We start from the raw sequence: 63604 nt of genomic DNA on the forward strand, positions 1-63604 counted from the left end.
GCCTGTTGTCGAGATCGAGGATTTTGAGATTCACCAGAGCCGAAGGAAAACTGAATTTAGTCGCTGAAAAAGATGACATGTCCATCTGAAAACAAACAAGACGCATTGCTTAACTAAACAGCTACGGGTTTATAATCGTAGGTGTTCTCCACATGTGCTTCAGATCAAATCATAAATGTCAGGCATACGTTATTTTGCAAGAAAATCATTTATCCTAGCGCTTGCTTATAGGTTTGCAGTAAAAAAGAATATTTGTCCCTTGGCAATTAGTTATTGTGAAGTCCAAGGAAAGAGAGAGGAGAGTTGAGTCCAGCTTCTCTGTGACTACAACACCATCCAGTGAAAGGCTCTTTCTGATTCAAATGAATGGAGCCAAGGTCGGGGCCAAAGAGTCTGGACACAACGCAGCATGCAATCACCTCTCAAAGCAGCACTGAACACATGTTTTTGTGAGAGACCAGGGGCGGGTTTAGAAACTTCTGAATGAAGGGACCGAACTGGGGCACAGTTTTTAAGAAGGGGGGTACATTTGTAAAATAAGTAATAATGTGTTGAGATTCAAATCTAAAGCCTGGGTTCTTTGCAATAATAAACTATACAATATTAATAGTACGTTGTTATTTTGTGGTATTTTTATTCTTTTTATGTTTCTTTGTGCATGTTTCATCTGTACCTCTCTCTTAGGTTTCTTCCAACTTTTCTGCACAAAGACATTCGAGGCAAATGTGTGATTTGGGCTATATGAATAAAAAAAATCAAATTGGAATTTGACAGGTAACTTATTTGTCAAATTATTTGTTATTTATTCCTCATGATGGATTCAGATTTAGGTACATACCAACTGGACGATGCTGCTCCAAATGTCCCAAGACAGCATTTCAAATGGCAGCCCTTGGACAGACATCTATCTATCCATCTGCTCTGCTGTGTGTGACAAGCGAAAAAACAAGTGACAGCTGCAGCAGGAGGAGACGGCAAAGAAGGATCTCAGTCAGATCTTATTGTGGACAAAGAAATATTTTAATACCAGGTGTCAATGTAATCAAAACTATATAAGATCTGGATGCGAGATGCATTTTAATGGCAGGTGTAAATGCCTTTGTAGTTATTTTGTGTTCCTTTAGTCATCTCCTTTGATGTTTTATGTATCTTTTTTTGTCATTTATGTCTCTTTAGTTGTTTTATGTTTTTTGCATTCGTTTGTTGTCTCATTTTGTGTTCCTTTGAGGTACTTTGCAGTTGTTTGTATGGCATACTAACAAGAAATGCCAACAGTAGGGTTGCAAAGGGGTGGAACATTTCTGGTATATTTCCAGAAACTTCCCAGGGCTGGGGAATTTTGGAAATATGAAAAAAAAAAGACATTTCAACAGATTTATTTGCAAGTAGAACTTTATCAAGATTTATTATTTTCTTAAACAATCAATTCTTTCATTGAACAACAAAACATGACGTTGAGTTAAATATTACTCCCCCGACCCCACGCATTCAAAAATGACCCAAAAATCCCCAAAAAGTCCTATTCAAAATGTTAAAATGTTACAACCGCTCTCCCTTCCTCAACATGTAAATGTTGAATTGAACATGTGATGGAGGAATGCATAGAGCATGTAGGGGGTGTGGCCTCAGCAGTGCATGTCCATGTGATTAAGGAATAGCAGATATTCAAGTGTACTTGCATTAAATCTGGTTGTTTTAGTCAATATCATGCTAAAATAACTTTCCCCCCACTATAGTTAAGTTCCCTGTTAAGGACCAACCATCAATTTTGGAAATTCCCGGTTTATTCCCATAAATTCCTGTTAATTCCCCTGGAAAGTTTCCAGAATTTTGCAACCCTAGCTAACAATCACTTCATACAGAGGTTATGGTCCAGGGGCTTGGGGCCTGTGCTCAGCTTGCCCGTTTAGTGATCCATCCATGACACTATTAAGGCAACTATTACCTTCTGTGGGGTTGGGTGGGGTTGGGTGGGGTTGTGTGAGAGACAGAACTGTCGGATTTAAAGGGAAAAAACACAAGCTATTACATTGGAATTATGTGGCAGCATATTTTAAAAGCATGACATATTGTAAGACAAGAAAAACACTGTGTGTGTATGAGGTAAGTCATGTGAGCAGTAGACTGTTTACAAGTTACCGCAGGATTAGGATAGGGTGGATTTATGCCCCAGCAGAGAGTCAAATAATTCAAAGTCAAATCCAAGGAAATGTATATTTTGTCCACCCTTTTAAAGCAGCCCTTTCAAGCTGATGGATATGGTGAGAGCACATGACATGCAGAGGATTTGCTATTCCCTTTTATGATTGCTGTGGCATTGTTTCTGTCTAAGCTTCGCGAGCCTCTGAGGACATCTGGGGGAAGCCAGGCGTGTGTTTGTTTGTCAGGAGCCCATTTATAATAGATCCATATTTCAAAACAAAAGCAAAGCATCAAAGTGTTTATCTTAATCATTACATCCGAGTCAGTACAGCGTTTATGAATTATGTTACAATGAGGAAAGAAGCTTCTAAACAGGAAAGAACAAAAGAAACTTCAGGATTTAGTGACACTTGATACAGTGGAATATGAATTAGTGTCCATTTAGTGGATAGTTGGTTCGTATAACAAAAAGTATGCCCGGTTTCTCTGAACCCACACAGTTTGTACAAATGTTCAAATCTTTGTATAAGCCACTGCATGCTATGATGGTTAACTTATTATTTATTTTTCTTCCAGTCTGATTTGCATTAAGAGGAAGACAATTCCTCTGAGAATCTGCTCAGAGGAGTTGCATCAACCTTGTTCTCTGGATAGACGGAGAGGGCTTTATGTGTCTCTGCGAGCTTGTTAAAAAGCAAAGGAGAATGTCAAGGAAAGGAACACGTGGATATACCATTCCCAGTGGAACGGCCCAGACTTTAAGAGAGAAATCTGCTCAGGTCGTTTCCCCCCCCCCCCAGAATGGCTTTTGCTATCAATATATTTTATTAAATATGAAAAGTTCACTATCAAACTGTGCCATTGACCTGAAATCTCATAAAATTTTCCTGGAAGGCAACTCGGAAGTGAAATAAAAGTGTGTTTGTTATTACTGGTTTCCGAGTCTGTTCTATTGTTCGTTGCTACCTTTAATTTGAAAGTTAAGATTATGATTTATTTCTTACAGATGACCCTTAGTATATTATATTAAGAGGCTTTTAGAAATATATTTTTAACTTGAGCCAAAGTTACGCAAGTGGAGCAACAGCGCAGCCCAGATACTGAAGGCAGGAAGCCACAGTATGTACTGTAATGGAATCCAGGTTATGACCTATTTTTGTTTAGATTCACCTTCGTTTGCATGTCATGTCTACAGCAGTTTCTGCGCTGACATTTACAAGGCCTGTGATGAATGTGAATAGCTGTTGCGGGCTTCATCGGCTCACATGAAGGGTGCTGGGTGGGGTATAATGTCAGCCTGTCCGGCGTCTGCACCAACCGCAGAGCATCCTGACAGGTCCGTGTTGCAAACCTGGTGACAAGACGTCTGGACCTCATGCTCCAACTGCTTTGTTGCACCACAGGACTACTTCCTCTAATTAGTTTCTTCATTCATCAGTCAGACCCTTCACCACATGCCGTCAATGTACAGTGATGCTGAGAGTAAGAGCTCCTCTTTGATATGGAAACAAAACAATTCGTCACCCTCTCCGCTTCCCATCGCACCGGGCAGCTCAACTCGGACAAATGACATTGATTGTAATGGTTTGGCGTGTGAAGGTGTTCCCTCGAGTTACTTCTGATTTGACTTTAATCTGAATCTAAAGGTGTGATCACAAACAGGCCAAGAATGAGCACAGCATTGCACATGCATATCTCTGGAACTCATTTCTCTCGGTGTCTGGACCTCGCTGCGAGGTGTGGATGGGGAAACGAGAGACAACGTTGTAGTGGCTACAGCTGAGAGGAGATCTACAACTCTGCCAACTGTCCTCTCTACATCCCTCCTTGGATGAGAGCTTTAACCTTGAGGGCAAGCCAGCACAGAACACATGCAAGTAATTTGTACAGAATAAATAACAGGATGATCTTATGACAGTCAGTGCAGCTGCTCTGGGCTTTGTTGTTGTCTTAGAAGAGGCAGCTCTCTGGAGGCCACAGTGCCAGGCTTCTAGCTGTCACTGTGAAGACCTTGAGTGTTTTATAAGAAACTTAGACAAGTTATAACTTAAATAATGAGTCACTGAATTAAAACAAGCTGCACTAGGCACACTTTTCACTTACAGATTAGCAGTTGCTAAATGATAAGACAAACAATTTGGGAGGTGTTGCTGTCATTTAGCTGAACCAAATGACAAAGCTAGCATCCGCTTGCTTAGCTTAGCTTGTGAATGTGTTGAGTGTGGAGTAAACTAAGTCATGGAAAACTACTGTCCTGTTTTTTTTTTTACAAACTTGTGGGCCTGTTAAGCCCTTTGAGATGAAAAACTGTGACTTGAGGCTGTAAATAGGAACTTGCTAAAACACGGCACCTGTGACAGCACCCACCTGTCACTCAAACTGGCCACGCCCTAAATTGTGTATAACTTTAAGGCTCTAAACATGTTTATTTCATTTCATTTGAACGTAGAGGTCATGGGGATTTGCTCACATTTTGGAGTCACCCCCAATTGACCATTCAAGCACCTGCAGGATATGGCACTTTGCTTCATTTTTCAGCTGGAGGTTTCCACTTGGTGCACACACATCTGCTAATCAACTAATAGGAATGCCTATTCTGAAACTCCAAAGTCTCCCGTCACAAGCTGGATTTTCTAAAGCCTGAAAACCGATTGGTTGACAAGTCAGGAACACAGCCTCTGATTGATTGACAGACTCTACCAAAGACATCAGGCATGGCCTGTGGACGGCTAACATCAACTTTGACCGTTCAAAATGGAATATTGGATATAGACATTCAGTGTTGGATTGAAAGAGCTTGTGATGTTGCACTGACCTCCTATTTAAATGGCTAATTGCATTTGATTGGATGCCACATTAAATGTCTTTTTCAGACTATAAAATGGGTGAGGATTAGATAGTAGTTGTCAAGAAAGGAGGATATGTTTTTTTGTATGTTTGCAGACTTGATCTAATGGAGTCTTATCCAAAGTTCCTTTATTGTACAAAGGTTAAAATCTGGGCGTGAAAATACTCACACAGTTAAACACGACTTCACACACCATCACATGTGAAGGGTGGAGAACTATTTGGGAAATGTCTAACAGCGTGCGAGTAACGGGTCATAAACTTTTGCGTCTGTAGCAGCATTTTCCCCCCCTCTTTTTTTTTTGATGCTTGATGATTCACGATATTGGAGAGCTCAGATAGTGAAAGCAAACAGCTTCATGCGTGTTTTTTTCACCCAGTGATTCCACTGAGATATCTAAGCCAAACAAAATCTCCTGGAGAGATAAACCTTAACACCAGATCGATCATTCCCTTCCCCGTGTCAGGTCAACTTGCCAGTGCAGGTATAGATTATGGATCTGCTCATTTCCTCTATATGAGCCAAAGAGCAGATGGATTGCACATTAAAAGACCTCAGACGCACCCATGGCCATTTATAAAAGCTTAAAACGTGGGATAGAGGTGACATCCCTTCAGGAAGGAGAAAGATTTAAAATGGCGTGATTTTCCAAAGGCCTCTGTAACCAAAAGGCAGTTGGAGAGAAAACTTAGAGTGAAATATAACCATCATGATTTTGTGTGATGTGTCCTGTATATGAATTCATGACACAGATGAATGAGGGGCCAGGCAATACAAACTCAATGCAGCTCAAGGTTAAGATGCTCATTAGAGCACACGGGTAAGGAGGATCAACAAATTACACATTGGGGAATTCAATTAGGTGCAAATGGATGCATGTGTGTTTATGGATAAATGTTCAGCCCACATGTTGAATACTGGCATCCCAGTAATTCTTACCAGGTCTTACTCTGGCTCAGCTATCGGAACGAAAACATTCCCTGATGCTTTACAGAGATTAATAACAACCTTGGTCACACAGTACATTTACGTTAGATGGATGAGAGAAGAACATTTTATCAGACATCTGTTCAACCCTACTAATCTCAGACAGTTGGAACTGCAGCTCTCTCACAGAACCAAATAAAGCCGTGAACTGTTGCTAACACTGCACAGTGACTCGTGGTGGACTGTCATCCAAGAATACCACATAAAACCAAATCATTCTTATAAAGCTCTGCTGTCCCCACGGCTTTGAGCTGGGGCTTCGGAGCTTATAAAGGGGATAGCAAACCCCTTTAAGAGACTTTGTGGCCTTGAGGTTAAGGTAACAGTTAATTGTTTCGCTTGTGTCCTGAAGATATTCGCAGTGAGCTCATGAATCAAGCATGTGACTTATCCATCAAGCCACATCCCCTCGTTCTCCTCATGCAGCATGCAGCCGGTGATTTATGGCTGGACAGTGGCCTGCAGAGGTGTTGGATTCAATGAAATACAGGGGAGAACATCTGGAAAGCCTATTAGCTCCAAATCACAGCTTGGGCCAGTTTGATAGCGACGGCTGATTCAAGCCACGAATTGACATGCTGGTGCTCACCGAGGGACACTGCGTCTCTCTCATCGAACAGACATGTGTGAACCGAGGTTGTTCATATTTTAAGTAGATCAATATTAATGGTCCTACTTAAAGCGCCAGGTGAGCTAACAAGAGCCTTAAATGAGCCTCTTCCATGTGTCCCTAATGTCTCCCAGATGTAGAGTACTTCAGTCCTGTTGGCGACCTTGGTTGGAAGCAAGAGGAACTCTTAATCTGAAAAATGAAAAGGCCTTGATAGGATAAAACATCCATTCCAAAGCTGCGTGACACAGCCAGCGTTACACAAGTCATTCTAGTCAAGGATAATTGGGTAAGAAAGAGCATCGGCAGGGAGTGTCTGAACAAGGTACCCCTGCCTCCACTCATCTCAGCCCCGTAATAAGAGCATGGGGAGGTGTGTTGAAATACAACCCCGTCACTATTCATCCTCACCCCCTTGATGCATCAATGACTAGCATGCAGTCTGCTTTTCATTTAAGGGAATTACCTTTGGGAGGCCAGCAGACGTCTCCCGAGTTGCTCTGTGTGTGTTCTTCTTATCCCCGCAGAGCTGTCTCATTAACACAGAACCCAGCGGGCCCAGTTGTAGCATAGCCCCATCTCTGTCCTGCCGAAGCCTGCAGCCTGCTGCATGGAAGCTAAAAATAATGACTCACACATTACAGAGTCCCTGTACACAGTCCCCGGCTAAAGCACCACTCCCCAGGTCGCTGCAGTGTAGACCTCCAGCCTTACTAACGAGTTGACTGTAATGTTAAGGCCACTTAAGACCAAGAGCGAGAGAACATAAGAGCCAGGAGGGAGAGCGATTATGTTATGTGTAATGTGACATAAAGAGAAGTAGCTTAGTCTAATTTATGACCTTCAGGAGAGATTTTGTGTAGCTTACCTTATGAGGTTTTCGACATGGTACATGAGTTTAGATTTTCAGTATGAAGCATGACCTGTTGTGTAATTTCAGCTTGAAATGTATTGGCTATTACTCTTTCTCTGTAAAACATGTTTTACAGCCATTCAAAGGACCTAATTATTCAATCATCAGTAGGGTGGCTACTTCCTCTAGAACACTTATGAGTTCAGGCGTCATCTCACCGGGGTGTGGCTCATATCATTTACATTTCATTAAAGCACGCTGTGAGACATCATTGATTTCTCAGTAAAACAGGCGTTTCCATGATGCAAGCTCATGGGTGGGGGGAGCGATAGACGTGTCACCCATCAGGAGCTGTCAGGAGCTGTCAGAGGACAGGATCCAGACCCTTGGCCAGGAGAGGCCAGGCCAGCCAGCTGTCACCTCTCTGACACTGGCTGAGACCATCCATCTGGCTGAGAGAGGCCCACCATGGGTGGAGAGAAACTCGCCAGATCCCAGACTACATGCAAACGACGGCAGGAATGCGCACACACAAGCAGCGAGTGTTTCGTGTGCACACGGACACATGAACAAACATTTAAGCATGCACAATGACATACATGCACTTCTCTCCGCATGTATGAGGCCTTACAATGTGGCATGCCAGGGCTATTTTTGGGAAATCACCAGCACAATCTGCGGCACTGTCCACATGAATCATTCTCCCACAGACAGATCCGGGAAACAGAAGTGACACGCTGCCATCAAGCTGAACAGACACAAATAAACAATTATAACATTTGGCGGTAACGCTTGGTTTCAAATACAGTAACTCTCTGTCTCACAGAGTGAGCTTTAACAGCAGGAGGGTTTTTTCCCCCTATATACCTATGCATCATTATGGAGTACATAAAAGTTGTCTGCTGGCAGTAACATTAGAATCAGTGGCAGGCTTCATCTAATCCAAATTTAGACATACCGCAGTAGTAGATCTATCTCTCCTTGTTAGGTTTCACTAGATTTTTTACTGCTGCGATACTCATGTAAAGTAAAACAACAACCCTGGTCTAACACATCCACCCTGGCAATGTTTAAGTAAGAGAGGTCAGCAGAGTTGCCAGACATATGGAGAGCATTTGGACATGTTCAGACTCCACATCGACCACAACAGAGCCAGGAAGAGTGTTGTACATCTTGTTTTGGTAACATCTAATTTTCATAAAAATGTTAAATAACCACAATTGTCCCCAAAATTTTGGGTCTATTTTCCTAGAAAAAACACGACTAACTCAATTATTCATTTGCTATTTTCAATATTTCTCAAGAGTGAAATCATTGTCCTTTTGACATGTGTTTTAAAGCACAAAGCTCTTGGCATATTAGTCATTCTAAATAGAATTTCTGTCTTTTGGGTCAGATATAAATTGTTCAAAAAGGTTTTATCCAGTTAGCAAGGACTCTAATAAACCAATTAACCAAGGCACAGTTTAATGTGGGTGACCTCTATGTCAAACATGTAGTTTATTCTTGCTGTGCTGTAAAAATCTTGTCTTTCCCGAGCGTGAAGTTAGATATTCAAAGTGGCAATTATTTGTTTGAATTTATTCAATAATTACTGTGAACAATGCTCCTTGCTGACAATAAATACACTGCAGGAAGCTCTATGATTATGGCAGATAGCCTTATTTTGGTAAAAAAAAAAAAAAAAAAAGGCACAGTAGGTATAAATACACCACTAGACTGGCAATGAATGCCTACAGCTATAGTCCCAACACATTATTTCCTCCCATTATTTAAAGAGGTTGGTAAGTATTAAACAGGTGATCAGATTCAAAGCTTAGGACAAAGCGAATCTCTGTGCACTCATATGCAGTATATTATTCTGGTGAAGCCTTTGTGATTTCTTATCACACTGGAGAGATGAAAGGCGACAGTGAGCCTGACTGAAAGACTCAGGAAGGCAAAGACAGACAGAGGAGGAGAGTGGGAGACTGAGATCAATGATAATGTGATCTGATGACATAGTTGAGCGGGTTGTTCCCCTCTGGTGGTCTCACCATCGACCAACTCAGAGTTGAAGAGCGTGGATTTTGTTTGGATTGGCTTTAATCTTCCCATCAGACAATACTAGGCAGGCGGTATGCTGCAAGTGTTTTTCATTTCACCACAGGAGAATTGTGTCAGGTTCTGCAAGTGTGGATACGTCAGCATGGCACGTTGACAGTCAGCTTGTTCAAATAAAGAAGTGACAAAGCTCGGAACTGAGCAGCTCGACTGCTGAGAAAAGTATTTACAGAAACACATGCACATGACAACAGAAAACAAAAACAAAGTCATTCCACTTCACTGGTTCTCAGAAATTGTCCGTCCGTAGTGCTTAAAGCATATATATTTATATATTTCCAATTGCTGAAAAGGGCAATTCATACGTTTTCCACTCCAAACTTCTTCACAAATGGTTACAGAGCGGTTCAAAAATGTGAGCAAATGGGAAACATAAGCTTTTGTGACAGCGGTGCCTATGTAAAGTCAAGAGTGTTCAACAATTTATGTGGAGGGCTTATCTTGACAAATGGCATCATGTGGTGCCGGTTGTTTTAGACAAAAGAGCGTGAAACCAGATGATAAGTGGTGTTCATTGTTGAGAGAATAGGGTATGTAAATCAAAGATACTAATGTGTCATCCATCTATTGTTTTGGTCTTTAAAGACTCCATGGTCTGCAAGGCATTTATCAATTTCAAATGGCTGACTTTCTTGACAAATGACAAAAGAATACAGAGTCTACAGCCATGCTAGCAGCTTTGTGAGGCATTGCTTTGAGCTAAATGCTAATTTCAGCATGCTTGCATGATTTAATGACAATGCTAACATGCTGTTGCTTTGCAGTTGTAATGGTTCCATTGTTTACCATCTTACACTTAAAACTTTGCGAGATGGCCTTACACACAAAGTACAGCTGAGACTGATGGGGATGTGATTACTTTTTAGTAAGTACAGCTGAACTTATTTCATGGCTATCCATCCAACAGTTGTACAAGTCTGTCACCAAAAACTGCCAAGTGTCAACCTGATGGTGGTGCAAGGGAAGAAGTGAAGTCATTAGGTTTCATGGGGACTATGAATAATCATGTAACATTTCATGGTATTTTCATTATTGAAAATACTGCATTCTTCCTAAACGCCAGCAGGAGGCGACACCACTGGGTGCAAAAAGAAGTGCACTTGTATAGAAATCAATGAAAAAATGTGAAAAAATTTGTACTTATTTATTAGGTCAGCAACCATTTTCCAAGAAGACATTTTGCAATTTCTTGTTCTTCATTTGATTGTACTAGAAGACACTCTAAGGAGTCAGCTGTTCATTTTTATTATGGATCCACCTTACCAACCAAGCCAGCTAGCTTGTGCTAGCATTAGCTGACACCCTTCTCCTCCCCAGCTCCCCTTTGTCCAAATATGGTCACTTCTGTCTGAGATGTGGACGACCAAAATCAAGGCTTTTTGAAACTTAAGTCCACAAATGGATGATTTAACTGTGCCTTAATTCACTTCTTGCATACAGTTTACAATCTGTACAAAACAAAAGACTTTGACTTCCCTAAAAACCACATCACATTATCACTACAGTCAAACTAATGTTTTCTAATGTCAAAAGTAGTTTTATTTTTTAACAACAAATATCGTTGTCCCTGTTTAGTGCTTAACTGTGTTTCCATACTATTTGAATAAAATGCTTAAATTAGGCCCGGTTCTGTGTGCCTACCACAAAAATGAAAGCTGTCTCCATAGCAAAAGCCCAAGGGAAACCATAATGAAAACATGTAAATACTCTAAGATTTTTTCCTAGCCATACTAAAGAAAATATTTACTTATTGACATAACAATTGACATTTCAGGGGGAAATTATTTCCAAGACCTTGTGTGACACAGAAAGTGTTTAGGCATGAAAATGTGACCGAACTCAAAACTCCAGCCAGGCCACAAGGAGATGTCTGAGACTCTGTAATTAGCTTTAAGCTGTCGTGATGTTCAGGAATCCATCATGAGACTCATGCAAACATGGCTGCTGCTGTGCACACCTTCATTCAGCCTGGAGGTCTAATAACCAGTGTTTATATTGTGGTCACCAGATATGAGCATGGCAACAGTGACGTGTTTGATAGACCCTGTGTTGTTCAAACAGTAGATAACATCCTCCAATTAAGTTTCTTATTAGTGGAGTAATAACAACATGATAGCAGTATAAATCTCAGCAATGACCTAATCAGGTTTTTGCCCCAGGAGAGCGAGGCCTCTGTTATAAACACCGCAAAGGAGCTGAGGTAAATTTGTAGGTACTTGAATTATTTCTGACTGCTGAGATCATTTTTTGGTTCAGAGAGGACAGTCAAACAACTTTCAATCTTCAACCCTACACCTATTTTATCTGTCCCATTTGTAGCATTTATAGGTATATAAGTAGTATATTAATAAGTGTTTCCACTGTGTTGGTCGCTGCCATGGGTGTAATAATATTTCTGCCTTGGGCACACTCGAGCATAGAGGTCGAGTTGGACCCAAATATACAGTCATAAACATCAACACCCAAGAGGGAAACTTTGTTTAATATAGTATAATAATAACAATGACAAACAATGCACTAGTATCACTTCTCATAAAAGCACCTTCCAAAGACAAATCTGGCCTTAATAGAGGTATTTTATAGAGATAGGAAAAGGATATTATTTCATTATAATGTCTCAACCGCACTTAACAATTTATCCACATAATTATGGTGGGTGCCCAGGTTGCAGTGTCACAGTAAAGTATGGCCCTGAAAGAGCCAAGAACTTTTATTGAGCCGCTATTAATTGATTTGTCCTGACCTAAACGGACCCGGCCTCCCCAGGCTCGGCTTCCTCAGTGGAGCAATGCCAAGGTCTGTCCTAACTCTGCATAAAAATAAATGAGAAGCTATGGGGCTAGTCTCTAAAGCCAGAGGATATTGTTCGATTTCACGTCAGCCCTCCAGGAGGCAATTTAAACAACCCAGCATGCTAATCAACCTGGTATAAAAGGCAGTTCTGGAGGGTGGCCCATTCTTCTCTTTTTCCCTCTCTCCCATTCCAGCAAGGCCAAAAAAAGACTTAAAACAATCTGAAGGGAAAACACGCTTGTATCTGAAGGAACATTACACTCCAGTGTAATGTAACTATATGATGCTGTGGAAAAGGAAACAAGTGCCCTTACTTTAAAGGACATTCTTTGGCTCATTAGACTGGCATACCATTGTCACTGTTTTTGTTCTAAATCCAGGGGAAAAAGCCTCTTTGGTGCAGGGGTGGAGGCAGATACTTCCCATTTACAGCAGTTAAATGCACTATTTTTCAAGCCATTTGAGATAATACAAGGCTTATGAATCATTTAGAATGCCGAGTTTCAGTTTATAAAAATAAAACTTTATCTAGTTGAACATAAAATATACCGTCTGTACAGTTTTCGTTTGAAAATGTCACAAAGGATTAGCAAATTATTGTGATGTTTTGGGCAACCTCATAACTTTTTTGGACTCTGGGTTGTTATTGTTTGTGAACTGTCTTCATCATCAACACAGTAAATGTTGAGGATGACTTATCTTCACCTCTGCCCCCTAAAAAGGTGCAAAATTTGTTTGATGTTACTATTATATAATATACAGTAATGGAAAACGTTTTTGGACCACCCTTGTTTTCTTCAATTTCTTGTTAATTTTAATGCCTGGTACAACTAAAGGTACATTTGTTTCGACAAATATAATGATAACAACAAAAAGAGCTCATAAGAGTTTAATTTAAGAGCTGATATCTAGACATTTTCCATGGTTTTCTTGATAATAACTAAAATCTTTATCAAGAAACCAATTGGAAATGGCTAGATGTCATATATGTATATATATATATGTATATATATATATATATATATGTATATATATATATATATATATATATATATATATATATATATATATATATATATATATATATATATATATATATATATATATATATATATATATATATATATATATATGATATATATAATTAATTTCTTCCACAATTCTACAATGTCATTTAGCAGGAGCTTTAATCCAATAAAAACATACATTTATGAGCAAAGATCAAGTCAGAAGACAACACATGAGTGCCATGGGTTAAGTTTGAGTCTAACAGGATGTCAGCAGTACATAAGGAAAGTGCAAATAGTTTTTTTTTAGGGAATAGTATTGTAGTAGTAGTAGTGGGATGGAATAACCCCCCAAGACAATGTTAGTGTGGACATATAGATGGCCATATTTCCTCATCAGTGGAACTCTTGCTCCATTGCTTTGCTGGCCCAGTCATAGTCTTAGTCAAAATTAAACAAAGCTGAAGATATTTTAAAACCATTAGAAACTGGAGCCCTAGAAACTGTCCCTTCTCCCTCCCCTTCTCTCATGGTCTTCATCATCCCAGAGACAAAATGCTTACATTAAAATATTTTGTTAATAGTGGTGAAACCGTTGCTCTGCTGTCAGACTCCAGGATGTGAGCTTCCCCGCTGCCATCGACACATCAGCAGCGTCTCAGTGGAACCACACTGTGACCCTCGTCCAAGGAAGCAGAGCCCTGATCCCCACAAATAATTCAATACTCTAATATCCCCCTGGTATTCGTTGTGACCACAGAAATACGATAGTGTTCATTCTCTGCTTGTGCCCTGAACCCACAGGTCAGGTGGTAGCAGATCACAGACTTCTCTGTGACTCAGAGGTTAAACTAATCATGCATGACTTTCTCACATGGCCCAACCAGTGCCTTAAGAAATCTACACCAGCTTGTCATCCAGTAGTGGGTGAACCTGCTTTTCATGCGTTTGTGTTGTACATCATTGGTTTGAACTGCTGGCAGCTTTTCACTAAATTCACCTTGAAGACCTACACCACAGTCCCACACACTCCTACACACTGCATTCATACAATTCCTCATCAACAGCCTGCCCTGAACTCAAACATCAAATACAATATCTGTATGCTTCAGGCTTTAGAAATGTCCTAAAACACATTTCTGTTTGACCATCACATTTTTCAACTGTATTTGTTAAGCTGGCCTCTGTAGCTCAGGATGTCCTTCAACCCTCTCAGTGTGATCATCTTGAAAAAAACACTCATATTTAATGTCTAAAAATCAGTCCATAACTTGATGTAAGAGCTAATAAACACTGCCCCCTACTGGCTCAATAATGTTCTTACAGTTTCTTCAGTGTCTGTTCTATTTATGTGTGAGAGGTTAAAGATTTTTCTGCGCAAAGCTGTTAAACAAACCATCAGTTTATTACTTTATCATTCTCTTATTCCATTGCAAGTGTATTACATTTCATTTGAACAATCATTTCCCCATGATATGTGGCTAAATACACTCATTGAGGTTTCCACCTCCAGTTCTTAGCTTTCAAAGGAATCTCAGAGCAAATACTTCAGCCTTCAATAAACAGTCTGGTTCTATTTTGACACCTTTTCTCTTAAAACATTGGAATCAGAGCTAATAATATCACAAAAGGAGAAGACACTGCAAATTAGCTAGGCAGACTAACATTGTCTTTAGTATTGAGTGGAATTAAATATTTCCATCAACCATAATCAGCAAAAACTCCAGCAAGACTATACAAAATACAAATAGATTTTTAGTTTCACTGTTACAAATGGTGAACATAAAATTAGTGAATAATCAATAATGAAAAATACACCCTTTGGTCTGAACATTTGAAATATTATCACAGCAATAAAAAGTATAGTGCATGAAACATTTTTAAATACAAATATTTGACAATCAATCAAGCACCTTGTTTAAACTCAGATGTTTAAAACTGGGTTGATTTTATAGTGTCATAAACATTTACAGCATCATAACATCACATATATCTTTAAGCCCTTTAATACTCAGATTGATTATTTGATGCTGGTGAAGATTTCCCTCTATTTCCTTATGACACCTTCAGTAAGTAAGTTTTGGTCGTGTCAAGGACAGTGTGAATTTCTGCTAATTACATGAAAAGTGGCTCTTCAAAATAAACTTCAGTGTTTACAGGAACTGCTTAACTTTTGGCAATAAAACCACTTGAATAAGATTAGGGTAAAATAACAGGGTTAGGCTTAAAAAAAACTTTTCCCTCACTTAACTACCAGATGCAGTTACACAGGCTGACTCCAAGTAACCTCACTGCCTCTTGGTGTCAGACATGACACAAACACCAGTTTCCTGGATCAAAGTCTAAGATTTGTCGAACCAATCCACTGAGCTTGGATGGACAACTGTGAGTTATGTATGGTGATTTCCAGCGGAAAAGACACGTTCATTTGATTGTCAAGTGTTATATACAGTATTTACAGGGACTGTTACAAAAATCAAGCAGCTGATAAACAGAGCAAAAAACGGTAAACTAATTTGCGAAAAAAGAAGAAAAGCTTTGGATTAAATCTTTGTAAGCCTACATTGCACAGACCTATTCTTTTAATTTGTTATACTGTTAAAAGTTGCACATCCCCTATAATAAATTACCTACAGTTGTTGTTACATTGTACATATTTTAAGTTGTATTTTTTAATATATGTATTTATTTAGTTATTTTTTCTCTTCTATATTTACATGTTTTTTTGTTTTCCACACTGTTACTTATGTAGCCTATTCTGCTGTGTACTACAGTTGCTTCTGTATTCACACCTTACGCATTAATGAAGGGAGCTTCACTCAGCTGTGAGTGTGATTCCTCACAGTTACACTCGTGACGTAGTGGAAGTGCGTAGTGGGCGGATTGGAACTAGGCCAACGTGTTGGTATCTGACGAGCTGGGAGTGAAACCAGGCCGCACAGTTACTGGACATATAACTTGGAGCTTATAATATTTTCCATGACACCGAAAGTCTGCCTTTTGAGTGAGGAATAGCAAAGATTATTGTTAGGGTAAACATAAAGGTGCTTATTTCTAATACCTGACAGATCTCCTCCATCGCCCCATTCACCCCCACCGAACACGCTCCACTGACGCCAACACCCTCACCATCATCACCAGGACCAAATACCGCACCATAGGGGACAGAGCTTTTGCCATTGCCGCCCCTACCCTCTGGAACTCCATCCCCCTGGCCATCCGAAACTCCGACTCACTGCCGTCTTTCAAAAGTCAACTCAAAACCCACCTCTTCAACATCACTTACAACACCTGATAAATCATTTTCCACCCTCTGTCTTCTTTATCTCTTTCCTATCCACTGTATTGTTGTTTTTGAATATTTGTATGTATGTATGTATGTACTGTATGTATTGTACATTTGTTCACTCTGTGTTTTTTGTAAAGCGTCTTTGTGTATTTTGAAAAGCGCTATATAAAACTGATGCATTATTATTATTATTATTATAGCTTGATTCGTAAACAAAACATACATGTATTGCATAATTTGTGGATATTTTTGTATCTTTAAAAAGTAAACAATAAAAATCAATAGTTATATGCATACTATGAATAATACTAAAACTGCCAACAATTTTAAGAGTAGAAAAGTAGAAGTATTTAACTATGACTTTAACTTCTGGTACAGAGTGACTGTTACAAATTGTGTAAACAACGCTATCTCTGTTGTATGTTTGTCAGTTATCTAGTTAGCATACTGGTATTACTGGTTTGAGACATTTAAAGTGTGTTACTTTAACCCTCATGTATCCTACTGTAAAAAGACTACTGTTAGAAACAACCATCATAGCAATTTGTTAAAGTATTTCTTCTCAAACTATTATATGCAATTAATGCCATCTGAAGAGAAAACAACAAATTATGTAAAATGAAAATAGACCAGAGGATATCTATGTCCCCTTTTAAATGAGTTCTCCTGCCCCCGTTACTGTGTATGATACTTTTAATGAGGCCCCATTGGAAACATTTTATCTATTTTTTATCTATTCAATTTTATCTACTAAGACTGCCTAGCCTAATTTTGGTGCTTTTGACCAGGGCCCCCCAGGACCCCGATACTTTTTCCAAAAGTACTAATTAAAACAGAAAACAGTGGTATGAAGCCATTAAGAACAACTTGAGTGACAAAGTTGTGAAAAGTTTGAAATGATAGAAGAAAGTACCTGTGAGATATGACAAACAGTATACCTTTGGGGTCTGCGGGTACAGATAAACTCATAAACTGTCTTTTTTACTTGGTGAGTGCCTTTTTCTTTTCTCGACGGCTTTTACAGTCTGTATCTCTATAATATTCCTATAATCCCACAGTGAATATTTGTCTGCATTTGTACTCTCTTGAAATTCATCAATACTCTTTTAACTCTGCCTTTCCGTCTTTGTATTGATCTTATTCCCTTTGGCTTCTGCTGTGTTGTATTTACAGCTTCACTTTCGCTGTCTTCTTCCTTCTTAAGTGTTTTATTTCAAGTTGCGTGAAGGCCTACGCAGCAACTTTATCTCTCTTTTGCTTTTTTATCCTCACCGAGGCTCTCCTTGGCTGGCTCTTCATATTTTGTGCCACACTGGTTCTGCACCATTAACTAGACTGCCCAACAGAGTCATCCGACTCTTGGCTGGTCTTGAGCTCTTCTTTTTGATCTGGATCTGCATGTGCTGTGTCTGGACTCGTCGCTTCCGATGCATCGGTGAAACTTCTTTTGGGTTTTCGTGGTGCGGCCTTCGGAGGTTGCTGGGAGTTTTCTGAATACAGATCTGGCTCCTGATCTGGTTCTACCAATTCATCCCCCATATCTGTTTCATTGTCATCTTTAGAAACCGGTTTGACTGTTTCTGGCTGTATGTCTTCTTTTGTTTGAGTTGAGTTTGAATCTTGCTGATGTTGTGTTGTTTCTGAGCTTTTCTCTTCAGGAACAGTGGACGGTTTGTCCTTGTTAAACTCATCTGATTCATTTTTTTCCTCTCCAACAGATGAGTCAGATTCTTTGACAGCTTCCTCTGCGGTTTCCTCAGTGACCTGATCTGATTTGGCGTCTTCCTTGTTTTCACCCACGGTGTCTTTCGGTGCCACTTGTGGCACGCTTTTGGTCAAAGGGGAATGTGGCAGAGCAGCAGAAGATTCAGCATTGGGCGGAGCGGACTTTGCTTTTTCATCCTCACCTGACTCCTCCTTTTCATCATCGTCATCCGTCTCCTTATCTTCATCAGCTTTTTCTGCCTCCTTATCTTCAACATTCCTTTCTCTCTCCTCTTGCTCTGAAACAGACATTAAAACAAGTATGAGTGCGCCAGACTGCTAAGAATTTTCACAGGGTTTGAAATCAATTACTCTTAATGTTGGTTTATAAAACGACCTGCCCCTAACTGTCATCTTTGTAAAAAAAAAAATAAAAAATACTGATTGAGTCAAAGAAAAAAATGATTTCCCTCACAGTTTAGTGGGATTTCTTAATTTATAAGGCTTCAGGTAACATGTTCTACACATTCTGGAAATAAAAACACACACATATTTATATTAATCAATGAAACTGTTGCTGCATCCTTTGCTTGTGTGTCAAAATATGTCCAACTTAGTTGTTTCATCTAATGTTGCTGTACACTCAAACAGAAGCTACTCACACTACAGCGCTGTAGACATACGGTTTGTAGCTATCACTGCTTTTTTTTTTTTTTAAATCAATTTGCTTGACCAAGTATTTTGAGCATATGATTTTCACTTTCACTTTTGTCTCTTTTTTTCTTCATCTGTGTTTTTTTCCAGTGATTATTTGAACTCAAGCTTGATCAGTCTAGTTTCCAAACCTGTTTGGGGAGAGGCGAGGACTTGTGGAGGCAAAGGAGGAGGTGCAGTTTTCATATGGTCATCTGTCTCATTTTCTAAACCTGAAACAGAAAAAATAAATTAACAAAGAGGATGCTTTAAGAGATTAATAAGCACAGAAGCATTCATAGGAATTGTGAGTCAAACAAACCAAGAAAGAGACATTAGTGATATTAATAACAAGTAGTACTGAAGCGTTGTATGGAAAAATGAATTAGTTGACTGACAAAAAATAATCAAAAAAACAAAAAATAATCAATAACAGTAATTCCAATGATGAATTGGTATTTAAAGTCACTTATGAAAAAACAAGCTTTCATCTTCTCACTGCTTTTCTCTTCTTTTTTTTAAGTAATTTTTTTGGCCATTTAACAGCTTTATTGAGATGCAGAAAAGAGCCGGACTTGAACCCAAGCTGCCTTGCGAATATAAAACCCCTGTGGTATGCCCTCTACAAGGTGTGCCACCGGGATTATCAGCAGAAAGTGCAAATGAAAATAGGCATTAGCTGCAGCTGGTTGCTAACAAGCCATTTTTACTCAGCAACAGATTACCTGTAAATTTATTTTTAGCCCTTCGGACATGCCCTGCAAGGAGTCAACAGCACACAAATTAATTTGCTGCATTTTTTTCTGCCATTGACAAGTTAGAATAAATAACATTTGTGTTTATGTTACCTTCTTCTATAACCATATCCATTGCTATAGGAAGAAAAAGAGATAGGGATTCAATAAAGAATGCTTCCTGGTTCAGTCTAAAATGGTTTCAATCAATTACAATTGAAAATGAAATTATCCCTTTATGGTTTTAATTTGATGTTAAGAGCTTGCCAACTTGTCTGGATAACTGGTGCAAATGCCACTTCAGTTTCCAACATGGACCCTCATATTTTTGATGATATCAGCTGTAAAATGATCTATACATTGTTGCCAGACTGAGTGTCCATGCTTATGTATGCCATCATTGTTTAGAAACTGTAAAAGGGTCTATATAATAGGAGGGAAAACACTGATATTTAATCAATCAATAAAATTGCTGCTGCATCTTTTGTCTTGTGTGTCAGATTTTATAAAGTTTGCATAACCTAACACACTTAAACAGAAGCTACTCACACTACATTGCTTGACGTATTTTGAGCATTTACTGTTTTCACTTTCACTTTTGTCTTTTCCTCTCGATCTGTGTTTTTTGCCAGTGACTATTCAAACTCAAGCTTGATCAGTCTAGTTTCCAAACCTGTTCTTTGAGGAGAGGTGGGGACTTCCAGATCAGACTGTGTGTCTTTCTTTACGTCATCTGACACAGCAGTAGGTGGGTCTGCTTCATTTGCCTCCTCAGGGTCTGAGGGGTCGTTCTTGGGGACTTCCTCTGCAGGTTTTATCAGCTCTTCTTTATCCACATCACTTTTGTAGATGCGAGCGGGAGGGGAAGGAGGAGCTGCAGTTCTCACATGCTCATCTGTGTTATCAAAAAAATATTTAAAGGAAGAGAATGTTTTAAGAGATTAAAACACACAGAATTTTTTTTAGAAATTGTGAGACAATCAAACCAATAAAGAGGTATGTGTGATGTTAATAACAAGTAGTACTTAAACGTTGCATGGATCAATGAATTAGTTGATTGACAAAAAATAATCATTAATAATAATTCCAATGCTGATTTCAGCTTCTAACATGTAAGGATTGTTAAGTGAACACCAATGACTGTATAGATTGGATTTTGAGAACATTTCATGTTAATAAAATGATTTTTTATTTATTTAAAATAAATGACATTTGCCTTAATGTCACCTTCTTCTATACCCATTTCCATTGCTGCATCTTTTGTCTCTTGTGTCAGATATTACAAAGTCTGCCTATCCTGTACTCTCAGTCAGTAATTCTGACTCAAGCTTTATCAGTCTAGTTTCCAAACCTGTTTTTTGAGGAGAGGTGGGGACTTCCAGATCAGACTGTGTGTCTTTCTTTACGTCATCTGACACAGCAGTAGGTGGGTCTGCTTCATTTGCCTCCTCAGGGTCTGAGGGGTCGTACTTGGGGACTTCCTCTGCAGGTTTTATCAGCTCTTCTTCATCCACATCACTTTTGTCGTCGCGAGCGGGAGGGGAAGGAGCTGCAGTTCTCACATGCTCATCTGTGTTATTAAAAAAATATTTAAAGAAAGAGAATGCTTTAAGAGATAAATACACACGGAAAAATGTGTAGAAATTTTGAGTCAAACAAACCAAGAAAGAGTCATGAGTGATGTTAACAACAAGTACTATAGAAGCAGTGCATGGATTAATGAATTCGTTGATTGACAAAAAAAAAACATGCATCTTTTGTCTTGTGTGTCTGATATTACAAATTCTGCCTAACTTGAGCTCAAACTGTTTATTTTCCAAACCTGTTTTTTGAGGAGAGGTGGGGACTTCCACATCAGACTGTGTGTCCCCCCTTACGTCATCTGACACAGCAGTAGGTGGGTCTGCTTCATTTGCCTCCTCAGGGTCTGAGGGGTCGTACTTGGGGACTTCATCTGCAGGTTTTCTGAGCTCTTCTTCATCCACATCACTTTTGTCGTTGTGAAAATGACTATTAATTTCCATAGGAGAAGGTAATTCACTACGGGGAGGCGAAAGAGGTTTCGTATGCTCATCTGTGGCATTTTAAAAAAAAAAAAGAAAGGACAAACATTTGCAGGTTTCAGCTTCTCACATGTGAAGACTCACTGCTTTTCTTTTTTCTATGTTATTGTTGAGTAAACACTGATGGCTGTTGGTCAATTTGGATTTTGACAAAAATTTAAAAATGTTAGATAATAAATTGAAAAAGAAAATAATCAGCAGATCAAGTGCAAATGAAATAAGCACTCATTGCAGCTTGTTGCTGACATGCCATTTTTGTTCAATCAACAGATTACCTGTCAATTTTTTGACCGAACTCCTCTTCTCATACATTTCCCTAAGCATTCGGACATTCCCTTAAAAAAGTGAAAAACACACAAATTAATCTGACACATTTTCTGCTATTTACAAGTAATACTGAGTAATATTTGTGTTAATGTTACTTTTTTATATATGCATATCCATTGCTACAGGAAAAGAGACATAGGAATATTTAAAAAATCCTCCCTTGTTCAGTCAATAATTGCTTTAATCAAATAAAAATGAAAATGAAATGAAATTATCTCAATTCCGTCAGTGCATGGTTATATAAGCTCTCACTGTTTACAAACTGTAAAAGGGTCTATAGTTAATGAAGCCGCTGCTGCTGCATATTTTACCTAGTTTTTCAGATATTACAAAGTCTGCCTAACCTAACTGCTTAAACAGTTAGACAGATGCTTCACACTACAGCACTGTAGACATACTGTTTGTACCCATCCATTATTTGCTTGACCAAGTATTTTGAACATATACTCTACTCTATACACTTTCACTTTTGTTTTGTGTTTTCTTCATCTGTGTTTTATCTCAGTGATTATTCTGAACTGAGATGTAACTGTTTAGTTTCCAAACCTTCTTGAGGAGACATAGGAGGGGTCTCAGGGTTTGAGGGGTCGTACTTGGGGACTTCCTCTGCAGATTTTTTGAGCTCTTCTTCATCCACATCACTTTTGTTGTTGCAAGCGGGAAGAGCAGCAGTTCTCACATGCTCATCTGAGTCATCAAAAAAAGAATTAAAGAAAGAGAATGCTTTAAGAGATAAAAACACACAGACATTTTTTTAAAAATTGTGAGTCAAACAAACCAAAAAAGAGTTACAGTATGTGTGATGTTAATAACAAGTAGTACTTAAGCAATGGATAAATGAATTAGTTGATTGACAAAAAATAATCAGTAACATTAATTCCAATGCTGGTATTAGCTTCTCACGTGTTCTCTTTTCTATATTATTGTTCAGTGGACACTAATGACTGTTGAGATTGGGTTATGAAAACATTTAATTTTAACATAATCTACACAAAATGATTATTCAGATAAAGAATTGAATAACTGAATAATAATCAGCAGATTAAGTGCAAATGGAAATAAGCATTAGCTGCAGCTGGTTGCTAACAAGTCCGTTTTGTTCAAATAAAAAATAACATCTCAATTTACTTTTAGCCCTTTTGACATGCCCTGCAAAGAGTCAACAGCACACAAATTAATCTGCTGCATTTCTTCCGCCATTTAAAAGTTATAATAAATTGCATTTGCATTACGTTACCTTCTTCTATACCCATATCCATTGCAGCAGGGAAAAGGAGAGATAGGAATGTAATAAAAAATGGTTCAGTCAGTGACACATTTTTCCCTGAAATTATCTCAATTCCATCACTCTATTCTGTACTTTATACACAAAATTCCCACCAAAGTCATGAATATGAATAACAAATCTGAGAGAACTGACACAATGCATTATGATCTTTCAGCATTACTAGAAAAAAAAATCTGTTATTTTTTTTAAACCCAGCTTTTGCTACTTTTGAAAAAACACTGATTACAGTTCTTCTGAATCTGTGTTTTCTTTGTAATTGCTACCAAAGTCATTACGCCTCACACATTCCTCTTACCATTAGTATTCAACTTGTCAGGTGACTCACCGGAGGCTAGAGGAAGCTTCTCTGAAACAGATTAAATACAAAAGTCCAGTGTTACTCACCAGAAAGAAAGAACCAGATCAAAAGACTCAAGACACAATATGACCTTTGAGTAAAACAGCACAATAAAGACTCTTCCATGTGAGAGCCATGGACCGCATCAAAACACTCCACAGAATGCATTAATACCCATCATTAATCATCATCAAGACAAGAAAAAAGACATTTTTAGAAGATACCTTTTGATGGTCCTAATCTGAACACTCCCTGTACACAATGAACAGGCATCACCAACTAAACACAGCAGCCACACCCTTTATTTTAAGTGCTACAAGAAAAATAAAATCAATATGAAAAAACAGTCATGTTTCATCTGGTGGTGGTACCTGATTATCATCTAACTTTACACTTCTGTAAAATTATCAAAAGAAAATAAGTTTAAAGAAAGAGATAAATAAGAAAAAAGAGCACCAAGTATGTGATGATGATTAATGATCTAGTACAGTGATCATCAACTGGCGGCCTGTGGGCCACATCCGGCCCGCAAATAAAAGCCTGATAAATTCAGAAAATGTAAGGAGGAAAAAAAGCTGTTCTGGTATTCAGAATATTTACAATGACATTTCACAGATTTAACTATAATTCCTCAGTGAATTGCATACTTGGCAGAAGTCTGAATGCATTTTCTAGTTAATATCTTGTTATCATTGTGGATTTACCATGTTTATCAGGAGTCTATTGACACTGATATATGTAAATAAAAATAGCATGAATTTAGTAAGAATGTGAAAATATCAAACAATGATAGACTAACAAGACATAAGTGTGTGATAGCAACTAAAGCAACGATGTACAAAATGCTAAATTCTGGAGCAACAAAATAACTTGATAATCTATTACTCATCTTGGTCATTTAAATTTTGTAAATGCCAAACATTTTGCTGAAGCACACTAACCTTCTTCTGAACCAGGTTGGGACTGTTTTTCCGTATCATCTTTTGCAAAACAAGCTGGAACCAAGAGTGAGAGGACAAAGGAAGAAAAAAAAAAAGAAAGACTATTTTAGCTTCTTACTTTCAATCAATATAAGTAAATAAAATTTAAATACAATTATTTTTCAACAATACCTTTATGGCATAGTTTGCAGTAAAGTAGACCTGCGAGGAGTAACAAACCCAAGATGCTGCAGAGGACAATGCCAACAGTCAGCAGCACTGATGAACTGACTGCACAGAAACAAAAAAGTCAAACTTGCAGCAACTTATTAGTATAGTATAAGTAAGTATAGGCTTTACTAAAAACACATTTGTGTTGTACCGCAACACTAGACGTTTAACTCTGGAGTTTGTGCTGTCTCTCTTGGTACTATAACCAAAGGACATATCATATTTTGTAGTATATCACTTTGCAATGCAGCAGTGTTGTTTCTTAAGGGTGTATGGTGGTTAATAATAAGACTGTCCTATGTAAATTAGCTTCCATAACATAACCAGTAAATACACAAGTACAGCTGACACCCGAGTGAAATCTTACCTGGGTGGCAATCCTTTGCAGTAAATGTGGCTGTTTCACTACTCAGAGGGTTGCTCACGTTACAGATGTATACTTCATCATCATGTGTATCCCCTAGTGGTATTGTTAACTGTTGGCCAGGTTGCACGTTTCCTTGCGATCTCCACTCAAACTTCATTAAGGACTGACGCTCTGCAGAGCACGCCAGCTTTGCAGATACGTTCAAGCTGCTGCCATCGTTTACCTCACAGGTGATGGTGGGCTTGGCGACCTTGTCTAAATGAATAAACATAGAAAAATACCAAAATGAATGATTCACTCATGTTATGGTGTGTTTATAAAAAAAATCAATTATTAGAAGAAAAAAAAACAGAATTGCCATAAAATAAAGTGCAGGAAATAAGTATTGGATCTCCTGCTGATTTTGTGATTTTTGCTACATTTTCCCACTGACAAATAAATGAACGGTCTATAATTTTAATGGTAGGTTTACTTTAACATTGAGAGACAGAATATTTTAAAAAAAAATATCCAGAAAATCACATAATATAAAAGTTATACATTTCTTTGCATTTGATTGAGTGAAATAAGTATTTGATCCCCTACCAACCAGCAAGAATTCTGGCTCCCACAGACCGGTTATGAGAAAAGAAGAAAAGAAAGAAAGTGCTCCTAATCTCAATTCTTTACCTGTATAAAAGACACTTGTCCACAGAATCATTCAATCAGATTCCAACGTCTCCACCACCAGGACATCAGGGACATTATTGTCAACCTGCACAAGGTTGGAATGGGCTACAAGACCATCAGCAAGCAGCTTGGTGAGAAGGAGACAACTGGGGCGCCATGCAAGATCTCGCCTCATGGGGTATCAATGATCATAAGAAAGATGAGGGATCAGCCCAGAACTACACAGGAGGAGCTTGTTAATGATCTCAAGGCAACTGGAACCACAGTCATGAGGAAAACCATTGGTACCACACTGCGCTGTAACGGATTGAAATCCTGCACTGCACTCAAGGTCCCCCTGCTGAAGAAAGCACATGTACAGGCCCATCTGATGTTTGCCAATGAACACCAGATGATTCAGAGAAGGCTTGGGAGAATGTGATGTGGTCAGATGAGACCAAAATCGAGCTCTTTAGAATCAACTCGACTCGCCTTGTTTAGAGTAAGAAATGCTGCCTTGAAGACCATCTCCACTGTCAAGCATGGAGGAGGAAACATTAAACTTTGGGCTGTTTCACTGCTACGGGGACAAGTCGACTTCACCACAGTGAGAGAAGGATAGGCGGGGCCATGTAACGTGAAATTTTGGGTGACAAACTCCTGCCCTCAGCCAGGACAGTGAAACTGTGTAGACAGTTAACTGGTAGATGGGTCTTCCAGCACAACAATGACCCAACACATACGTCCAAAGCAACAAAGGAGTGGTTCAAGAAAGAGGATTTTAAGGTCATGGAGTGGCCTAGCCAGTGTCCGGGCCTTAATCCCATAGATAGAATATCTGTGGAGGCAGCTGAAGCTTCGGGTTGCCAAGCAACTCCAGGTCCTCTCCAAATCATTAAGGTTTTGAGGCAAAGAGGAGTGGACCAAAATCCCTCCTGAGATGTGCGCAAACCTGGTGACCAATTGCAAGAAACGTCTGACCTCTGTGCTTGCCAACAAGTCATGTTTCTTTTGTTGGGGGATCAAATACTTATTTCACTCAGTCAAATGGAAATAAATGTTTAACTATTATATCATGTGATTTTCTGGATTTTTTTCAATATTCTGTCTCTCACTGTTAAAATAAACCTACCATTAAAATTATGGACCGTTCATTTATTTGTCAGTGGGAAAATTTAGCAAAAATCGCAAAAACAGCAGGGGATCAAATAATTATTTCTGTCACTGTACTTATACTTAACTTATACAGAAGGAAACAAACAGCTAAAAGATATCATTATTTTTGCAAACACAATCGTCATGATAAATAACTTACTGTTACAGTATGGTTAGGGCAAGACTAAAACATTTTTTTAGGGAAAGAGTGCTACTGGTAGTCAATAATAATAGTAAGCGTCTTTTGCCTTCAGCTGTTTTGGAACACATCCAATATTTTCTGGAGGTCAAAGTCACCCAACTGATAACACCGCCATCATAAAAAGCAACTATACCAACTATAAATCCATTTTTATAGGTATCATATTAAGAGATAATACTGGTTGGTACCATTGGGTGTGTGGGACACTCCTGTGATTTGAGGTCACACACGACAAGACAGGAACATACCAGAGTGTTTCTGATACTTTTATGTTTTGTTTTTTACAAGACAGAATAAAAATCTATTTTAAAACTCAATTTTTTTATTGTTTTTTGTTTGTTTGTTTTACAGGAAAAAAATGATAATTTCACTTTCTGTAAGGCATATTTGTTTGTATGCATTTATGAAGCAAAAATGAAACAAAATGTAATTACATTTTTCAGAAAAGTTCTATTTTGTCAGTTGGTTTCATAATCTCCAAGGCCCTCCGGGAAACAATAGCCCACAGCTTCCTCTTTGCCACTCTACTAAGATGTTGCAACTGGTAAAGTCACTGAGTAACAGATTTTTTTATGCACAATGTCTGTCTGGCAGTGGTATAGTGAGCTACTGATGCAGCTACCAATGTTGATCAAATAACTGCATAAAACTACTCTCCTTACAGCATTGGGGAAAAAAACAACTTACCTATGACCTGCAAATTATGAAGTGAACGATGCAACCCTTTGTTCAGCTCTGCTTCTAGTTCATACTCTCCGCTGTCTTCATATCTAAGCTTAGTGATATTGAGTTCTGCAGAGTGCCAATCAAGAGTGATCCTGTTCTCATATGCCTTGAACACAGTTTGCTCTTTGCCATCAAACTCCACAACTTTGTTGCCATTGCGTTTCCACAGGATTTCATCAGGTTTTTCGACGTTGTCCGTCTTAAAGGAGACGTCCTGACCCTTTAGTGCATACTTTGTAGTAGACTGTCCGGCAACTAGACAGAGAGAATAGAAACATGTTTACATAGTGTGCAGAAGCAAATTTAACATTAAAGGTTATGATCAATTAGATACACCTGTAAAATCAAATATAATCCAATAGGCATTACTCTGCAGTATACCCTATTTGCATGAATCTATGCATGGTGATAACAGTGTGCTGGAGGGATTTAAATCAATCACCCTTTTTGTGGTGTGGTGGACAGCAATATAGAGACCTGATTCTAATATATTGTACCCTTAATGAAACATTTAAGAAACATAATTCAATAGAAAAGTGAAAGTTATGGCCTTGTAGATGAATAGTTTAACAAAATAATTTGACTCAAGGTCTACTTATTAGCTTTTCATGGAGCTTTAAACTGCATCTCACAGTAGGGGTGGGCAATATGGCCACAATAGGTGTATAGCACAATATAGTATGTTTTCTAGTAATTCTATAAATACATAGTAATGAAATAACTATATAGTGAAACTTGTTTTTGTATACTCCATACTAAATGTTTGCAGAAGATTCCAGAGATGCAGCCACATACAAAGATCGTAACAAAAAGTGTCAGAAATGCAAAAACATAAATATTTTTTCCTGTTTTCATTAGCTTAGTTGGGGGCTTACTGTTATAGAGCCGAAAGGACTGGTTGTGTATTCATAAAAGAAATAAGCTGCAGCATTTGAATGTTTATAATAGATTGCTTTACTGTGTATTATCTAATGGCAGTAAACTGAAAAAGTATATATTTTTTAGTGTGTTAATGAGGTTTTGGAGTGGTGTTTTAATTGAACTGTGGTGACCAATGTGAATGTTTTTCTGACAATTTATAGACTGAACAATGGAAAGAGAAACTAATCATCGGAATAATCAATTAGTCGAAGTCCTTCACTTACCGGGTTTAGAGTAAAGTTAGGCTGAGATTAAGTAAGCAAGAAACAACCAGTTGGGGTAAACTCATTCAAGTGGATAAGGGGAAACATAAAGACTTAAACCAGTCACAGCATCAATAGAGAAGATGTCAAAGTTATTGACCAGGAGTCAGTAAACGGCAGGAAAGCAAGGAGCACATTAACATCTGATGCCAGAGACAGCCAAGCACCATGTTATAACAAAATATCACATAAATAAAAAAAATAACATGATGAATACTGAGCCATCTCTATGTCAGCTGAGTAAACTGATGCAGACAATGATATGCAGTTTAAAACTTCAGAAAAAGCTTTTAAAAAAAACAGACCATACGATCTGGTTTCCATACGAAAGTTTTCAACATAATTCAACTTTTAAAAAAATACACAAACTACAGCCTCAACCATATAACAACTCTATGAGTCACTGTCACAAAAATGTATCTCGCATAGGTGTTGTTTTATATGGCTGTACAGGTGTTACAGATGTAATGTGCAATCGTAGTTATAACAACAACAATGCAATCATTTCTTTGTATAAGTAGTCCTACAATAAGTTAAACAGTATTCATTCATTTTTAGCCACAGGAGTTTAAAAAAACATCAGGTCAATACTATACCACAGACAAGTAGATATCTGCTGTATCAACTTCAGATAAATCATTAACTTGTTCTGACCTGCGAGGAGGTGCGCACTGTGTATGTCTACACAAAAGTGCAAAGCTTAAAAAAAACACTACCATAATCCACAAATAAACTCACCCAGGCATGAGGTACAGATGAAACAGGCCAGGAAACACCAACGAGCCATTTCAGAAAAGCAGAGAGATCGCAAATTCAGCCGCCTTCTTACATTTGCTTTCACTTTTTCGCAGGTGTTGCATGAACAAACAGGTAAGCTGTCTTCTTTCCCGATATAGTAAGTCGAATCGTTTATGGGTTGTTGTCTGTCCTCGAACAAGTTGGGACAGGTTTTTGGGAAAACCTGTGCAGGTAATCCAAGGGGTGTGTTTGTAGGGAGCAAACTGGTAATCCCCCCCCCAAGCGAAAGTTTCGTCCGAAGAAGAATGCGCAGGTGTCACACCTGGCAGCTTCCGGTCTCGTTATTTTCACAATAAAATTTTTAAATCTGACCGTTCAGCCTTTAGGCTATAGTCTTTGTTTTACACACATCAACAATACGAATATCCCAGGTACAATGATCCTGGACTAATAAACGTGAAAATTAAATAAAATATGTCCACAATAATTAAAAAATAAATAAAAAATGAATTTATACTACGCTACAATAATCATTTCACATGCTTAAATCTAATGTTTTAGCCAGATATAGACATTGTTAGCGTCGTTTTCAGCGTATGATGCATTGCGCTCTTCTGCTTCCGGTTGTGTTTCAGTCGAAAAGTGTCAGCACAGTTCAAGAACCACCTTGAAATTGTTACAGCTATACATGGGCTATAAATACTATTTATTATTTGTTTTGTGTTTGTTTTAATTGCTTTTGCACATCTGTATAGGTTTAGATTAAGATAGTCCTTCCTGTAACTATTTAAGACTGAAAGTTTGTTTGAATACAACTTTAAATTAAACTGACCACTAGATGGCAATGTTAAGTTTAATTTAGATTAAGATAGTCCTTCCTGTAACTATTTGAGACTGAATGTTTGTTTGAATAAAACTTTAAATTGAACTGAACTAGATGGCAGTGTTGACCAACGTGTCTCTCTCTCTCTCTCTCTCTCTCTCTCTCTCTGTGTGTGTGTGTGTGTGTGTGTGTGTGTGAATACTTAAACACGTGCTACTGGGGTTTCGTTTGGTTCCTAATTGAAAGTCACACCTCATGTTGATGTGCATATTTACCGGTGTTGATATGCAAAGCCTATATTTATTCTTCATAGAAATATGCTCCATATAGTCTGCAATGTTTTGTTGCTTAGCATGTTTTGGCAATCTTTATGTTAGCTGTAAAAGCCATGAACCATTATATTTAATGCCATTAAAAGTCTTATATACCAGTTCATTTTTTATTACTGTTGTACATTCATTTTGTATCTGTAACAAATAAAGTTTGAACAATTCCAGCTGCAATGTAACATTATACCATGAAAGATTAAAACTCGTAATATTTCAAAGTGACATTAAATTACATTTAATGATCATCACAGAATAAGTATCTCCTTGCTCATCACTTCTCCTTTTCACCCATCCTCTCAACTACAATAGTGTCCTGTTCGCAGAAGTCTGTGTCATTGGCACTCCGGTGTTATTCTGTGTATGTGTGTGTAGGACTTCATGAGTGTCACACTGCCATGGTGCGACACTCCCATTGGTAAAACACACTCCTCTGTCAACACCCCTCGGGTAACATCCCAGCACATCACTGTGGAGATGACTTGGTTCTTGTTGTCCCGTCCCCCAGTGATGAAGAGTTTGTTGTTACATGCGGCGAGGGCGCAGCTCGCCCTTTCTCCTAGACGAGTCACAAGGGACCAGGAGTCTGACAGAGGCGAGTAGCAGTACATAGCATGCATGGCACCACCTGGGAATAGACAGAGAAACCGTATTACAGTTAAGAAATATACAGTGCTTAAGAAATTTATTAGACCACCTGTCATAAAAAAGGAGAAAACATAAATACTCTAGAAATCTTTCAAAATCTTGTTTAAATTAAAATGTTATTTATTTGGCAAATAACAAACTGAATTCACATTTTAGCCTGCTCACTGGGCTTTTCTCAGAAGTCAGAAATTAATCAACATTCAACCACTAAAACAATTTTTTCTGTTCAGGAATTCAAGCAAATAACTATAATTTACATCTTGATCAAGAAATAATACTGTGCTTTACTTATTTTTTTTTACATTTTTTTATAAAAACAGTAAATTTGAAAATTCATGGATAACGATATTCTACTCCTTAATACATACTCCTTCTTTAGACACTTTATTTTTATTTTTACATTACATTTTATTGTATTTTTATATTTTATTGCTTGAAGTATGCCTAGGTTGTTCTTTTTATTTAACTGTGTTGTTATTGTCTCTGTGTGTAATGCTGCTGCTACACTGTAATTTCCCAGCTTGGGATAAATAAAGTATATCTATCTATCTATCTATCTATCTATCTATCTATCTATCTATCTATCTATCTGTCTGTCTGTCTGTCTGTCTGTCTGTCTGTCTGTCTGTCTGTCTGTCTGTCTGTCTATCTGTCTATCTATCTATCTATCTATCTATCTATCTATCTATCTATCTATCTATCTATCTATTATATTTCAGCATCAAACATATCATTTTAGTTAAAGAGCATCTACATAATGCTGTATTAACCATGACAGAAACATAAAAAAATATTTTGGTAATTACTAATGCTGTTAATTTAGGGCACAAACCGGTGGCACAAAGTGGTGGTCTAATAAATTTATTAACCACTTTATGTACCGATAAATATATGCATGCTCATTTCTTTCACATGGATGAACCATATTCTTTAAAAACAACAATTAATTGAACAGATTTTCAGCTGCAACTATTTCACACGAGTCAATGCTAGAAATAATTGTTTAAGAGTTGATGTCTACACTGTTTTTTCACATCATAATATTGGAATGAAACCCTTTTTTCTTAATTTCAAGCTAACAGGATGAGTATTTGCTATACAAATGATAATTTAAAGGGTTGAGTATTACTTTAAGTAAAGATACAGATACTTCAGTATAAGAATACTCCATTAAAAATTAAAGCAGTTGCAAAATACACTTCAAATGTTCAAAACAAAATGATTTATAACAGAAAAAGGTCCCCCATGAATCATATAGTATATACTATTTTAAAGTTATCAGCGAGAAATAAGAAACTATTTTGTAAAGTGCTGGATAATTGCATAATGACATAATAAAAAAATCATATTTTAAGCCCACATGTTTTGAAAAATCTGAATCTGTTAAGTAAATACTACTAAAAAAAGGTGTAAATTGGAGTAGAAATATAAAGAAGCACCAAAATTTAAAAAGTCAGAGTTTGAGTAAATATCCTTAGTTACCAACTTACCCACTATATAGATGCAGTTCTTGAATGTGACTGCATTAGTGCATTTGGTTTCAATGGGAATGGGCGCCCGCAGCTCCCAGCAGTCTGATCCAGGTTCCCAGCACTGAACCTTATCAGTTGCCAATTTTCCATTGGGCCCACCACCGATCACGTAGATCCATCTGTCAAAGCTTGCTGCAGCAAAGGAGCTCACACCTACTCCAAGAGGTGTCACCTGCAAGCACAACCAAAAGGGCATCTTAATATTTATATGTGATGGAGTGCAGCCAGATGTGTAAATATGTGAGTTATTTATAAAAGCAGTGGACTTTATGGAGCATTAGAGTATTTTACACTGAATTTATATAAAAATAGTATAAACATGTCCCCTGTCCCTTTAGTTTGCAGGCTCAACAACTACCAGTAGAATAAAACAGTTAGCACCTTTTATGTGGAACGACAACAAAGTCTTAGTCATTCTGAGTCAACTATCTAGCTGCTTCTTGGAAACGTGTCTTTTGAAAAGGTCATTTTGAAATAGACTGGCTATGATGAAATAAAAATAGTACCCAATGAAATTGCGCTACTATGAAAAAGAATGTTGTAAGTTACATTTTATAATGACTTGAGTTTGAATACCTTCAGAATGTGCTTTTTTTGTATTAAAATGTTGGGATTCCAGAGGTTATCTGCCCAATCTGATGTCTGAGGGAGACTTCAATTGGTTTGGTGATGAATCTTTTTAAATTAGGATTCTTATGGAGTTGTTTTTCTGGCCACCTGATGAATGTACACCAATAATCATTTTCCTTTAAGCTCTGTTTGGGTCTGCACCATCAAGGGAAGAATCTAGGTATTTAGATGCTTAATGCTCTAATATGTTCAAACTGCAAAGTCAGGTTTATGTGGGTTTATCTGAGCTATGACATGAACTGTGACCATAAACAGTTAATTTGGAGGAAAAAAAGATTGTGAAATGCCAAAAAAGGCAAAGGTACAATTATACGAGTTGGGTCTATTAATTCCAGCTGCTTTAAGGAACATTTAGTGTAAAATTTCACAATTATAGACTTGCATGTTTACCTGTGCCCAGCGATTGTGGAAGGGATCATAGGCCTCAACGCTATCAAGTCTCTGAGCTCCATCAAATCCCCCCAGTGCATACACCTTCCCCCCATGAACAGCCATCTTGTGTCTCCAGCGTCCAGTCGTCAGGGGCTCGATCTGGATCCACTTGTCCAGTGCACCGTTATATTTCCAAACATCATGCTGTGTCTCTTTACCGCCTACAACAACAGGAACATTATAGAAAACTTAGACTTTTATCCCCAAACTGTGTTGTCAATCTCCAACTGTAGCTGTGCTCAACAATGGGCCACACACGTATAACTCTGATCCCATGCCCTTATATGAACTTTCACAGTGTACGTGTTGCTGAACAGCCAAAGAAACCACGAGTTAGGTGTCAGTTCCTTAGTTGGGAAACACCTAACAACTGTAACGGCAGACCATGTCTTCCTGTTGTTTTGTTCAGTCATACACAATGGATTCACTGACTAAAATAATATATTCAAATAAGACACGTCTAGAAACATTCACAACAGCTTGTTTGTGTGATAAAATGCAAGAATTCTTCATGAGAGGTTGAAATAGAAACCATAACTGAGCAGATACATAATCAGTTGACAGGGAAAAATTTCACTTTCACCTGCAAGGGGGAATCCTACACACATTACAGTAATAGAGCCTTTCTATAACAAGCCTTCTCTCACCAGATATGTACACTTCATTGCGGAAGGTGATGCATGCAAACTCCACCCATTTTCTGTTTTGGGATTCGTCCTCCATCTCTGTGATTGGCAGCCTGGCGACCTCCAGCCTGCTGCGTCTGAGGGGGTCCAAACAGGTGACAGTGGAAATGAAGCGTTCATCTTTAGTGCAGCCTCCAATGATCAGGAACACCTCTGACAGAAAGTGCTGCACTCGGGGTTTGGTTCGTTCAGAGACCACCTAGAAACACGTACAAATCACAATTAACTATTACAGTGGAATACAACAGTCATTTTATGACAAAATGATTATATTTACTCTGAAAAAATGTGTTTTCAACACCACATTTTTTGTATTCCTTCTATACTGACCTCCCTGCCGGAGAGGTGATATATGCGGGCCTCTTGCAGCAAGTGGAAAGCCTCACTGCAGCGGCGTATTAGTTCATCCGACTCCACTTTTTCCACAAAGTATGCAGGCTCCAGCAGTGGCAGTCGCACATGTGAAAGCAACCTGGCCAGTGAAGGTGAGCGTTCATCCTGCCGTGCTCTCACCCAGAGCATGAGTGCTTCAAAAACACACTCCTCACACTTCACATCAAGGTCATCCCTCTGCAGGACAGCCTCCAGCGACTCTGCAGGGAGCTCCAGGAAGTCCTGCTGCTGGACCACCTGGGAGAACTGAGTAGTGATGTAGTCCTGAGCCCCGGTCTTCAAAGTTGACAAAGCATGGCTTTCAGCAAGATTCAAGATCCCGACACAACTCTCTAGGTGCAGAGATTTGCTCAGAAAGCCAGCACATGCATCCACCACACGCAGGAACTATAAGAGACAAGGCGAGCAAAGTATTGCAATAGTATCACTTTAAGGTTGAGAATTGAGTAAGCACAACACCATTGATTATGGATTATGGAGACACAGAACCTTTAAAAGAATAAGAAAATCAGCTTGAAAATGGAAGTGGAATAAATTATATAATACAGGTGCATCTTAATACATTAGAATATGATGGAAAAGTCAATTTCCAGTAGTTCAAGTCAAATAGCCCCAACCAAGTTTTGAGTGCAGATGGACTTTTCAGAGGCCAACATTTCCATATTAAACATACTTTTTAAAATTGGTCTCATTTTTTTTACACACTGAATTTTAGGTCTTTATTAAATGTAAGCCATAATCATTATAATTGGAAGAAATTAAATAAATTAATACATGAAATGTTTCATTCTGTGTGTAATGGATCTATATAATGTGTTATTTCCATTTTTTGAATTGAATTACTGACATAAAAAAACTATTCTAATCTATTGAGATGCACATGTAAATTTCTTATTTTTTTATTCTTTGTTCCTCATTTTTACGGTTTACTGTGTTTGTTTTGCTGATAAGTAATTTTAGAAAATAATGATATGATTACAGTTATTATTATTGCATGCAGATCCTTACTGTACCTATTCTAACTTCAATCCTAAAGTAAATCATAACCCCAAAACTGCCTTTTGGAAAAGTAACAACCAGAATGCTTGAACTTTTTGATAAACCCACCCCCCACAAAAAATAACTTAAATTGTTTGTTACAAAAATAGAGTTATAGGAACACAAACCCCTGCCTCCCCCTTGTTTGGCACAGCTGTGTGGTTAAATTAAGCTTGTATGGAAAACGGATCCTAAGGGTAAACAACTAGGCAACTTTCACTTCCCCTTTTCACTCATCTGAATCAGTGTGGTGTTTGTTCAACTGAATGGGGGAAATGTGTCTAACGTGGAAAGGTATGAACAATTTTTAAGATTTTAAATGTAGTTTTCTTAACAACAGCAAGGTCATCACCAACTTCACTGTATAGAAATGTAAATAATTATGTTTTTTTATGCTATTTCTGTACCGCTGTCTCCTGCCATGCCTTTGATGAAACAAGTATCCCACCTGACCGATATTAAATCAATGACACTTAATAATAATGCCACCAATATCAACTATATGGTTAAAACAGTAAATGTTTTGTTCTTTGGAACTTCATGACTCACATGATCACGAATGTGGTCACACTACCGCACATGAGAAAGTTCAAGTGATCTGATAAAACCTTTCACACCCAATTGGGTCGAGACAAAAATGTGTCAAGCTAAAAATATGTTGTTTTTCTTCTCTTTACTAGTTGGTTTATGTTTCGAGGATACTACGCAAACACACACATATACATATTTGCTTAAGATGAAGTTTTTAAAGACTTTACAGAAAACATTTTAAACGGATGGTTTATCACAAAATCAAAAACACACATCTCTTACTATGTGCTTTTATCAATCTAGATTGTTTTGATGTGAGTGGCCGAGAGTTGGAGATATCTAGTTATACAGTCATGTAAATAATTATTAGACCATTGTTTTCTTCAATTTCTTGTTCATTTTAATGCCTGGTATAACTAAAGGTACATCTGTTTCGACAAATATATTTTCCATGGTTTTCTTGATAATGATTTTGGTTATTATCAATAAAACCATAGAAAATGTCAGAAATCAGCTCTTAAATTAAACGCATATGAGCTATTTTTGTTGTTAAATATTTTTGTTGCAAAAAATTAAAATTAAAAAAATGAAATTAACAAGAAACTGAAAAAAACAAGGATGGTCTATTACTTTTTCCCATGACTGTATATATATATATATATATATATATATATATATATGTGTGTGTGTGTGTGTGTGTATGTATATATGTATATATACAGTCATGGGAAAAAGTAATAGATGCCGATGATGTTAATTTTAATGCCTGGTTAACTTTTTGGACAAAAAACAACAAACAACAAAAATAGCTCATACGCGTTTAATTTAAGAGCTGATATCTGACCTTTTCCACGGTTTTCTAGATAATAACCAAAATCATTATCAAGAAAACCATGGAAAATATCTAATATATATATATATATATATATATATATATATATAATTTTTACTTTTCAGCACTTGGAGCACTACAAGGCGGACAACCTTTTCGGCTGATATCTTCAAAAACTTGGAAACTCACACACCAAAACTATTCAATCTATCTGCATCAGTCTAGATTGAGAAAGAGAAAAAAATATGTATTTTGGATTTTGTTAGTGAACTGTCCCTTTAACATTACAACAAAAGCTTCTTACAGTTGTTGTTTTTTTGTTTAACTCTTTATCCGTACTGGAAATGAGTTTGTTATGCTACAAATGTGATGGCTGCTGTTAAATTGCTCAAGCTTTACCAGGAACTTTCTATGTAACACATGGTGATTGCACAAGTAACCTCACTGAGTATCTTTTACATTTGTTCATTTTACCTGAAACTGACTGGCAGCCTCGAGTATTCTCTGGACATTTGAGTGTGTTAGCAGGGCCCGGCTGGTGTAGGTGTACTCCAGGAGAGAGTGCATTGTCCCACTGTCCACCCCCTTTATTTCCACACACTCCTCATGACTCTCCTTCAGACCACTGCAAAACATGGCCCTATACAAAAATATAAACATGAAAAATAGTTCAGTAAAACCAGCAGTGCCATCACAGTGAAGTTAGACAATACCATATGTAGTTTACCTGAAGTACTGGCTGGCTGCAGCGAGTATGGCTCTGTGACAAGGGAAGTCCTGTCCCTGGACACGCAGCACCACGTCGGTCAGCTCTCTGTTCACTCGTAAGTTCTCCATCCCTCTCTGTAGCTCCATAGGTAGACCTCCATCTTCCCAGCGCACCTCGCTAGAGCCTGTCAGACTGTTTCTCCCCTCATCTGGGCTGCTGTCATCTGCCAGAAGCGGTAAAGGACAGTCTGTCGTCCTCTCCAGCGAGTCACTCATCTCTTACACCAGAAGCTCTTCAGACACTGAGCAGCAGGCAGCGACTTTAGCTGCACCTGCACCAGTTAAAAGACCTTGTGGTTTTCTCTTGCAACAGTTGTATCGCTTTGAGATGTGGATTTGTTTTTTCCTGTGCTCTTCATACTTCCTATTCCTGCTCTGTGAGGAACATGCGTATGAAGCAACGTTTGGTTCTAGACACTTCCTCTTCTTGTGCTGACTAAATTTCCCCTAAATTACCCATTTTTTCCTCTTTTCTCAAATACACAGACGTCAGGTCTCCTCTAACACATGACACCAAATACTGAATGCTGCAAATAACACTCTTTTTTAAATAAGGGTGTCATTGAACTGTTAAATGTTGTCTTGAACATGTTTTAATGCTGTATGTTGTTGTGTGTCAGCATGAACCCACTTCTTGTTTATTTGTCCTACATCACTGAGTCATTCTTCCATGTAAGTGCTAACTTATCATTTCATGAGAAATTTAAACCACATGGCAGCTGACCCTTTGAACCAGGACAGTGTCTACTTGTGAGCCTTTTGTAAAGTTGCATAGCTATGTCTATTTGTTGTGAGCAATAGAATCAGACTCTCAGAAGAATTTCTGCTTGTTTTTTTTTTTGTTGTTGTTGTTCTTTTTGTTCTTTTTATTTTATTTTGTTGTTGTTTAGAAGATTTATTACAATCCAAGCAAAGATTAGAGAACAGTTGGGAAAAAATAAACAAGTTTTGTAGGAGATACATTCAATATTCACCACCATATTGCTTTTTTATTATACATATATACATGATCATATTCTATTGCTTTTCTTGTGTTTCCATGTTGAATTTTATGATATATTATAAGATATATAATAAAAATAATGGGCCATCTGCCCAGCGACTGGAATCCTTGCAAGAGGCGACTGGTTTGCAAGTGTTTCCTTAGAGACAGCAGGAGGAGCATACAGTACAGATGACTTCATAATAAACAGTGTATAAAATTACACCCTGTAATAATTAATTAATTTAAATTAATAAATAAATGTAAAAAATAAATAGGAATCAGCATCATTTATATTTTTTTACTTTTTATATTTTATTTTATGACATTTTATTATGTAGCTATGATTATTTGAAAGCCTATATTTTATACTATTATATTTGATGTATTGTTACTATTTTTTATTATCATTAGCCTATTATTATTATTATTATTATTATTATTATTATTAATAATAATAATAATACTTATATAATAATAATATTTATTTATTTATTTATTTATTTAATTAATTAATTAATTAATTAATTAAATAGTTCACACATTATAGCTGCCAGGGTTGCATTTCTGGATTTCTTCTGCACACGTAGTCGTTTAAATTCTCTTATGAAGTGCAGCGTTTTATAGGCAGGTAGGCTTGTGAAATATTAAATTAAAATTAATTAATTAATATTATTATTTATTAATTAATTAATAAATTAAATATTATTGCTAATTTTGTTATTTTTGTTTGTACTTATTCAATTAAATAGTTCTTCATCTACTTTGTTAGCCTGTATATGTGCTGCTGACCCCTCTGTGATCAATAAAGTTTATTTGTTATTTAATCTTATTTTACAGGTTATTTCTGTCTCTCTTTAAAACACAGTCAAAGCAGTAGCTCAGGCCAGTCAGCCCAGCTGCAGCAGAAACGTATGCTCTCACCTTCTCCACTAGGTGGCACTATTGCCTCATTAGTTTACATCACTGTTCAAACATAATCTTTAAAAAAAAATCCAAACTTATTTCCTGTTTCAATGTTTGCCGAAATAGGTTAAACTTTTTCATTCAAGCTGTTTCCTAGCAACGCGATTCAACCGCAGGCCCTTCATCTCGCCCGCTCGTGACTATATCGACATATTATTGTTATTCTTGAATTATCGACTTCTGGAAAACCGGAAGTTACAAATATTTGATTCGGGAATTACATTTTGAGAAATGTAGTTCGTTTTAAGGACAACAAAAAAAAAACACTTTTTGAAACGGATAGGCGTCGATCTCTGAGGATACCGACAGAGAGCATCACCTGCCCGTAGCAGCAGCAGCAGCATCAGATTATTCACTTCACTTCACATTATCTCAGGTATGGCTGAGGGAAATGAGCACTCGCCATCCCTTTTTCTCACTTAGTTAAAGTTGTCATTTTTGTCCAATGGATTTTGTATCACAGCTGATGATGGTGTTAAACCATGTTGCCTTCATGAACCCTAACAAGGAAGATGTGATGTATTTATTTATTTATTTATTCAGAGTGTTGATGGAGGACGGAACGAAACTATTTTGTGGTTGTTGGGCTTTCTTTTAGTTTTTTTTTTTTTTTTTTTTTTTTTTTTTTATACCCCCAACACCACATAGCACCTGCAGTTTGAGACATACAGTATAAATCAGTGGTGGGAGAAAAAAAAGCACCAATACCACACTTTGAATCACTCCACTACAAGTCAAAGTCCTGGATTCAAAACTTACAAAGTATAAGTAAAAAAGTACAAAAGTATCATTATCCAAATGTACTTAAAGTGGATGCAGAATGCGCCCCTCAGATTGTTATATTTATTCTAAATATATTATTAGATTATTTGTATTGATGCATTTCTGAAAACAGCATTTAAATGTAGTTAAGATAGGCTAGTGCTCATTTGAACTGTTATATGCTGTTATGAGTGTAATTAAAAAATGTCTAATTGATCATGTTTTTTTTTTTGTTAAATCTTGCCCTGAACGTAACTAAAGCTGGCAGTCAAATGTAGTGGAGTAAAAAGTATAGAGTTATATGAAATAGAAATACTCAAATTAAGTACATATACCTCAATATTGTGCTTAAGTACAGTACTTGAATACATGTACTTGTAAACCAGACTAGTAATTGTATAATACAATAGCCTTGTAACATTATGCTGCAACAGTGTGTCTATGATGCAGGAAACATTTCATACTTCCTCATGGTGTACCTACAGGAAGCTTTAACCACTTCAATGTCTGTGTCAGTGCACAGACAGACAGTCACACAGAGACACTGACGGAGTGCTTGGTCACAGTGTGAACACTGTGTTACTGCTGGAGCAGGTTCAGGATGAAGTGTTCCCTGCAATCTTGTTTGAGGGCCAATTTTCTCTTTTGTCTGGGACTACTCCTGCACTGCGGTAAGTAGTACACTGAATTCCTGCAGCTAGTGAGTGATCATGTTGATTGAAAATACCTTTGGTTAAAATCTTGTTATAAGAGAACAGTAGGAGGTAATAATTAGAGCCAATGAAGGTGTTGAGTGCACTTTAAGTGGAACATAGGTATTTGCCATTATGTTAATTTTGAATATACCATTAATAGAAAACAAAAAAGTATAATACCCACTGATAAATGTATAAATTAAGCTTAATGTGTCTGGTGAATCTAAAATACTCACTTTTTAATATATGCTTTTAATAGAATTGCATTTGTAAAGATTTCTGCGGCTGATCTCAATTATTCACAATGATGATTATCTTGTTTTAATCTCTCTCTCTTTTTTATAATACCAATTATTATATTATTATAATATATAAAGTAAGCAAATAAATTACTGGCAAATATTTTTTTGAATCTGTAAAAGCAGCAACAATTCCCTCCTATTTTTTAAAAAAAATGAATGTCCTGACTTTTCCACTATTTTCAGGTACTAGTTGAATACTTATAATGAATATTTATTTGTGCAAAGCAACTTGAAGGATGTTTTGGAGTTTTGCTTTATATATCCATGCAATATTACCTTGTAAAAGAGAGAGTAGAGACGATTACAGCACCATTACAAAACCTGAGTGGCAATTTTAAGGATATTTCAGATTTTTTGATGTGGGATTGAGTGTTTCACTTAACTAGTTGGTGTATTACCTACAGTAGATGGTGGTCGGCACGTCTCCAAGAGTGCTGAAGGATATATAATAATATTCTTAATATGTGCTGATATTACTGCCTGCTTCTGCAAACTGGGGACGTGCTTACCATCCTGTGCTGTAGATAATACACTGATTATGGATAAGTACCTTGTTCAACCCCACTTCAAAAATGGCAAGCTTTCCCTTTAAGCTGCAGTATTCAACTGACATCTGTGTTTTTCTCTTCTTCACACAGGAGAAGCCAGAGTGCACACTGAAATACAGGCTGGTCCTCTGTACCGTGTGGTGGGCTCTCCTCTCTCCATCTCCTGCAATGTGAGCGGGTTTGCCAGTGTCAGCACCCCAAAAGTAATTGAATTCCGTATTAAGAAGCCTGCAAAGCCAACATTTGAGATCAACATCCTCAGCAGTGGGGACCCAACTTTTGGCTATGCCGTGTATTCACAGCGTGTGAAGAGCAAGGAAATTACTCTGACACATGTGACTCCAAACTCAGTGTTATTTGAGATAAAGAGTCTAGAGAAAGGTGATGAAGGGGAGTATGACTGTACTGTAGTTAACTCAGAATATATTTATGATGGAACCTACAGTGCTAAGACAACAGTGAAAGGTAATTCGTCACTTTTTTGTTTTTTTTAAGACGTATTTTCTAATGTGCATTGTAAAATAGCTAAAATATAACACTTTGATATCTTTGTCTGTTTGTGATGTTGTGCCACAGTGATTGACAACTCCCTCAGCGTTTCATCACCTGCCTCCACCTCACTGAGCTATAATGAGGGTGATGCTCTCACTTCAACATGCCAAGCCTCCAGCAACACCGTCCAGCACACCCATCTGTCTCTTGCCTGGCTCCTCCACAGAGACGGCGAGGACAATGCTCAGCCCATCATTTCTCTGAATAGAGATTTCACTCTGAGCCCAGGTCCGGGGTTTGAAGGGCGTTACCAAGCTGGACTGATAAGGTTGGATAAAATGGGAGAGGCCGCGTACAAACTAAACATGGCTCAGGTGGAGCTGTCAGACCAGGGCAGGATCTACTGCCAGGCTCAGGAGTGGATCCAGGAACCGGACCGCTCCTGGTACAGTATCGCACAGAAGGATGCAGAAGAAATGACCTTGAATGTCAAAGCCAGAGGTTAGAAACAGCTACATTTGAATTTGATCTTTTTCATCATCTTGATAAGAGTTGACGCATTCGTTTTGTTCTTCCTCTCTGCAATCAATGTGGTTTTTTGACAGGATGTGTGTGTCTGCGTTTGTCTCACTGTGTTTTTTTTGTTTCCTCGAGTAGAAGTGGTGCCAGACACGTCGTCTCTGGTGGTGAGAATCTCTGCACAATCGGAAACTCTGCAGGAGGGGCAGGAGCTGTCGCTGTCCTGCAACGTAGACACGCAGAACCTGGGGGAGAGATTCTTCTCTGTAGCCTGGCTCAGGGGGAGCGTTGAGTTGGCCCGCATCGGCCCAACAGGCATCCTGTCCTTGGGGCCTGAGTACAGCGGGCGGGGGGACGGAGGAGAGCTCAGGGCGGCCCGAATAGGGGACAGAGAGTATCGTCTCATGTTGCAGCCTGTCAGAACGGACGACCAGGGAGAGTATAAATGTAGAGCATGGCTTCAGGACAGAGGTCAGGGTGGGGCCTTTACACAGGGAGCAGTCCAGGACTCCAGCTCCCAGCTGATCAGCATCTCAGCCACAGGTCAGTCAGCAAGCAAGACCATACCTTCTGAGACACACACATACACAGAGACAAACATTAAGTCAGTTTCTTTCTGTTTTTTTATCTTTTAAAATGTATTTTTTGTAATGAAGACTTGATAATATTATCAATACTAGATAACCAGATAACCAGGGGTTCAAGTCCTGAAGGAGCTGAAACCTCCTCTAGTGTTTGTACTGAGTTGTTTTTCTTATTAGGGAAGATTTTGCAAACTCTTGTAGATACGTCAAAGTTTCACCAATAATGGGAAGTTGTGTGCAAGTACTACCTAAGAAATATGACCACAGTCCTATGCTGCAAGTCAGATTTACACAAAACTTGCTACAGACATTCACCTATATTCTACACATCTCCCATCTTGTGCCACCTCAGGTCAAAAGCTAACTTTGCACAATGATGAGGAAAGTTATTTGGGATTTTTATTAGAATAAACTTTCAATTTTACTCTTACAACAAGTAAAAGACTAAAAAAACCCTCAAAATATTCAGTGTGGTTTTTGTTCTGTCCATTACTTTAGTGCTTAAGGGTGTAATTAATATTATAGGGTTCAATTCAAGGCATTGAAATAACACTGAAGTTTAGACTTTGGAGTGCCTCGCTGCATATGATGACCAAAAATTGATTTTTGCAGTGTTAAGACTGCTTAATGCTTTAAGTTTGCCTCAAGAACCACCAAGTCCACCTGAGTTATTTCAATTTGTATCAAATTTTCTGTTAATCATTAACAAGCTTATCAAAAGTTATCAAACGTTTGCTGATATCTCATTGCATTTTAAATATATTGATAAATTAACTTTAAACAGGTGTGGCTAAGCACATAAATAGACCAATTCCACAACTATTGGGCCAATTATCACAAAACAAATGCAAAAGTTAAGCATGATATACGACAAATCAGACAATAAATAAAAATTATTGTCCAATCTTTACAAATACTGTGTTTTTATTTCACTGTTGAACGGGTGGTTCAGTTCCAAAGATGTGCATGGGTTTGGCACAAATTTCAAATGTCTGAAGTAAAACCAACATTCCAATATGGCAGATGACACAGTTTTATTCATTTATATTGTAGCATTTTTCTTATTGACCTCGAAAACTTTTGTAAAGCTGTTTGTAAAAATGCAAAAAAATGTGAAGATTTCACTGCTCTTTTCACATCTGGAGCGCATATACAGACATCAACAGTTTATGCCAGTGCACTGGAATCATAGCTTGCAGCTATATTTATTCATATGTTTTTTATTTAAAAAAAGTTACTATGTTATATATTATAATCTTCTCAAACACTTATCTTTGTCTCATCACAGAAAGTGGGCTCTCGGTTGAAATGCAAAACACTTCGGCTGTTAACGAAGGTGGCCAGCTGAAGCTCACCTGTAGAGTGCAGAGTGTCAAAGGTCAGCTCTCTGTCACCTGGCAACGCAAACCAACATCCACATCAACAGCCGTGTTCTCCAATGTGATCAGTCTAAGTCAGGAGGGGGTGATGGACACAGCGGGGGAGTTCATGAGTCGCAAAGTACAAGCAACGCGTCCAACGCCGGACACCTTCACCTTCCAGCTTGATGAGGTCACACCTTCTGATTCTGGCGTCTACCAGTGTGCTGTGTCTGAATGGAAAATCAATAGCAAGACCAGCAGCCAGTCTCAGACTGCCACTGTGACAGTGGCTCCCTCAGGTAAGATTGTTTCCATCTGTCTGTTTAGTACAAATTATTCAAGACAAATGAATGATGAAACCTGTGTATTGACGCAACAAGTTCCTCTTATCACATACATGGTCTGATTGCTCATTTTCAACATCTCTCAAACTTCTTTTGGAAAACAGCTGTCAAGTAGTAGCAAATCTAAGTCTGCTCAGTCTGCCAGTCTGCCAGTCTGTCATCCATCCATCCGACAGTTTAGTCCAGAACGAACCGCTGGCCGGATTACCATGAAATTTAGGATGGATATTCAGGGTGCCCGGAAGATTATTCCTAATGTTTTGATGACCCGTCTGATCTTTGCCGCTGTACCACCATCAGGCCAAAATTTCCAATTTGCATGCACGAAATATTAAAATCTCATTGGAAGAAGTTCAACCTTCTTCCACACAGGGTGAACTCTTTCCATTTCAGCACTGCGCGGTCTCCCCTCGTGTGCCACCTCAGGCCAAAATGTAACTTTGCACACAAGGCATTGCCATGATATTTGCCTAATAATGAGGAAAGTTATTTTGGATTTTGAGAGACACTTTTAGCCTGACAATGAGCAAGAGGCTAAGAAAAACAAAATACTAAGGATGTTTTTGTGCTTTAGGGTGTAATGAATATTGTTGGGTTTAGACTTTAACAAGTTTTGGCATAAGGCATTTGTTAAAATAACACTGAAGTATAGACTTTGGAGTGCGTTGTTTATTTATTGGTTTATTTTTTAGGGACAATGAACATTAATAAACAGTCAAGCTATAAATGAGCCAGACTTAGCCTGAAGGCTAATTTTCATCTGTTGTCCCAGGCCAGATGTATATGAGGCAACCTAAAAATTAATTACAACCATTAGAATGAAAAATTCAAGTGTTTAAAAGGCGTACATAAGTCTACAAATGACTCAGGAGGGACAATGAACATCGAAGGACAGATAGCATGTTGACGGAACAAATGCACATGCAAGCAAGCATAAGTCATACAGACACAGCAAATGTACATAAATAAGACACTAAGCAGAACAGTCACAATAACAGCCTGTATCATGCATCAGACAAAACAAACATCAGCAATGAAAGCATAGCCTATCTGACACTAGAGCACATATAATTCAATTCAATTCAATGTAACTTTATTTACGGAGCGCATTTCATGCACAAGGCAGACTCAATGTGCTTCACAATGTATATACATAATTACAGTTAAGAAAAACAAAACAAAACACAGAAAAACAAACAAACAATTAAAAAAAAGTCAAGATAGAAAAAAGATAGGTTTTTAATCTGTTTTTAAAAATGGCTACTGATGTGGCATGTTTAACTGTGTCAGGCAGGGTGTTCCACTTTCGCGGGGCATAAATACTAAAAGCTGCTTCTCCTTCTTTGGATCTGGTGTGAGGGATGAGTAAGTTGCCACTGCCTGTTGACCGAAGTGTTATATATACCAGCACAAAAGCATGCACAGACACAGACAGATGAGAAAAAAACCGAGACAAGATACTGGCAGATGTAGCAGCTGCAAGTCCTTGCTGCATATAATGACAAAATGTTAAGACTGCATAATGCTTTAAGATTTGTGTGAAAAGACTTATGTTAACATATATACTGCATATTTAATGCATCAATGGTAATTTTACATATATTTATTTACACATTTAGTTCTCACAAAGGAAATGATATTGACAATACTTGCAAGAGACAAACATTCACATCCCTTTTCACTTTTAACACTCATGATCACATGATAATTGTTGGCTCACTAACTTCTGCTTTCTTTCTGTCCACTGGATACTGGATTTGCGTCACAGATTCGTTTATCAAAGTGTATCTGATAAGTCGCAACAGCATAGTGACTGTGGGACAAAATGTGGAGCTGATGTGCCGGGTCAAAGGGCCACGCGTGCCAATAACAGTGACCTGGAGCCTGCAACGTGATGACTCGACCCTGGATAACATCCTGACACTGTACTCTGATGGTGCCATAAGCTGGTCTGGAAACCAGCACAGCTACCAGCTGAAAGTAGAGAACAAAAAGAATGAGGTCATTCACTTTCTGCTTATCAACGGTGCGAGCCACAGGGAGGCCGGAAGCTACCAGTGCATGGTGTCTGTCTACCTGGAGAACGTACCCAAGAAGCTGCCTCCGTCTAACCAGCTGGCTGTTTCTGTGCAGAACCCAGGTACCACTGAGATTTAGGAGTAGTTTTTTGATGAAAGCTGCACTGTTTCATCTATTTCTCTTAGTTTCTGACCATATATTATTTCTCTTCTTCTCCCTCTTCCAGAGGGCAATCTCGTTCTGACCACCACCCCCGCCATGACAACAAGTATTAACACCGACATAGAAATTAAATGCTCAGTTACCTCCGAACCCTCTGCATCCTCTCGCTATGCTGTCACCTGGCTGCTCCGGCAAAAGGCAGAAAATAAGACCATTGCAAGCTCGGACCGGGACGCCCTAGTAACATTCGGACCCCAGGTACTGCTGAGTCACAGACAGCGAATCAGCATGAAGCGCACCAAGGGCCCCAGTTTTGAGTTGAATATTCGTCAAGCTCAGATCTCAGACAGCGGCTTATATGAATGTGAGGTGGTGGAGTGCCTGCAAGATCCCCATGGTGACTGGTATCAGCTTGAACCAGTGTCCAAAACTACAGAGGTAACCGTTAATGAGCCTGGTAAGTCATACCTAAAGCCCTTCTAAATTTGCTACTACTCTTGCCAACAAGCTTCCTGTAATCAAACACTTGATTTCCTGCTTTCTGGTGAATTTTTACACAGGAACTTGTTTCTTTTTTGCATACATTTTTGGTTGATAACGTCATGGTTCTTTCTGCTTCAACCGTGTAGTCGCTTCCTCTTCTTTCCATTGTATGGCAGATTGCAACCAGTGGGTTTGAGGTTGAGTACTGCCACCTACTCAACCTGTGGTGCTTGTTGCATGTGAGCACTTTGTCAGAATAAAAGTCCTCTGATACTGGCATGTTTTTATAGGAGGTAAACAAATGCATTTGTGTTAAATATTGAGGGAGAGGTGTCCCCAGCAACCCGTCCATGTGTGAAGGTACAGTACTGTGCAAAAGTCCTAGGAAAGTGTGAAAAAATGCTGTAAAGTAAGAATGCTTTGAAAAATAGAAATGGTAATAATTTATTTTTACCAATTGACAAAATGCAAAGTGAGTGAACAGAAGAAAAATCTCGGTGTGACCACCCTTTGCCTTCAAACCAGCATCAATTATTCCAAGCGTTTTTTCCACCCCTGCCTAAGACTTTTGCACACTATACTGTATATTGGAAGTTTGTTCTTGATAAACTAAGTTCTCTTTTCTCTGCCTACTCTCATCCTGTAGCCAATGACCTCAGTTTAGATAAGAAAGAGCAGCTGTTGACTGCCAAGGAGGGAGAAGAGGTGGAGCTCAAGTGTCACATCATCTCAGGTGCATCCAGTCCTTCTTTCTTCTACAAAGTTACTTGGTTCTACACTGGACATGATACTTCCGCCCCAAAAGACCTGGTGGAGCTTGATCACACGGGCCTGCTGAGTTACCCAAGAAACCAGGAGCTCAGAGATCTACAGGGCCGGCTTCGTCTCTACAGACCCGCTCAGAAAAGCTTCTATCTGGGAATTCAGAGGGCCCATGAGGATGATAGTGGGACCTACCAGTGCCAGGTGGAGCAATACCAGCTGGATCATGAAGGTCGCTGGCAGCAAAAGGCCTCAGACAGAGCTGGCCCCATCGCACTGACTGTAAATGTTGCAGGTACGATCACGTCTTTTAATGCTGCGTGCTTGCACCACTGTTTAAAGCAGACCTGGGCATTGGGCGGCCCGCGGGCCACATCCGGCCCGTTGGCTGTCCTGGTCCGGCCCGCATGAGGTTACCCAGAAATTCGAAAAAAAAAAAAATACAACCGCAGTGCTTTTATTTTGAAGGCGATTTACTTTTATCTGAGTTACCTTGTACCTTGTACCTTGTCAAAAACACGTATTGCTTTTTGCATTAAGTTAATTTAAATGTAAAATTTAAATTACTGGTTCACTGCATAACATACATGCTCTATATTGTTTTTGTGGTTTGAATGTATGTTTAGTAGCATTCATTTATTTATTTTAAATCGTAGCTCCATGAAAATAAAAATAAGACATTCCTTGGTCACCTTGTGAATCCACCGTAAGAGCAATAACAAATATTAGCATTAGCAATTGAGCAAACAAGCACTTTTACTATAGTTAAGACAACAAATATAGCCACTAATATATAGGACAGAAGAAAATAAACTTTACCAAACCTTGTGCCCTGTCAGCCAGCCACTATAGAAGCCTTTTTGATACTTTAGATCAACTTTATATGAATTACGACGCACTCGTTATTATTTACCGTTCGTTTTTCATTTAACCGTTCCACCTGTTATTTCCTGTCACTACCTTTCAAAATGAAAGCACCCGTTTCACACTGGACGGCACCTTTTCAAAATAAAAGCATCACAACATTGTAAAACACCTATAAAATATACAAACAAGCTATATAACACAAAAACACCAATAGGAACCTTGCTAAAGGTCATTTACTCCACATTATAAACAGTCTTATCATAACATGTATTCTTATCAGTAGCAGCCCAAAACCAGATAATTTACTGTATTTTATAAAGCGATTAAATTAATATTGAGCAGAATTTAGTTCAGAGTTTTGGTCCGGCCACTGCAACCTTCGTGGTATTGGTCATATGGCCCCTTGGGGAAAATAATTGCCCATCCCTGGTTTAAAGGAATAGTTTGGCATCTTGATAAAAATGTTTTTTCCTTTCTTACTGGGAGTGAGATGAGAAGATCTTATGGTGGGTGGAGAGTGGTGGATGGGGTCAACAACACAGGATTTTGATCCATCAGACTGGTGTTCTTGTCCCGTGTGAAACCAAGAGTCAATGTTATTACAGTGGAAACTTTAATCATCTCCAGTTCAAGACAAGACAACATAATTGATTATGAAAGAAAATAAAAAATGTGCCATATCATTAGCAAAAGGCTTACCAAGTTAATATTCTGGATTTAAAAGTATGCATAGCTACATACAGAGGCAACTTAAAAATGTGCTTACCTGCAATAGGTCCAGAGTTAAAGATATAAAATGAGTTCAATTCCTATTATAGATAAAATCCTGAACCTGAAAACCTCAGATATAGTAGACTATACTGCATTCTCTTTAGTCAAATATAGATAAAACAAATAAAATATTATCAAAGTTTGATGTAACATATGATGCACATATAGACACATCAAGACACTCATCAGAAATATATACACTACTACAAAGCTCAGCATCAGCCTATAGATTAGTACTGAATATTAAAAACATTTAGCACAAAAAGCTGATTTAAAGTTAAGTTCACATCAAAAAATTTCAATGCATGTATCAAACACATGGTCTTATCACAGCTAATAACTCATCATACAGCACAACCTAATTTGAATCAAGACTAAGCTAACGAGAAAGCTAATTCAGAGATCTCCAGACTCAGCAGTAACACAACAGCTTTAGTGTACAAGAAAACTAAGAACAGTACATAATAACATCAACCACTGCACAGTGAGGAGTTAAATAGAGGTGATGGTCGCTGTGAGCAGCAGTAAGGACCCATATTGTGTTGCATAATGAGGCTGTGTAACCCTAAGACTATAAATAAAACGTGATAGTCAATCACATAAACTCACCATCTAAAAACGCTTTGGGTCTGCGTCGCCTGGGTCACAGCTGCACGTGAGCAAAGCGGTCACATGATGACCTTTCACCTGCTGTAGCCAGGTCATTTTATTGGTAGCTAGAGTATTAATAGTTTTAAAATGTACTTCTTGAACTGGCAGACCTTCACAGAAAATAAATAGAAAAAAAAAACTTACAAAAAAGGTGAGCAAAGGGCCATGTGGTCAAACACCTCTTCACATGCCTGTTATGGAACATGTTGATCTCTTGTGTTTATTTCTGACTTGTGATCAGTAATACATTCATATAACCAATATCATATGATAGTGTGTGTGTTTGTCGACATGTGTTTTTTGGCTGTTGATTCACAACCACACATGTTCTGCTCTGTTTCTCAGCACAATGACCACTTCTCTAAAGGTGTCATATGTTTAGCTCTTGTGGTGATGATGGTATTTTTGCATTTGGTTCTTTCTCGTTGTTATTTCCTACTTGCTCTGTTCAGATTAATTTTGTTGTATTTGCTGTTTCTGCACTTTGCAGAGCCTCCTAATCTCCCCTTTGTCTCCTTTTCCTCGACTTATCCTTCTCCCTGTCTGGACGTGTACCTAGCAATTTAATTTAAGTCCCATTGATTGGTTTGTGTTGTGAAGCTAAAGTTAAATAAAATGTGTATTTTTCCCTCTGGTCTTTTTTCACAGAAAACAACCTGTCCATCGGAAAGGGAGAAGAGAAGTTGAATATATCTAGAATCCAGAATATCACTATCCCCTGTCAGATCATCAATCAATCCAGCAGTGAATCTGAGTTCCAAGTCACATGGTTTTGGCAGAGAGACACAGATCAAATCCCCATTTTCACAGCATACCGAAACTCCACCCTACAAGACAGGTTTGGGAAGGGCAATGAGCAAAGATTTCACCACCCTTTACCCAACCTGTTCAGCCTCACAGTCTCAAAGCTAAGTACTGAACACAGTGGCCTGTATTACTGTGAGGTTGAGGAGTGGCTCCCATCTCTGTCTCGTGGGTGGAGGAAGGTTGCAGTGGAAAAGTCGGGATATACGACTGTTAATGTCTACCCAGAAGGTAAGCACTTCCTAATAAGCTTCATGAGCTAAAATCATGTAAAATCATGCATATGTGGACACAAGTAATGTATTTCTTTTACTACGCAGGAAATGTTAAAGCCGTCTCTGAGCCAGAATGCAAGGCGGATATCTGGATGGGGATTTTCATAGTTGCCGTCATCTGCGCACTGTTGGTTATATTCCTACTGGTGGTGAAGATATGCAGGGGCAAGGTCTCAGGGGGAAAGCAGTCGGGCCAAACTCTTTGGGCAGAGCAACCTCTGAACATCAAAACCAGTGAAGATAACTAAACCTCATAAACTAGAAGAGGGGAGGAGAGGAGAAATGCACTTATTTTTTTTATGTGCCGTGTAATATATGCAATGTTTTATAATTCAGAAAGTTGTACTGTACATATTTTTTATTCATTTTTAGTCATTCTTGTTTAAATGAATCTGTTGATAATGTTCCATAAAAATACTTTCAATGTTTAACTCTCTGTGCAGCTGGGAATAATTTTGCCTTTATGAATTAATGAAATTCATTAAACCTTTAAAATTAAACAGGCGCATTTCATTTTAGAGCTAAAACTTCTTTGCATAATCACCAGCTTCTTACTGCCTGCAATGGACAGTTGAGCTAGGCAGGAGATCAACTTTTTGACTTTCCACCTACAAAGCAACATATTCTGACTGACAGATTCCTTTTTATGTAACATGCCAGGAAGTTTTATACTACACTATCTCCTTGATGGGTAGAAGTCAAAGCATAGCATGTGTAAGGGAGCAGCTAAGCACGACATGTGGTTAAGATTTGAAACTGTTCTCTGTCAGCGATGAATCAACCAGAAAATGTTCTGTGGTTCAGCAAGAGCACAGGATGACTGTGTGGTCTGAAAATCTGCTGATGTGAGTGTGACGAGCATTCCGGCAGACTAAGAGGAGTCACAGTAAAATGTTACATTTGTACAGTGGGGGTAGAAATCCACCAAAGCAAACATTTCACTTACATGTGATTCTGGAGGCACAGTCTCACTTATACATGTGACGTTCGTATAAAATATAACGGTAAAACATTCTTTATTGGCTGCACTCAAGCATATTAGATTTAAAAATAAACATTTACCATGATGTTAAATGTCTGACTTTCAAGAGTGTGTGAGAGTTTCACATCCATAGCGTTTAAACAACCACCACTTTTGGACAAAAGGAATTAAATAACCAGCTGAGCTTTTCATTCTTCAAGGTCAAAAGTTTGGTCGAGCATTATCAAAGGTTTGAGGTATATGAGTTGTAGATTTATGTAGTCATTGGTTGGAAATTATTTCTCAGGCTGTCTGAGCTAAAAATGGCACCAGCAGAAAAAAAAGTTTTCTAGCACATATCAGCCTAAGTGGCACTGCATCACATCTCCATTTACATTCACTATAAACAGGAACTTTTATTATGTTTTCTCCATTTGCAGGCATGCTTGAAGGCACTTCATCATGTTTCCTTTACTAAAGTTGAACCCTAGGTGGCACCATGCTAACATAGGGGCATCCCAACAGGTCCACATTTCATTCATTCATTCATTATCATTATCATTATCATTATCCTTAACCGCTTATCCGCATTCGGGTCATGGGGGCTAGAGCTGATCCCAGCTGACATTGGGCGAGAGGCGGGGTACACCCTGGACAGCTCAACAGACTAGCACAAGGCTGAGACATAGAGGAAGACAATCACGCTCTCATACACACCTACGGACAATTTAGAGTCACCAATTAAACCAGAGTGCCTTTGAGTGCATGTTTTTGGTGTGTGGGAGGAAGCCAGAGTACCCAGAGAGAACCCACGCTGACACGGGGAAGACCCGCAGGCCGGAGTTGAACTGGCGACCCTCTTGCTGTGAGGCAAGAGTGCTAACCATTACAACACCGTGTAGCCCAGGGCCACATTTGGATCTATACCAATTCAACACATCTGTACCAATTTAACACAGCCATGCATTATCCTTGCCCGCATATCCAAACTTGGTCGATTGGTCGAGAAGCAGGGTTCACCCTGAACAGGTCTCCAGACTCTCACAGGGCAGACACATAGAGACAGACAACCATTCATGCTCTCCATTCATTCACTCCAGAGTCACCAATTAAACGTAAACTGCATGTTTTTGGACTGTGAGAGGAAGCCAGAGGACTGTGAGGCAAGAGCGCCAACCATACATTTCCTAGCTGTATTGTAGTTCCCTAAAATTGGGGGATAATGCATAAAATGGCTACATGTCTTGCGTAAGTACCCAAAGTAAAGATGAAAGTCAGCATTTTCTCATGCCTCACTGTCCAGACTATACTTGTATATGTTTGCACATGAATGCATGTCAGATTCTGAATCTCTGCCAAAATGCAGTTGCAGCATTTTAACAGATGTTCCTACTCAACAAAATTGGATGCCGGAGAGTAATCAAATCAAAACTAAAGTAAAGTAGTCTCTCTCTCTCTCTCTGCATCTCTCTCCACCACTCTCTCTCTCTTTCCCTTTCTCCCTGCATCAGCCCTATCAATGTTTAACACCCCATCTGTGTAAGAGACAAGAATAGAATCCATTCCTTGCTTTCACTTTTGAGGAAACAGGCACAGACACCAGATTACTCCCATACAGAGAAAGGCTCTTGTCCTGTGAGCGTGTCCTATGAGTGTATGCCAGTTATCTGCTACTTAAGGTGAAACTACAAAAGACAACAGTGGTTTTCTGAAAGATGCAAGAGACTTAAAGTGCACTGAAGACCTTTAAGGCAGGCTGTAGTCGCTGCAGCCCCAGAGAAATGATGTATATGATGATGTACTGTCTTTGGTCTTGGATTATACCAGCCCTTCACAGTCTGGTGGACTGGCTCCTTCTTACAGCTTCCCTCTTAACTTTACTGTAATTCCACTCCCTTGTGTTTCCATGGCAATGCCTGTCAGAGCAAACAAAGAAACATTGAATTTGGGAGGCAAATCAATGCTTGTGTCTATGCAGCAAAGACTAGATTTTACAGGGACAAACTACAATGCACAGTGGCAGCCATGCTAGAACTCCCTCATCATGTTATTCGCTTTAATAAACTCTCAACATTAACATATTAAACATTTCTTGTTTTGACATCAGATGCAGAGCGTGAAGCGCAAAGCAGAATTCATAATCCCTGCCTTCCAAATATCTGAAACTCATAGGTGTTAGAAGACATTTCGGGTGCCAGTTTGCCAGCATGTAGCCGGATGCTTTGAGCCGGTTATCTCTATTACTATGATCTCGTTCCAGATCTGATTGGAAATCAGCTTAATGCTCTGTCCTTCATGTGCCATGAATAGACTAGATTTATGAAAACCCTTTGTAGCCATTGTTCCATTACATCTTGCATTGCAGCTTCTTGAACCACGGGAGCAGGAGTGTTGTAATGCACACGTGTGTAATCACTGCTATAAAAAGGTATACACGTGGACTGCAGGAGTTAAAGAAACAGCTACCTGTTTATGGAAATGAAAGAAGGTTATGAAGGCGAAAGCAAAACAAACTTCAATGTGTACACCTGTTATGATGGCAAATCATCACAGGTGCATTCCAATTAGGTGTCCAATTGTCAAGACACTGCCGTTGAGCATGCTGTCTAGCTGGTTGATTGACACACCTAAAGGCACAGTGCCATCATTATTGTTATAAGTTTCACTTTTGTATCGGTGACCCTCCTACTTTTACTCTAGTGTAAGTGCAAAGTGCAGTTTTTTAGTAAAATGTCTGGACAACTATCGGAAGAACTGCCATAACATTTGGTCCAGACATTCATGTCACAGAATTAATGCTAGTGACTTCCCCTGAATTTTTCAGCAGGTCTTTTTTTTTTTTTTTTTTAACTTATAAGGCTAAATATCTCAACATTTACTTCATGTATTGGCACAACTTTATGCTCTGACACACAGGAAGCTACCACACAGGAAGATCGACACAAGCCATCAATACATAATCTTTTTACTCTGCATATGACACTAATTTACAAAATGAACATCATGCTGTATATTAAAATACTTGAAACTAGCATTTTAGACTATAAACTTCATATGAAAATATTTATTGAGCTAATTAATCAAGTGAGAACCACGGTCATTTTCTCATAGATTTTATACAATCATCTTTTTTGTGGCCCGCTGCTGGCCATTAGAAAGACTGCAGGTTTAAGCCACTGCTTCAGTTTTAAAGGTTGCTGCTTGGTACAGACATTCATGGTGCTTTGACTGTTTATCTAGCGCCATCATCTGGTCAAAATTTAAATTTGTTCAAATGCTTTTTGTGTTTAACCAAATATCTGCAAGAAATGACACATCAAACAGTCTTGAATAGAACATTTTAACACACTAACATGTTAAACATTATATCTGCTTAAACATCTGCATGTCAGCATTATTGCTCAAAGCATGGCAGCGGCTGACCTTTGACCTTGTGAAATGTCAGAAAACAGGAAGAAAGGTATGATATGATCATACCTTTCTTCCTGTTTTCTGAAAGACTTCCTCTGGCTCTGTACATGTATGTGGTGTTTGGAGCATTTAACAGTGCTCTATTTACACACACACACACACACACACACACACACGACAGAAAACTCAGTGATCAAAGTTAGGCCTCAACCCTCCTGAACAAGAGGATAATGTGTCCTGGCAGAGGTAGGGGTGACACAAGGGAAGAGACACTCAAACTACCATCTGCACAAATTACGTAATGTCTCTTGAAATCTGAAAGTCTTCTCTGAAGCACTTTTTGCCTCCTCTCACCTCAGCTCACTGAATCTCTTTGCTTATACCCTCAGCTCTTCTCAAGTCTCCCGTGACCCCATCTTGCCTTTGATATTCCCTTTTCTCACAAGAAGAGCACACAGGCCTGACAGAACTGCCTTCTGTTCCTCGCCCCTACCAAAAGCTACATGGTTATACTCTCTCTCTTGTCTCTCCAGATCAGCCTTATAATCCGCCAGCACTAGAGGGAGCTATTGTTACCCAAAAGGGCAGAGGCATGTACTAGTCAACAGGTTAACACAAGAACGGGTGAGTCAGATTTTTTGTCACTGTAGCACCCAATCTGAGAATCTTTGAAGATTTCTCTAAGATTTCAAGCGTTTCTTTTTACTTGTGAGAGTACAGGGGGAAAAATGCCTACAAAGCTGGACATGTAGGTGAAGAAGCTGGAAGTCAACGTGATGTCACAGAGGATGTGAAGGTGAGAAGGTGACACATACGACCACACATTGTCACCCAGTATAGCAGCATTTGAGAAAAGTCGACACAAACTGAGCGCGAGCGACAGCCACGATGGCTTGATGCAAACACAAAGAGAGACTTACCTCATTTATCCGAGCCCACCCCGACACACATATATAGACACACAAACTGTATACAACTCTCTAAACTGTTAAGAGCTGTCTGCCTTTTCTTGTTGAGGCCTGATTGTTATCCCCAGAGACAGCGCCGGCTGGTAGAAGGAGCTGGAGAGTCCAAAATAAAAACAGCTTAAATGGTGCAATATGAAGTAATAGCCTGTTCTGCTCCCTGTCAAGGGAGCTCTCAACAAACTCAGAGCTCCATTTTTTTCTTTCACAGCTCTACTTTCACATACTGGAACTGCACACATGAACACCCCAAAGCTGCTTTATGTGTGTGCCTCCTGTTATGATAATGCAACTTACCGATATGTATGCATATGTCTTTCATGTTTCTGTGTTATGTGCATGTGTTCCTCAGTCGCTGCTGCCTTTAATCATATTTGCAGCGTGCTGAGCGTCTCCCCTGACGGAGAATAGACAGAAAACAGAACAGATAATGACAAGTTCATGTGTCAAAATGAAATCAATCATGGTTTTTTTTGTTTTGTTTTTTTACTGGTTTGTTTTTTTTAGATAATATTGCACCAGTGGGCACATGAATAAAACAATGAATCTTTAACTGACTCTTGATTGAGCGTGTTTCTCATTTGTCATCCCATCTCTCCTATTCTCTGCAGACCACTCCATTTAACAAGACAGCAAAGACATTTCCATCCCACTGACAAACAAGAAATAGGTTTTTCGTATTGGGATTACATTCAACATACTTTCCAGAGCTGATAAAATGGTTAAACAAACACAACACTGATGCTTCTTTATTGGACTGCAGGGGCTTTCACTGTGCTGCTTTCCTATGGTGTGTGAGCCCTGCAGCTACTCCTGGTCGTTATCACAACTGTCATCATTCATACCGGAATCATTCAGGAATCCTCTTAAATAAATCATTGGGCATTTATATCAAAGAGGCAGTGACAGCAACATGTGCCCAGTGTGAATAACTGATGACATATACAACTAACACAGTGGGAGTTGCCATGCATCTATTTGGCTTGCAGATGAAATGCTGGCAAGGGCAATCTAAATCAAGCATCACCAGGGAGACAGAGGTAGCATGATGTCTGAGACTTTTAATTTAGCACAACTGTGATTTCTGACAGAAGTTGTTGATGTGAACTTTCCTGGGTGGAAAAAAGGCGAAACAACTGTTAAGCTGGTTCAACGCTGTGTGTGTACAGTTTGACGTTATCTGATTTCGATGCAGACAGAGCCGCTGCAGTGAAGAGGCCTCTTAGCTGAGGGATGAGATAGAGGAAAATGTCAGCTGCTTCCAAAACATTCATTCATCGGTCGGCTATGTCAACAAATATAGCTCTGCGGCTATTGGGGAACTCTATCAGCAGAGGCCACGCAAGCTGCTAATCAGCCAATGTATCAGCCCAGAGCACTGAAGGCTTTCCTCACACCCAGTGCACATTGGGGTCTCAGATCCGAAATGTTTTCCTGGAAGGTGAAGAGGGTAGGAATGCTACGGTCAGTTTGACTTGAACCAAACTACACCATGTTGTTACTCATTTTGTGAGAGCCAACAAAATCTTTTTTTTGCTGTTAACTACTAGAAAAAATCCAGCAGTTGTAAACCCTGCATCTTGCCAGTCACTTGCCAGCCTGATGTTTTCACCTTATCTTATATCCATCCATCCATTATCCTTAACCGAATATCCAAACTCGGGTCAAAGGGTGCTGGAGCCGATCCCAGCTGACAGTGGGCAAGAGTTTGCCAGACTATCCCAGGGCAGACACATAGAGACAGACAACCACAACCAACCGACACACCTACGGGCAATTAAGAGTCACCAATTAAACCAAGCAGCATGTTTTTGGACCGTGGGAGGAAGCTGGAGTCGACCCTCTTGCTGTGAGGTGAGAGTGCTTTCAGCAGATCGAATAGAGTTTGGAAGTTCGTTCGAGCATCGGGGCACAACAGAGCAGAAGAGTCTAGTTTGAGACGTAGGGCCCTGCAGCAGCAGAGGAGTCAGACGCCTTTTACTGGAAGAGCAAAGTGAGCGAGAGGGTTTGTTGTACCTGAATATAGGAGTCTAGGTAGGCAGGAGCTGTACCAGTTGCTGTTTTGTAGGTGAGAGATATATTTTATATAAATGCATTAATGTAAATGATACTTTTAAGCATGCTCAACTAATTTAAAATCATGTTTTTATTTCCAGAAGTGGGGGGAATAAATACATAAAAAATATGTTTTCTGTGTTGTGTCTTAGTCTTTAGAAGGGGGGAAAAAGAACCAGAGGCCCAAAGTGCCAGGACCCTCTAGCCCTCACCTAAAAAATGTCACAAAGGGATGGAAAAGAGCTACAAAAAGACACAAAACAATATCTAAAAGAGTCAAAAACAACTAGTTTGCTCCTATGTGGGAGAGGGGACGGGTCCTCTTGCATATCTGTGTCTGTGCCTTATAGATTTCTTGTTATCAGTCTTGTGTGTATCTTTATTTTGCCCCCTTTGAGTACACTTACTGCACACCTATGGCACAGTGAAAATCACCCACATTTAAGCAATGTATGTCCTTGTACCACCTCAGCAGCCTTCAGTGTCATGGTGACGCTATAGGCCCAATGAGAGCAACCTAGAAGTAGAAGTTAAAGTAAAAACTTTGAGCTCCCTTCATTGCCACTCCAGCCTATGTGGATTACCATATTTGCCTGAGTATCCAAATAAAGCAGGCAAATACAGTCAAAAAGACTAAGATAAAGTACAGCTCAAATCAGACAGATCCATCAAACAAACAGAGCCAATCTGATTGTATTTGCTGTTTTCTTAGTTTACTTCTGCACATTTGACTAGCTATAGCAGTGCCACCAGGACACCAGCATCCCTATTGGAGGGAGATAATTGTGTGTTCACATGCACAAATGTTTTTGTTCTGTGCACTGGCATGTGTACATCTGACGATTCTTCTGCGCTGTCTGAGCAATAACTTCATGCCATAATGCCACTTTTGACGGCTGCCTCGCCTGTGACTAAGATAGCTATGCTAGTGAGCTGATGTCTTCATTAGCAGTGGTTTAGATGCTGTCAACGCCCCCCCCCCCCCCTCCTCTACCTCAGTCACCAGCAACGACGCTCTGCTGCGCCCATCAGCTCCCATCAGCTTTTCTCTGCGTGTGAGCCGCTCCCCCAACTGCTGTCGCACTAACTCATGTTGCTAATTAGCTGACAAACACTGTACAGTTCAACCAAGGGCCTGGCTCATTTACAGCACTCATGTTTGTATACATCTGCAAACACACACACACACACACACACACACACACACACACACACACACACACACGCACACACACATACATGCACACACACACACACTCACGCACGCACACATACACACACACACACACACACACACACACACACACACATGCACTTATTTATGATACATAGGCATAGTGACAAAAAGGCCATAAACGGTGCATCACATACACCAGCCGCTACATTAGGTCTACTTGTATAATCCATTCTGTCATATCCATTCATAAATTCTGCATTTACAATAATAATAATACTGTTCAGTTGTGATTGGCAATGTCAGGGCTATTAATTTAACCATAATATAGAGGTTGTAGTTTGCTGTAGTGTTGAACTGGACTACATTATATTAAGAGGTGTTTCTAATATTTTGGCCACCCAATTTTCACACAGAAGTGCTTGGCGTGCAAGAATATTAGAAACACCTCTTAATATAATGCACCCCAGTACTCCACCACTACCCACTGTGACCTCAATAATAAACATAAATTATAATTTCATTGAGCAATATATTTTTTTTCTCTCTGTGTAATGGTGCAATTTCAACAGTTGAGTCTTTCTTTATTGTTTATATTGTTCCTAATTGTATTCATTTCTTATTGTTTAAAGTGGTAATACGTTTTTATATTTCTAGTTAATATTGCTTGTTTCTATTTATTATTATTTTATTGATGCTTCTTTCTATTTGCTTTAACACTGGAAATTTCCCAGTTGTGGGACAAATAAAGGAATATCTTACATCTTATCTTTTCTCATCTTATCTTATCTTATCTTATCTTATCTTATCTTATCTTATTAGCTTTCTGACATTGTCAACAAACTATCATTTTTGTAAAAGTCAAATTAATGGCAGAGCTGCTGGATTGTATTGCACTGGTGTACCTAATAAAGTGGCCAGGGGGAGAAAAAGCTAACATGTTCTCAGTGAGTCATGTCTTACCTACTCAGCACATATAAATCAATACATTCCTTAAAATTTTATCATTTGTAATCAGAAATGCTATTCCATATATTTTCACAGGATATATATATATATATATATATATATATACCGTAGCACATTGATTCTGAATGTGCACATATATAATCATTTTAACTAAAATAGAAGATGTGATTACCATCCCCCCCTTTCAGATCCCTGTGGCTACCATGGTAACCAACACCTTGAGAGTATTAACAGTATAGGCGAGGTAAAAGAGAAATAATTGTGAATGAATCAGTTCTGACTGACATTCATCTCTGTTATATCTAATTTATGATCCTTATTAGTGCATTTTCACGGCCCACACTAAGTATATGGAGACATATAAAGCCAAAGGAATTTAAGTGTATATCTGTCATTGTGTCTTTCACTCTTTCTCGTGCAGCTTCTCTCTTTCTAAGCAGCTGGTTAATGTGACACAGAGGCAGGCAGGCCTGTCACACATCGTCAGGGTCTTACAGTGTGACACTGTCGGCCCTTCAGGGCACAGAAATGTTCTGGTCCTCGTCTACGTGTCGTGTATGTCATTTTTTTCCCTAGTCCAAAGCACAGGCAGATTCAAAGTCATGATGGCGGTAATAAGAGGTCCCATGATACTTTAATGCGACTTTTCTTTTATTCATCATCTGCCACTCGCCGCCTAATTACATAGAGTACAGATGCAGTAATCACAAAAGCTGCTCTTTTTATTTCATCTATGGTTTGCAACCTTGAATGAGGAAATTACCCGGCAGGCACAAGCACAATATGCCTATTTTCGTAGCATTTCAAATTTCATGCTTCTTGTGCTGATGGGGCTGATGATATACTGGCATTCTTTATCGTAAATACTATTGTAAAGCAGTTCTTTCTGTCTTTAGCTTGTTTTCTTGTCAAAAAATGAATCCACACTGATTCAAATAGGGCAGACAATTGCTGGAGCAGTGAAAGTTTAAATCATTTTACACCTCCAGCGACACTGCAATCAGAGATGTAAAAGCATGTGATTTTTTCCCCCGCAACTGATTGAAAACACCACTGATTGGGGTGGGGCCAAGAGTGCAGCAAGCTTGACAGTTTCACCCACAGAGAGCATTTCAGCAGCAGTTCTCTACTC

General features: G+C 38.7%; 3 protein-coding genes across 3 annotated transcripts; 1 reads left to right on the top strand and 2 right to left on the bottom strand.

Moving 5' to 3' along the window:
* Positions 1-26391: 26391 nt before the first annotated feature.
* On the bottom strand, positions 26392-30249 carry LOC131979290 (lymphocyte function-associated antigen 3-like). Its single transcript, XM_059343236.1, has 3 exons — positions 29950-30249; positions 27989-28282; positions 26392-26477 (listed from the first exon to the last, which is right to left on the bottom strand). Exons 1-3 carry the CDS (start codon positions 29996-29998, stop codon positions 26392-26394), a joined length of 429 nt encoding a protein of 142 aa, XP_059199219.1. The 5' UTR covers positions 29999-30249.
* Positions 30250-31203: 954 nt separating this feature from the next.
* klhl6 (kelch-like family member 6) lies at positions 31204-38877 on the bottom strand. Its single transcript, XM_059343145.1, has 7 exons — positions 38548-38877; positions 38295-38460; positions 35357-35806; positions 34988-35225; positions 34299-34501; positions 33237-33450; positions 31204-31726 (listed from the first exon to the last, which is right to left on the bottom strand). Exons 1-7 carry the CDS (start codon positions 38802-38804, stop codon positions 31434-31436), a joined length of 1821 nt encoding a protein of 606 aa, XP_059199128.1. The 5' UTR covers positions 38805-38877; the 3' UTR covers positions 31204-31433.
* Positions 38878-40520: 1643 nt separating this feature from the next.
* Positions 40521-53428, top strand: LOC131978791 (immunoglobulin superfamily member 3-like). Its single transcript, XM_059342557.1, has 11 exons — positions 40521-40912; positions 41784-41969; positions 42934-43308; positions 43420-43836; positions 43993-44397; positions 45727-46098; positions 47912-48283; positions 48389-48781; positions 49454-49864; positions 52507-52893; positions 52983-53428. The coding sequence occupies exons 2-11, from the start codon at positions 41900-41902 to the stop codon at positions 53183-53185; spliced, it is 3405 nt and encodes a 1134-aa protein (XP_059198540.1). The 5' UTR covers positions 40521-40912; positions 41784-41899; the 3' UTR covers positions 53186-53428.
* The last annotated feature ends 10176 nt before the right edge of the window (positions 53429-63604 follow it).

Source organism: Centropristis striata, chromosome 10 (genome assembly GCF_030273125.1).
Source record: "Centropristis striata isolate RG_2023a ecotype Rhode Island chromosome 10, C.striata_1.0, whole genome shotgun sequence".
Taxonomy (NCBI): Eukaryota; Metazoa; Chordata; class Actinopteri; order Perciformes; family Serranidae; genus Centropristis; species Centropristis striata.

What these genes read in the sequence shown, in the direction of transcription:
- LOC131979290 (XM_059343236.1), bottom strand. Translation starts at nt 29,998, where the DNA reads ATGGCTCGTTGGTGTTTCCTGGCCTGTTTCATCTGTACCTCATGCCTG. An exon ending in CATCTGTACCTCATGCCTGG is followed by an intron (nt 28,283 to 29,949) that starts GTGAGTTTATTT and finishes CTCTCTGTCTAG; the next exon opens with TTGCCGGACAGTCTACTACA. An exon ending in TCATAATTTGCAGGTCATAG is followed by an intron (nt 26,478 to 27,988) that starts GTAAGTTGTTTT and finishes CATGCTTGACAG; the next exon opens with TGGAGATGGTCTTCAAGGCA.
- klhl6 (XM_059343145.1), bottom strand. Translation starts at nt 38,804, where the DNA reads ATGAGTGACTCGCTGGAGAGGACGACAGACTGTCCTTTACCGCTTCTG. An exon ending in TCCACAATCGCTGGGCACAG is followed by an intron (nt 33,451 to 34,298) that starts GTAAACATGCAA and finishes TTGTGCTTGCAG; the next exon opens with GTGACACCTCTTGGAGTAGG. An exon ending in GAACTGCATCTATATAGTGG is followed by an intron (nt 31,727 to 33,236) that starts GTAAGTTGGTAA and finishes GTCTATTCCCAG; the next exon opens with GTGGTGCCATGCATGCTATG.
- LOC131978791 (XM_059342557.1), top strand. Translation starts at nt 41,900, where the DNA reads ATGAAGTGTTCCCTGCAATCTTGTTTGAGGGCCAATTTTCTCTTTTGT. An exon ending in ACTGACTGTAAATGTTGCAG is followed by an intron (nt 49,865 to 52,506) that starts GTACGATCACGT and finishes CTTTTTTCACAG; the next exon opens with AAAACAACCTGTCCATCGGA. An exon ending in TGTTAATGTCTACCCAGAAG is followed by an intron (nt 52,894 to 52,982) that starts GTAAGCACTTCC and finishes TTTACTACGCAG; the next exon opens with GAAATGTTAAAGCCGTCTCT.